Below are 69602 nucleotides of genomic sequence, written 5' to 3'. Positions count from 1 at the left end.
GATAGGTTTCAGTCTTTTCTATCAATAGTTGTTCAGCAGTTAGTTGTGATTTTGGTATGCTCATGAGAGGAGGTGAGCCCAGGGTCCTTCTACTTCAACATCTTGTAGCTTTTCCATTAAATTTCCTGAATGGAAAGATAGATGGATGGATGAATGGATGTATGGAAAGATGGATAGATGGAAGGATGGATGGTTGGTTGGATAGATGATGCCCCCTAGCAATCTCCCACATGGAGACTTTTAACCTTTGGTTCATTCATTCATCTCTTTCCTATTCTTTAGGGAGTCCCTCTGGCCATGCCATGGGTACGGCAGGTGTATACTATGTGATGGTCACGTCTACCCTCTCTATCTTTCGGGGAAAGAAAAAGCCAACCTACAAATTTCGGTAAGAACTCAACTCTGGGTTGTGGGTGGTGGAGGGCAGGAGGTGGCTCTCTGAAGCTGACACACCACTTACTCTTCTTCACGTGCCCCCAGCCCACCCCATGCCTTAGGCTGGTACTGATAAGAGTTGTGGCATTTCTGCTGAGAGTGAATATTAGAGTCACAGAATGTTAGGGCTGGAAGGGACCCACTTAATGAATGTTGTGAATGGGCAACACCTAATTTTAGAGATCAGTAAAAAAGGCCTAACATAGCAGAGGGGTTTCTCGAGATCAGCTAGTGAGCTAGAAGCAGGCTTTAAGCAAAAACCCATTTCTGTACCAACAATTGAGACGCCCCGTCCAGGTTAAAATAAACAAAGAAGCAGAAGACATTCCTTCTATGGGGAATTCTGGGTATGCAGACACTGTGAAAATCCTTAATTAGGAAACATAAAATAGGGAGGTTAAAATTCACATACACAGGGGTTCACCACTTGCCATGGTTATCTTTGAATTTTGAGTACAGGCTTCAATTTACAAAAATTCCACCGATGAAACCTGAGTTTGCCAGGCTCCAACGTTCCTGCTGAGGCTGTTCTCTTTGCTGAAGGATCTATAACTGGGTTCTCTTATGGCTGCCTCTTCCATTGCAGGTGCTTGAACATCATTTTGTGGTTGGGATTCTGGGCAGTGCAGCTGAATGTCTGTCTTTCGCGAATCTACCTTGCTGCTCATTTTCCCCATCAAGTTGTTGCTGGAGTCTTGTCAGGTACCAGCTGCTCTGGCTCCCTCCCTCCAACTCCCCACCTATACCATTCCTCCCTCATCAGGACAAAATCCCAGCATTCCTGCCATGTTCTGTGTATAATCAATGCTATTAGCATTTCAGTGGCTTGAAAGTCAAGGGTGGGTGATTTGAAATGACTCATTTCTATAGGAGTGCCCAGATGTACACAACTAAGTATGTTCCAGAAACATGACAATACAGAAAATTAACCTACCCAGTTGAATTCGCTTGAAATCTCCAAGATATTTACATTCTTTATTTCTTACGGGTCTTCAGTTGGAAGTGGCCCCTAGTTTAGTCTTAAGAAAAGCTACCAAATTTAACAAATTAACACCATATCCTTGGAAAGCTCTTTATTTAAATAAATTCATTTGCAAACCTAACAGATACCCACAGCTGGTCTTCATTATAGGTTCTGAATTTTGAATATTTTGTTTTCTTGGATCCAGTTAATGAGGGGCAGAAGAGACTTTGGTTAAGTGTAAGCAAGAATTTCTTGACTTTGTGGAAAGCACTAGAATATAAGACCTTAAGGAAAATGCAGAATTTTTCCCCTGGAGACCTGAAAAAGCAGAGCAGGACAGCATTCACAGAAGCATGTTGAGAACAAGGGAAATAATGGCTTCATGGCAACCACGGAATTAACACAGCATTTAGCACGGGGTTCCATGTTTGAGAAAGAGCCTGGAAGTTCATGTTACATGAAAGACCCGGGAATGTTTAAGTTAGAGAGGAGAATAACTATCTTTTTTTATTTTATTTTTTGAGTTCCCAGTCTGCCTTAGTCTCTTCTTTTTTTCCCCCAGTTTATTAGTTTTTTAATTGAAGTATAGTTGATTTACAATATCATGTTAGTTTCAGGTGTACAGCACAGTAATTCAGATATATATACAGGTACAGCTACCTATATATATACACATACACATATATATATTCATTTTCAGATTCTTTTCCCTTATAGGTTATTATAAAATATTGAGTATAGTTCCCTGTGCTATAGAGTAGGTCCTTGTTGGTTATCTATTTTATATAGTGTGTATATGTTAATCCCAACCTCCTAATTTATCCCTCACCGCTGAGAATAAGTCTTTAAATGTGCTGACAGAGGCTCTAGATTTACCACTTATTAACACCTGCGGAAAAAAACTGAGACCAATAGACATCATTAGAAGGAGAGAGGTTTTATTTAGCTCAGCACAAGGAAGAACTGTCTAATGATCAAATCCATGCAAAGATGAAATGGGCTCCCTGAGTGGGAGTGAGCTCTTCATCCCTGAGGGTATTCAAGTAGAGACAGGAGGACCACACACACACACACACAGATACACAGAGGAAACTTGCATGTGGAGTGAGGAAGTATGTGACATGACTCTTCCATCTGAAAGAATCTGTGGCTGAGGACAGGCTGGAATCACATATGGGAAGAAAACAAACGACTCTCAATCTGGCATCTGTGATTTAACTCCACAATGGTGAGGTGGATAGCATGTCACCCATTGCTCCAAACTCACCTCTAGGTGAAGGACCAGCGTCATCCCCAGTTCTCACGGTCATTCTTTCTTCCGCTCAGGCATCGCGGTTGCTGAGACTTTCCGCCACATCCGGAGCATCTACAACGCCAATCTCAAGAAATACTTTCTCATTACCTTCTTCCTGTTCAGTTTTGCCATTGGATTTTACCTGCTGCTAAAGGGGCTGGGGGTCGACCTCCTGTGGACCGTAGAGAAAGCCAAGCGAAGGTGTGAGCGGCCAGAATGGGTCCACATTGACACTACGCCCTTTGCCAGCCTCCTCAAGAACCTGGGGACACTCTTTGGCCTGGGTCTGGCTCTCAACTCCAGCATGTACAGGGAGAGCTGCAAAGGCAAACTTAGCAAGTGGTTCCCGTTCCGCCTCAGCTGCATTGTGGCCTCCCTCGTCCTCCTGCATCTCTTTGACTCTTTGAAACCCCCATCCCACATCGAGCTGATCTTCTATGTCCTGTCCTTCTGCAAGAGTGCGGCAGTGCCCCTGGCGTCTGTCAGTCTCATCCCCTACTGCCTGGCCCAGGTCCTGGGCCAGCCGAACAAGAAGACTTTGTAAAGGGATGTGGAGTCTTCAGAATTTAAAAGTCGATGACTGCACCAAGGATTGAAGGTGGCTAGGGCCTTCTGCCAGCCTGTTGTGAGGCCAGAGGTACTATAGAGTCAGCTCAGGCGACACCCCCTTCCCCCTTTGCAATTCTAATTGCATTGGGTGATGTTTTTTTGAAAAGCTAATAAGGCTCTTTGAGAAAAGCCTTATTGGAGGTTGGGTCATTCTGGCTTTTTTTCCACGAAGATATACTTACTCTTTTGTCCAATACACAAAAGTGAGACTTCTTGGTAGGGCCAGCTCATAACGCCAGGCTGGGGATCACACTGAATTTTCTACTCATGCTCATCCTTACCCAGAAAAGGAGAAAGGAGCAGTGGATTTGATAGGGAAAGAAGGATTGATTAAGGAGGATTTTTAAATATCTTGCATGTCATGCAAATTGTATGTCAAACAATATCTTAATGGCTTCGATGATATACGAATCTTTAGGTAAAGGGCTCTCAACGGTGGGGGACCCACTTAAAGTACAATGAATAGGTCCTTAGTGGAGTAATTCTGCTTCTTGTATTTTTTTATTATATATCCATGGTCATTGTATTTACTGGGATTTCTGAATGGCTGCAGTGATCTGGGTATTGCACTAGGTCAGAATACTCAGGCAATGTCAGCTTCTCCTCTATAACATTCGATCTTTCTCCTTATTAGCCCAGCTCTGCTTTCCCCAGCATTTTCCACTGATTCCACAACCACCCTGCTGGATCCTCAGATGCCTAAAAGTGACTCTATAGTGGTGCTTTTGTATGTTTCAGTTAAGCTCTGAAATCTTGGGCAAAATGGCAAGGAGAGGGCCAGGATTTCTCTCTCCAGAAGGTCACTCCAATGTTACTTTTTTTTTTTTGCCGTACGCGGGCCTCTCACTGCTGTGGCCTCTCCCGCTGCGGAGCACAGGCTCCGGACGCGCAGGCTCAGAGGCCATGGTTCACGGGCCCAGCCGCTCTGCAGCATGTGGGATCTTCCTGGACCGGGGCACGAACCCGTGTCCCCTGCATCGGCAGGCAGACTCCCAACCACCGCGCCACCAGGGAAGCCCCCAATGTTACTTTTGATTCCTGGAGGTAAATATGACTCCTTTCTCTATCCCAAGCCCATCAAGAGTGCATTCTTGAAGGAAAAGCCAACTCCTCCTCTTTGCCTATTCTCTAGTCTCAACTAATTTGCAGAATATGTCCTTTAAAAAAAATGTTGAAGCCTATTTATTTGAGAGTCCTTGTTTTTTCTACTAATTATATAGCTTACCATATAGTATCATTCACACCAACCATCCTGGTCATAACATCTTTGCAAAGAAAAATATATACGTGCAGTATTTTATTAAAACAACATTTTACTTAAGAATGAAGTCTTGCTGATTACTGTATTTTAGAGGCAATGTGATCTGAAGGTTCTCATTCTGGCTTAGCTAAATTTCTAGGTCTTTCTCTATTTCCCTAAACAAATAATTTGGTTTCTATATACTTATGTTTTCTTTTTGCAAGAGGAAGGTGCTTTGTCTTGGGTTGCCCAGGAGTCCCAGTAGGGCTGCCGAGACTCACAAAGTGTCCACAGGGGCACAGGTAGAGTCGAGCATATCAACAGAGTCACAATATCATATTCTAGTTGGCCAAGGCTGAACACTATTTACCAGACCACAGTGCAGCGTGAGTTGCTCTATGGGATCAAACTGTGACCGAGTCCAGGCTTGCTCTGCTTGCTACACGACAGGCCAATAAGTCGGGAGACGAGGTGCTGGGGCAAGGAATACAAGTTTATTCGGAAAGCTGGCAGACAGAGAAGATGGCAGACTAATGTCTCCAAAAAAACCCATCTTATCAGGGTTTGGATACCAGCTTCTTTTATAGAACAGAGGGGGAGGAGATGAGGAAGTAAAATAAAAAGGCCATAAGGTTTGCGAATGTCCCTTGGAATGGCCAGCCCTGGGGTGGGGATGTGTTCATTTCTTCTTTCTTGCCGCCATCCACAGGTGGACAGGGTCAGGATGTTTCCCTGAACAAAGGCACTTTGGTTTAACATTCAAGCAGAGGGGACAGGGTTTCCTAAGGCAGGCCACTGTGTATAGACAGTATCCTTTTAATGAACAAAAGCAACCGGAAGCAAAGGTTAAAAATAAAAGAAACAGATCCAACATGGAGTCAGGATTGGCTCTCTCCTGTTACAAAACTGCAACTTGGGGGCAGACAGGGAAGATCATTACCAAACTAACCAATCAGGGAATGTAAGTCATAGCAGCAGAACAAGACTGAGCAGGGAATTCCCTGGCGGTCCAGTGGTTAGGACTCTGCGCTTCCATCTCAAGGGGCGCAGGTTCAATCCCTGGTCCTGGCCAAAAAAAAAACTGAGCAGACTGTGGAATCCAGTAACCCAGTGTCAGCAAGGTTTCGGGTTATAGTTAAAGAAAATATGAACAGGGCAAGTGATAGCACCGAGGGCTGCTCAAGGGAGCTACTGAAAGTATTTCTGCAGGATTTATTTCATCCTGGGCGCAGGGTCCCACCTCCAGAAGCCTCGACTCATCGGCATATCTCTGGATCTACTGAGAGTGAGTCTGATCATTCGCTTCAGAACTTTGGGATGTGAATCTTTAGGGAAAGGTGAGTCCTCCTACCGAATTTTATTTCTTCAGGGGTGGCACCAGGCCCCTCGGAGACACTAACGGTCTCACCAGGGATGAAGGGAAACGGTCTTGTTCCGTCTGAATTGAACCCCACTGCTTGGGCATGGCCTCCAGCCTGGATGGTTTATTTGCCCTCAGGGACCAAGTCCAGGTTCCTTGCAGTAGGATTCTGGCAGAAAGTAAATAATGTCCCTGCCCCCAGCAGTTGGTGAGGTTAATAAAGACACATAATAAAAGATGAAATTTGGACTTAATATATACCAGGCTCTGTTCTTAGTATTTTATTTATTTATACAGTGAATTCCCTTAATTCTCCCAAGGTTTCTGTGAGGTGGGTGTTAGAATTTATGTTCACATTACATATGAATAGGCACAGAAGGATTAGGTATCTTGCCCAGAATAGAGGAGCCAGTTTAAGAGCTAGGCAGTCTGACTCCAAGTTCATCCTCTATCCTCTACCCCACAGATGCCAGTAAGACTAATGGCTGCATCAAACCATCCTTCCAATACCAGATACAACTCTTCCTTCAGACCGCAGAGATTTTGATTTCTTGTGGCCAAAGGACAAATACCGTTGTTGTTGTTGTTGTTTTAATTTTTGGCTGTGTTAGGTCTTCTTGCTGTGTGCGGGCTTTCTCTAGTTACAGCAAGCAGGGGCTACTCTTTGTTGTGGTGCACGTGCTTCTCATTGCGGTGGCTTCTCTTGTTGTGGAGCACAGGATCTAGGCGTGCAGGCTTCAGTAGTTGTGGCACATGGGCTCGGTAGTTGTGGCTCGTGGGCTCTAGAGTGCAGGCTCAGTAGTTGTGGCACACGGGCTTCGTTGCTCCACGGCATGTGGGATCTTCCCGGACCAGGGATCGAACCCGTGTCCCCTGCATTGGCAGGCAGATTCTTAACCACTGCGCCACCAGGGAAGTCCCCAAATAATGTATATTAATGCATATATGTGGAATCTAGAAAAATGGTACAGATGAAACTATTTGCAGGGCAGGAATAGAAACACAGACGTAGAGAATTTACGTGTGGACACGGTGGGGAAGGGGAGGGTGGGATGAATTGGGAGATTAGGTTTGACATAAATACACTACCATGTGTAAAATAGATAGCTAGTGGGAACCTGCTATATAGCACAGGGAGCTCAGCTCGGTGCTCTGTGATGACCTAGAGGTGTGGGAAGGGGGCAGGGGAGGGAGAGAGGTCCAAGAGGGGATTCACTTCATCCTACAGCAGAAACTAACACAACACTGTAAAGCAATTATACTCCAATTAAAAAAAAACACACACAGAGTGATCCTCCCAGCGAGCTAGTATTTATTTCTAAGTATGAAGATACTGTATTTCAAAGTTAATTTCATAAACTAACTATTGGAACAGGCATGACCATGTTAGATTAACAGCAGTGTCTAAAACAACCTTAGCTATTTCTTTTCTTTCTTTCAAGGAAGAGCTTAAAAGCCATGCTCAGCCTATCTGGGTCAGACAGTAAGTAACTTATTTCTACAATCGAGATAGCATGAGAAGGTAGAATTATCACAAAGAACTTTTGGTATAGAGCCATATACAGGAGTAGAAAGTAAAGAGACACCGTGGAAGATTATTTAGATCAGAGACTCCACAAATACAGGACTGCTACCTTTCACTGGGACAGGCAAAGTCTAGAAATGGACAGCCCTAAGGGCTAAGAATTTGTGACAGGTAAAGCCGAGCAGAGTGTCAGGCCATGATCAATTTGTAATATAGCCAATGTACTAGCACGTTTTGAACACAGATCTTTTCCCCAAGTTACAGATGTATGTTTGCTTTAGAAACGACTTGTGAAACCTCAGGATGGAAGTAAGTTTAAGTGACCAATGACCGTTTTAAACCAAGATCCATGTTATATTATAGCATAATTTGATAGATTGGTCTAGCAGTCTATCCGTTTTAGGGAAATAGGTTTGAGGATGATACACACACACACACACACACACTATACAATTGTATTATTGCCCTAGGAAAACAGACCCATTAAGAAAATGCAACTTCTGGGACTTCCCTGGTGGCACAGTGGTTAAGAATCCGGCTGCCAATGCAGGGGACACGGGTTCGAGCCCTGGTCCGGGAAGATCCCACATGCCGTGGAGCAACGAAGCCCGTGTGCCACAACTACTGAGCCTGTGCTCTAGAGCCCGCAAGCCACAACTACTGAGCTCATGTGCCACAACTACTGAAGCCCATGCGCCTGGAGCCCATGCTCTGCAACAAGGGAAGCCACTGTAATGAGAAGTCCATGCACCACAGCGAAGAGTAGCCCCTGCTCCCCGCAACTATAGAAAGCCCCACGCAGCAACGAAGACCCAACGCAGCCAAAAATAAATAAATAAATTTATTTAAAAAAAAAAAAGAAAAGGAAATGCAATGTCTGCTGCCTGGGCCAATGCTGCTTCACTGCAGAGAAACCAAGGGCATAAAATTTTTGTTTTCGCTTTTTTTTAAACAAAACTTATAATAGCTTTAAAAATTTATAACAGGGCTTCCCTGGTGGCGCAGTGGTTGAAAGTCTTGCCTGCCGATGCAAGGGACATGGGTTCGTGCCCCGGTCCGGGAGGATCCCTCGTGCCGTGGGGCGGCTGGGCCCCTGGGCCATGGCCGCTGGGCCTGCGCGTCCGGAGCCTGTGCTCTGCGGAGAGGCCACAATGGGGAGAGGCCCCCGTACCGCAAAAAAAAAAAAAAAAAAAAAAAATTATAACAATTTTATTGAGATATAATATACTCACATACTGTATAATAATCACATACTGTACAATTCAGCTATTTAAAGTGAACAGTCCAGGGACTTCCCTGGCGGTACAGTGGTTAAGACTTTGCCTTCCAGCGCAGGGGGGTTGTGGGTTCGATCCCTGGTCGGGGAGCTAAGATCCCACATGCCTCGAGGCCAAAGAACCAAAACATAAAACAGGAGCAATATTGTAACAAATTCAACGATGACTTTCAAAAAAATGGTCCACATCAAAAAAACTTAAAAAAAATAATAAAGTGAACAGTGGTTTTCAGCATATTCAGAGAATTGTACAACCATTACCACAAATCGATTTTAGAACATTCTTTCCCACTCCGTAAAGAAACCCCACACTCATTAGAAGTCACCTCCGTTTCACCCGAACCCGTACAGCCCTCGGCAACCACTCATCTATTTTCTGACTCATAGAGCTGCCTATTCTGGTCATTTCATATGAATGGAATCACACAACATGCAACCTTTTGGGTCTGGCTTCTTTCACTTATGATGTTTTCAAGGTTCATGTACGTTGTGACACGTATCAGTACTTCATTTCTTCTTATGGCCAAACAATATTTCAGTGTATGGATAAACCTTGTTTATCCATTCATTAGCTGATGGATATCCGGATTGTTCCCACACTGGGGCTCTCATGAACAATACTGCTAGGAACACTTGCGTACAAGTTTTCATGTAGATGCATGATTGCATTTCTCTTAAGTATATCCCTAGCTGTGGAACTGCGGGGTCAAATGGTAACTCTATGTTTAAGAAACTAGCGGAAACTAGAAAAAGTTACTAGAAACTTTTAAGGAACGACCAAACTTTTCCCAAGGGGTTAGGAAGGAAAAGTTTTACAGTGTTTTTGGTTTCCTAGGATCAGACCCTATATCAAAATTTTGTCTAATTCTTTGCTTTGGAAGAGTTTCAAAGCAAGATTGATCAGGTGATTAGATTTACATGAAGAAATGTCCGTGGGAGCCTCCTTCTTCTGTCGGCAGTGGCTCTATTGCTCCAAGAGCATTTCATTTGAAGACACACCTGGATAGTCGAAGTTCCAGTCCTTAACAATTGACTAGTTGTTTGTAACCTGTCAAACTTTGCTGAGCTGTTTTCTGAAAATCATTACGTTAGCTGTTAAATTTTTAATATTTATTGATTTCACTCTGTAGTAATTGCCAAACTAAGACAGACGCCTTTAAGGCCTATATGTGTAAATCAAATAGCAGAATAGAATTTGTATCCAAGAGTTTTTCAAGAGCCTCTTGAGAACAGAAAACACTCTGGCCAAAGAGCCTTCTGATGATGTTGTTAAGGAAAGAATTGACTAGAAACAGTATGAGTAGCAGTCAATAAAAGTTACTTCCATTAGGGAACCAAGGACCTAATCTATCTGGAAGAGAAACTAGCAACAGTCTAGTCTAATGATGGGCAACCCAAAGTCCAAAATCTAATTTCAGAGTGAAAGATAAAAAAGCTGCCTCTGGGTTGCTGGCTTCTTAATAAAAAGGAAAAAGTTTTTAATATTTTTCTTTTTCCTGAATTGGCCCTTATTTTTTTTTAAGTTGTTCATTATTAATTCTATTCAAAAAATTTTTTTTTCATTTCATAGATACAAAAATGCAGACTTACAGAGGTAAAACAGCCCTTGTAAGTCACATGAGTAACCTGTCCTCAGTTCTCCTGATTCTTAGCAGAGAACTGTCTCCCCTTTGTCTGACTCCGGCATTTACCTGGGCAGCGGGGTCAACAGGCAGCTGTTGACACAGAAGTGAAAGACATAAGTGAATAGCAGAGCCAGCTTATTTGAACCAGGACCAGAGTCTGTTAACCAAATTAAGCCACAGCTAGAATAACTGTGTTCTAGGTAGCCTGTTCCTAATTATGTTATGTGCTCCTCTCTTCCTTTGCTTTCATAAATCTTTCCAGGGCAGGAGTGTAACTACAACAACATGAAACGACTTGATGTTTTTATGGGGTTTGGGGTTTTTTTAGCATGAGGGTATTTTTCCAGTCAGCAAATTTTCAATGCTTTCTTTTCTGCTGTCTTCTGGCTTTCTTCTTTTGATCTTCACATTCCATGGTCATTGCCTTCCGATCAGCTCAACTGCACTTCAACATTTGAAGGCTGGCCAGACTTCTCTCATTCTCTCATTCCGCACCATCACAGAATTGGGATTCCAGCCTTCAAGAGCTGCAGTCCTTCTCTCCAGAGCAAAAAGAATGAAAATCTAATTCCTTCTCCTCCACGGTGAACCATTTTGGACTCTTTAGCTGAGGACTGCCACCAAAATTCCATCTTTGTTCCTCTGTCTTTCTCTATAATCTCCTCCTTCAACCCCACCCCATAGGCAACCCTGCCACTGATCCCTACTTGATCCACCCTAGTAATGAACTTAAGTGAGCTTTTGTACAAGTGTGATTTGGCTTCACTAACTTAAAAGTCCAAGTGGCATAAATTATTTTTGTTTATTTTGATCACATTGTTACCCACCAGGTTCTTGGCCTTCCCCAAGCAATAGACAATTGACTAGAGGGGAGACAAGAAATTCAGACAAGGCTTTACTGGGGCCCCTGCTGCAGCACGGGGGGGTGAAAACAAGTAACAGTTTCCCTTGCTCACTCCCGGAGGAGGGGAGAGCTGGTTCCCTATAGGGGGTGCGGAGTAGCGATGTTTCCAGGGGTCGGGCCAGAGGGGCGGCTGAGGTGTTTGCCCACCCCTTTGGTGCTGTTGAGTGCAGGGGGCATGCCCAGTACCCTGCTTTTGCTCCCGACTCTTCAGAAGTGGCAGTTGAGTTTTTTTGGACTTTTTGTATCTTTTATATCTTGTTGTCCAGAATTTGCCCCAACTGCAACATGCACGCAGTTTTTTTAGTCCCTTACAGTTTCCTTGTATTTTGTTGCTCAAAGAGACATTTGTCCAGGTGCAAGCATTGTAGCACTGCAGCAAAGGGTCTCAAGTCCCAGCCTGCCTCAATGTCTTTAGACTACCAATGCCCTCCTTACCAGTCCATTTTGTCCCACACGATGACTGCAGTGAAATGACGATGGCATTGTGTCTCCCTATAGACTGCAGTGAAACCACCATGGCCACTGCACCAGAGCCTCCAAAGGGCTCTCTCGCTCTGGGGAGCCTTAGGTGAGGTTCCTTAGGTGAGGCTCTCGACAGGTATCAGAGCTGATTCAGGAAAGGCTGACGCTGCAGCTCCAGGCTTTGATCTGGCTCCCCAAGCGTTGTCAGCAGCCTCCCTACTTACAGCGGCCGCCAAACAGTTATCTCCAGAACTCTGCCCTTTCTCGCTTCCTACCTACAAAGCTCCACACAGCTGCATGATACGCTTCTAAGAAATTCCAAAGGGCAAGTGACCCCAAACATAATAACTGTCAGACTGGTGAGTTAATTCCTCAAGTTGCGGGGGGTGGCTGAACTCAATCCATTTTAAGAAAAACATAAAAAAAATTTAAAAAAAAAAAAAAAATAAACATAAAATAAAAAAATAAAAAATAATAATAAAAAAACATAAAAAACATAAAAAAATAAAAAAATAAATAAAAATAAAAAAAATAAATTAAAAAAAAAAAAAGAAAAACAAAAGACCTGGGGAGGGGGCTTCCCTGGTGGCGCAGTGGTTGAGAGTCCGCCTGCCGATGCAGGGGACACGGGTTCGTGCCCTGGTCCGGGAGGATCCCACATGCCGCGGAGCGGCTGGGCCCGTGAGCCATGGCCGCCGAGCCTGCGCGTCCGGAGCCTGTGCTCCGCAGCAGGAGAGGCCGCAACAGTGAGAGCCCCGCGTACCGCAAGAACAACAACAACAAAAAAAGACCTACTGAAAACGTAGAAGGTTGATAACATCTCCGTTTGAAAAAAAAAAAAAAAAAGACCTGGGGAGGATACGGCTCACTTTGGGCTCTCTCACCTGAAACAGCTCAAGGTTTCCAAGTAGTTACAAGGTGTTCTTTGGAGGGAATGCCTATAATACTCAATCCTTGAGGAAGATTAACTGGGGGAAATGGATTTGAGGAAGAATAAAAAAGTGTTGGAGGGACTTCCCTGGTGGCGCAGTGTTTAAGAATCCGCCTGCCAATGAAGGGGACACGGGTTTGAGGCCTGGTCCAGGAAGATCCTACATGCTGCGGAGCAGTGAAGCCTCTGTGCCACAACTATTGAGCCTGTGCTCTAGAGCCCGCGAGCCACGACTACAGAGCCTGCAAGCCTAGAGCCTGTGCTCCGCACAAGAGAAGACCGCGCGCTGCCTGGAAGAGTAGCCCCCACTCTCGGCAACTAGAGAAAGACCACGTGGGGCAACGAAGACCCAACACAGCCAATAAATAAACAGATTAATTTAAAAAAAAAATGTTGAGAAGAGCTTGATGAGGGGAAGAGTTAGGAATGAAAACAAGTTTTATTTTGGGCTGAGCTAGCTGGGAAGCCAAGGGCAGAGTAGATGAAGTTGAAATGTTCCATTCATTTCAGAGATGGGGGAGAATCTCACACTATTGCCCAAATACCATCATGTCCACACAAAATATCTAATCAACCAATAGTTCTCCACTGGGTGTGACTTTGCCTCCCAGGTGACATTTGACGATACCTGGAGACATTTTTGGTTGTCATAATTGGATGGGGTGCTACTGGCATCTAGTACGTAGAAGCCACACAGGCTGTAAAGATCCTATAATGCACAGCTCCCCGTCCCCCCCACCCAACAAAGAATCATCCCGCCCCAAATGTTAATAACGCCAGGATTGAGAAACTGTGACAAACCAGAGAAGAAGCAGTTCAATCACAGTTTACTTGAAAGAACTTCCCTCCAGTGAATGTTATCCAACTCAGCGTCAGAGCACCTCTGCGCCAAGGGGTCATTCTGGGGTGCCAGGCGGCCCCTCTTTCGGTTCTGTTCGAGGTGGGAGATTTATCACTCTAAATTCTAAAACCTTTCCCTCCAACGAGGTCAACTTGTGAAAGTAACAGGAGTCGTTGCAGCTGGGTTCCTATAAGTAAAACTACCCTTGACTCCAGGACTTTTGTAGAGACCCTGAAGCTGAATGTCTTTCTAGGTATTCATAGATGTGGCCATCATTAAACACAGGATAAAATGTGTAGAAGGGTTGAGAGTTTCAGCCAGCAAGAGGGGCGGTGTCTCGGCAGGGAGCCACCAATTGCAAGAGTTTGGGAGACAAACCCCACCCTGGTTCCAAAGGCTCTGGATGTACTTAACATTGTTGTGAAATCACCAGGGAGAGGAATGAGTAAAACGAAACACATTGTTAGATGAACAAAGACCTTGGTTAAGACACACGGCACAACACGGGCGCTTAACTCTGCTGAGCTTGGACTTGACTTCTTTGGAGAGGATAGAAGACATGGGATACTTTGATGTCTCATCGCTACAAAATTCAGTGTCCAATAGTGTTGGTACAAACTCCTGTTTTAATTTCTGTTAGTGGCTGATGGGAAAAAAATGCAAATTTGATTGTGTCTTACTGCCCAAGTTAAGGCTAAGAAAGAAAAAAATCCATCCCAGGCCAAATAGCCTTCGGATGATGATAAGGTAAAACTTCACTAGAAAAAATGACTTTAAATGATGTGTAGGGCTTCCCAGGTGGTGCAGTGGTTAAGAATCTGCCTGCCAGTGCAGGGGACATGGGTTCGAGCCCTGGTCCAGGATGATCCCACATGCCACAGAGCAACTAAGCCCATGTGCCACAACTACTGAGCCTGCGATCTAGAGCCTGCGAGCCACAACTACTGAGCCCGTGCGCCTAGAGCCCGTGCTCCACAAGAGAAGCCACTGCAATGAGAAGCCTGCGTACCACAATGAAGAGTAGCCCCCACTTGCCACAACTGGAGAAAGCCCGCATACAGCAACAAAGACCCAACACAGCCAAAAATAAATAAATAAAATAAATAAAATTTTTTAAAACTGACGTGTAAACTTTAATAACAATTCATTCCAGTGAACGTGTTTCCTTGTTTTCTAGTTGTTAAAAATTAACTCATATCCAAGATATATTATTAAAAAAATACTCTATACGCCCCTAAAATTGCCACAAATATCTATCCATCACCTTCCTGTTTTTTACAGCACCTTGATTAATGTCCTCTTAGTTTCTTGCTCTGACTGTCCAGTTTCCTATTCTGAACTCTTGCATTCCTAGTTTTTAAAAAAAGAAGTGAGAGTCTACTGTAGGCCTGAGTCTGTAAATAGTCATTGAAGAGTCTGTGTTACTTTTTGGTAAATGTTTCTTCAGCATGTCTCATACATTCTGGCCTCTGAAATCTAATTTTCTCCTCTCTCCCTGTTAAAAAAAAAGGTCCCCTCCACTTGCCTTGTTACTGGTGAGCCCTCAGCAAGGTCTGAGTATTGATCTGCCAGGGGTCTGATTCCAAACAGGTTTTAATACCCAGCATGTCTTTTCTGCAGCTCTCGATGTCTCCAGATTCTAGAGCAAAGACTTCTGATGCCAGAGTTCATATTTTCCCAAGCCTTGGCACAGAACTATGAAGATGTTGCCTCCGTGCTTCCACCACGGGGGCAAAACATAGCCCACTGGTTGATTTATATTATAATTAGCTATGTTCTATGCTCTTACAGCTGTCGAAAAGGTCAGACCCCAGAAGGTACTGCAATAGATGTTTGCAACATTACGGCAGTTCACAACTTTCCAGTAATTCACACGCAGCTTTACAGCAGAGGTATCACACTCAACTCTGAACTACATTTTCCTTTCCTCAAAATTCACTTCCAAAAAAAATTCACTTCCAAACTTTTCTGCACAACACACATTTTACACAGCTGCAAACTTTTCATTTGTTGTTCTTTGTCACTTAAAATAATTTAATCTACACATTCCCCAGAGCCAGCAGAGGCTATACTCCTGTCCTTGAAAATCGTTCCCTGGTGTCTCTCTCCTTATGTCACTATACCATAATTTGCCAAGCCATTCCCTTATTTGGCATTTGGATTATTTCCAATTCTTCACTCTTAAAAATAGCTGCACACAAACATCTTTGCACGAGTTACATTTTTTCCCTTTTAGTTTATTTCTTCGGGGTATATTCCCAAAACTGGTAATACTGGGTCAAAGGTTTGAAAAGTTTCATAGCTGTTGTTACCCACTGCCGGAATATTCTCTAGGCAGATTGTGGTATATTTGGGCATTTCAAATGTCTAACCAGGTTTCCCACGCTCTACAGTAAGAGTAACTTTTATCTTCTCTTATTCTTCCATAATCTTCAGTAGGGGACGGCAGTTACAAAATTTCAAAACAAAACAAAAATAAGGATGGAAGCACTCTTTGTGTAGCCAGAGACGAGCTTTTTTAGGTTAACTTGATAGAATGCTACCCCACAGGTGCTGGAGTGAAGCAGCTGTATTCCAGGCAGAATAGAAAATGACACCAAGGTTCTGGGAAGTAATGTCCGCTGACGATATCTGAGGCTGAGATAGTTTTGAGGAGAATTTAAAGCTGGCAAGTGACAAGCGATCAGGAAGACTTGGTAAGGAGGATAGGGGGAGAGGTGGAAAATAAAAAGAAAGGAGGTAAAAAATTAAAAAAAAAAAAAAGGAAATTCCCTGGTGGCCCAGTGTTTAGGACTCCGCTCTTCCACTGCAGGGGGCGCGGGTTCGATCCTTGGTTGCAGCCAAAAAAAAAAAAAAGGAAGGACTTGCTCTCTTGTCATTGCTGCTTTTGGGGTGATGGCACAAGCAGAGAGAGAAATAAGCTGATTCTGTGCCTTTGAGATTCAGATTAATCACTATCTGTAGGTGACTTCTAAGGACTGTGAATGCTTGAGGACCTTGGTCTCTTTGGTTTAAGAATCAAAACCAAAACAAAACAAAAAAAACTTACTGAGTCACCCTTACCACCTGGTTCCTCGAGCTAATAGGGATGATGATGATGGTGGTGGTGGTGGTGAAGATGGTGGTGATGGTGATGGTGGTGGTGATGATGGTGATGGTGGTGGTGATGATAATGGTGGTGGTGATGATGGTGGTGGTGATGGTGGTGGTGATGATGGTGGTGGTGATGATGGTGGTGATGGTGATGGTGGTGGTGATGATGGTGATGGTGGTGGTGATGGTGATGGTGGTGGTGGTGAAGATGGTGATGATGGCGATGGTGGTGGTGATGATGATAATGGTGGTGGTGATGATGGTGGTGATGGTGAGGTAGCTGTCACTTTTCTAAAGACTTTGCACATATAACTTGCTTCATCCTCCCAACACCAATTATTATCAGCACTTTACAGATGAGGAAGCAGAATCATAAAGCTAAGAAACTTCCTCAAGGTCACAGAGCTAGTCTGAGCCTGATTCAAACCCAGGCAATTGACCACCATGCCTGGGCTCTGACCACTGCACCATACTGCCTCAGGTACTGCAATAGAAAAATGGCTCATACATGGTTAAATGATACACTAGAATATCGAATTTTTTAGGTTCCTTTTTTTTTTTAGTATTCATTTATTTATTTTATTTACTTGGCTGTGTCGGATCTTAGTTGCCACGTGCAGGATCTTTGCTGTGGCGTGGGGGATCTTTAGTTGGGGCATGTGGGATCTTAGCTGCTGCATGCGGGATCTAGTTCCCTGACCAGGGATCGAACCCGGGCCCCCTGCATTGGGAGTGCGGAGTCTCAACCTGTGGACCACCAGGGAAGTCCCCAATTTTAGGTTCTTTTAAAAACTTCTGAATGTTTAGAATTATTTCTGTTGCCTTCTACTCATCTAAGTTGAAACAATGTGTTATTCAAATATGTCATTTAAATTTAAACTACCAGGGCTTTCCTGGTGGTGCAGTGGTTGAGAGCCTGCCTGCTGATGCAGGGGACGTGGGTTTGTGCCCCGGTCCGGGAAGATCCCACATGCTGCGGAGCGGCTGGGCCCGGGGGGCCATGGCTGCTGAGCCTGCGCATCCGGAGCCTGTGCTTCGCAACGGGAGAGAGGCCACAACAGTGAGAGGCCCGCATACCGCAAAAAAAAAAAAAAAAAAATTAAACTCTCAGTGGGTCTGTGTGTATATATAGTAACATCAAATACAGTTTTTAAGTGCCTAAGAAAAATGAAAGGAAATACACCAAAATGTCAACATTGACTATCTTTAGGTGGTGGAATCATGGGTATTTTCTTCTTTCCGTGTTTCTGTTTTTTCTCAATTGTTCTATACTATGCAGGTGTTAGTTTTTTCCCTACTTTTTATTTTGAAAATTTTTAAAATAAAAAATAAAGTGCAATGAACTTTTATATGCCCTTCGTCTAAATCACCAACTAGTCACATTTTGTCTTATTTGCCTTATCACTCTCTCTCACTAGATATATATACATATTCTTATTTTTTGGTCATTCATTTAAGAGTAATTTTCAGACATCAGGACTCCTTCAATTCTAAGTACTTCACATAGCTCCTAAGAATAAGGACATTCTCTCTTTTTAAAAAAAAATATTTACTTTCTGTTCTGCAAATATAACCCCTCCAGTTATGTACTTTTTTTTAAAACATGCCACATTTAAATTTATTTATTTTTTATTTGTTTATTTTTGGCTGCTTCGGGTCTTCATTGCAGCGAGTGGGAGCTACTCTTCGATGCGGTGCTCGGGCTTCTTATTGCGGTGGCTCTAGGCGCACGGGTTTCAGTAGTTGTGGCGCACAAGCTTAGTTGCTCCGCGGCATGTGAGATCTTCCCGGACCAAGGCTCGAACCCATGTCCGCTGCATTGGCAGAAGGATTCTTAACCACTGCACCACCAGGGAAGTACCTGCTCTCTTTTTTATTTGATTTCCTTCAACCCTACAACAGCCCCTTTCTTAAACTCTCCTCAAAGCAAGCCGTTGGAGCATACATCTCTTTCCTGCAGGGCCTCTGCCTGTCTCCCAGTGACTGTCAAATTATCTCCTTCCAGACCAGTCTCCACTGCTTTCTAGAGCTGTTCATTCAACTACCCATTTAACCTGAATTTCTCACAGTGCCTCAAACTCAAAACATACCAGCCAGGTATATGATGTAATAAAAAATATACATGATGTTTGTCCCTGGTTTTTGGCACAGAGCTCCTAAAACCCTTGGAGTTTCTAAGTGATATGAGCAATAAAGGTGTCGATATTCATAACAAATTTCTTTCAACCACACCCGAGTTTATGTTAATGAAGTGACTTTTGGAAAGCACCTAAGGATGGGGGCTGGTTGCTAGGGGAACCAACCACGTGAGGAGAAGGTTGGAACTTTCAGTCCCACCCTCCTGACCTCCGGAGAGGGGAGAGGGACTGGAGGTTGAATCAACTGCTAATGGCCAATGATGTAATCCGTCATGCCTATGTAATGAAGCCTCCCTAAAACCCAGAAGGGTGGGGTTTGGAGAGCTTCCGGGTTGGTGAACACAGAGATTTGGGCAGAGTAGGGTGTGTGGAGAGAGCATAGAAGCTCCACGACTTTTCGCCATACATTGCCCTAGGCATCTCTTCTGTCTGGCTGTTTCTGAGTTTATATCCTCTTATAATAAATCGGTAATTTAGTTAAGTAAAATGTTTCTCTGAGTTCTCTGAGCCACTTAGCAAGTTAGTCGAACCCAAGGAGGGGGTCAGTGGAACCTAAGAATCTGCCCGCCAGTGCAGGGGACAGGGGTTCGAGCCCTGGTCAGGGAAGATCCCGCATGATGTGCCGCCAAAAAAAAAAAAAAAAAAAAACTGTCCTCTGAATGGAGGGTTGGAGGGGAGGACAGTCTTGGAGAACTGAGCCCTTAACCTCAATGTCCAGGTAGACGGTGTCAGAATTGAGTTGAATTGTAGGACGCCCAGGCTGTGTCCCCATAATTGCTTGTTGGATGTTTGGGGAAACACTCACATACACACATTGAAATTGGGTCCAGAACCCAAATGGGGAGAATGGAGATTACTGCCAAAGACTATAAAGTTTCCTCGGGGGTGGGGGGAGGGTGATGAAAATGTTTTAAAATTGGTTGTAGTGATTATTTAACTTTGTGTATCTACTAAAAACCAATGAACTGTACACGTTAGATCAATAAATTCTATGGTATGTGAATGATCTCAATAAATCTCTTACCACAAAAAAAGAAACAAATCTTTACGTGGCCTCCAGGAGTCAGCTTGAGCTGCGCCTTGGGTGGCGCATTGCCACCTTCGCCTCGGTCTGTGTACTCCAGCCTGGTTCCTCGGGGCTTTTGCACAGCCCTCTTCTCAGAACACTCTTCCCCCACTTCACAAGAAAATTCCTTCCCATTCCATAGCAGTTTCTCCAGGAAACCACCCCCCACCCCCAGGCTAGATCAAGAGGCCCTGATAAGACCATGCATAGCTCCCCATTTACCCTTCCTCTCTAGCAAGTGTCAGGTGTGTGATTTATTGAGCCACGTCTGTCTTCCCCACTAGACCCTTACAAGCCCCATGAGGGCAGCTCCTGCCTGCTCTGATCACCACCATGCCTCAGGGCCTAACACAGAGGTGGCCTCCGAAAGTCTCTGTTGACTGATACGTGAAAAATAGACAGCTATTTCCTGGAAAATAGTTGGAAAAACCAGCTAACAAATTATAAATTCGAGTTCCACAAATGACTCAATAAAAAGACATTCTTAGGCTCCCAACTGAAAATTAGAAAGAGGTTGAAAACCCAAAGGACAGGGTAGGTTATGGAGAAACTCTGGCCTCTGGGTTCCCAGGAGAGGTTTACTCCCCAGTAGGCGGGGAACAAACTCCTGAAGCAGCTGATGATGAGGAAGTCATGAGTAAGTCTTGCCTTTATTTTTCAAGATAGATTGACTCCCGAAGGTTCTAGGCAGAAAGTGTCAACTGAATCCTGCTTCAACCCCAGGGCTTTCAGGGTGGGACTTTATCTTTTCATTGAAGGTCACAGATCTCTTGGTGTCTTAACCAGCAGTCACCACATTGCCTCAGCCCCTGTGACACTCCAGTTCCCTGTCCCCTTTGTGATGCTTTGAACATCATAAAAGCAGAGAAAACATCCACAGAACGCCACAGCGATAGCAGAACTCATTATTAGGCAGTTACACTTAAGTGGTTACCTAAGTCATAATACTGTGGGTGTCAATGTTCACCTTCATCGTCGCTGTATATATTATTCTTACTCTCTTGGGTTCCCTTTCTAGGATTATTTGACACTCTCGTAGGTTCACAGCAATTTTGTTTTTCCTTTGTCTTCGTAGGGTTACAGTGATCTTCAGAACCAAGACAGAAAAAAATACTATCTCTGACCAGCCAAGATTAGGTTTCCACGTTCTAAACCTTCTGGACCAGTATATGGATCTGGTCGTACTTTCCAACCCAAGATCCCGTTTTCTACTTAAACTTGACTTGCTACATCGATAGATTGTACTAATTCATCCCTTGGAACCTGGTGTCTCCCACCAAAATAGTGCATTCTACAATCTTGCTTAGCCAAATCCCACTGCCTCATCATCTGAATGATACGCAGTACTGACCAGGTCTGTTGCAATTATATTTAAAATGTATGTGTGCTTTGTCATATCTCATTATGATTAACAGGGAGCTCTGGAAGTTTCCCCTCTCCCGTCTAGAATATTTGGGTAATTCTTCATCTTGGAAAACTTTGGAGTTGCTCCACTGTGAGACCCCCACACATACACTTTCTGTTTATTATGTGTGACCACTAGTCTTGATCAGTCTTTCCTGTTCTTGGTACAATTTCTACCTTTTTCCAGAACTATCTGTCTCACATTAATTTCTTGTAGTCACACTTTCCTGATTACACAGTAAAAAATGCATGAGGCTACTAATTTAATCTTAAAAGTCCAGATTTATTGACACTCTATTGATTAAAGGTAACATATTTGGCTGTATTTATCTTTTTTGTGTGTGTGTGTGGTACGCGGGCCTTTCACTGCTGTGGCCTCTCCCGCTGCGGAGCACAGGCTCTGGATGCGCAGGCCCAGCAGCCATGGCTCACGGGCCCAGCCGCTCCGCGGCACGTGGGATCCTCCCGGAACCGGGCACGAACCCGTGTCCCCTGCATCGGCAGGCGGACTCTCAACCACTGCGCCACCAGGGAAGCCCTGTATTTATCTTTTTAAGAAATCATACATCAACTTCTTTATCTTGAGGTTTTTCACACACTCAACTCATTTTAGTTAATCATAATTGGTTTTTCTTTTTTGGTGTCAAAATTGTTGCATTTTGGTCCATGGCTTCCTTATCCTTCCACCATTACCTGTCTGAAACCCTTGTTTTCTAAGCCCATCCTAAATTTTCCTTGCTCCAAGATGCAGAATCCTCCTTCAAGAAGTCTCAATTCCTTTCAGTGAGAGTCAGGGGTTGGCAGAAGTGCTGATACTAATGGGCTGCAGTCAGAAAAACATATTTCTGTTAAGGGTCATGCGTTCACAATGATTTTCCCAATTAAAATTACATTTTTTTCTAATATAAAATCTTTTATCTATTTTATTTTACCTACAATATTTCTGCTTAAAGTTTTATTCCTTCACCCACAATATAATCGTACTTCCTTCTTTTTATTACTCTTATTCCTTGGCAACTACCGTCATGCTGTCTCTTTGTTGACAATGATGTCCCCTGGGTTGGTCTCTTTGTTTTAGTTGATCAACCTGTCCTCTTTCCGTTAACGGCAGGAAACACAACCTCTCAACGCACACACACGCACACACTTGCACACGTGAGCGTGTGCATTCACTGGCCAGGGCCAGAATTCTTACTGGAGGCAGCCTCCTGAAGCCAGCCATCCTTTTTTTTTTTTCATTTTTTTAACATTTATTTATTTTTGGCTGTGTTGGGTCTTCATTGCTGCATGCAGGCTTTTTCTAGTTGTGGTGAGCAGGGGCTACTCTTTGTTGTGGAGCACAGGCTCTAGGCTCATGGGCTTCAGTAGTTGTGGCACGAGGGCTCAGTAGTTGTGGCTCGAGGGCTCTAGAGTGCGGGCTCAGTAGTTGTGGCACACGGGCTTAGCTGCTCCGCGGCACGTGGGATCTTCCTGGACCAGGGCTCGAACCCGTGTCCACTGCATTGGCAGGCGGATTCTTAACAACTGCGCCACCAGGGAAGTCCCAAAGTATGTACTTTTATGAGAAAATGTCTCCTGGGTTACAACACCCTTCCAATCAAAATGTCAGGGTAAAAACTGTGGTGTCCAAAGGTTTCAGGCTTTCCCTAATTTTTTTCTTTTCTGTTTAGTATACTTTCGGTACTTTTTTTTTTTTTTCCTGTACGCGGGCCTGTCACTGTTGTGGCCTCTCCCGTTGCGGAGCACAGGCTCCGGACGCGCAGGCTGCGGACGCGCAGGCTCAGCGGCCATGGCTCACGGGCCCAGCCGCTCCGCGGCATGTGGGATCTTCCCGGACCGGGGCACGAACCCGTGTCCCCTGCATCGGCAGGCGGACTCTCAACCACTGCGCCACCAGGGAAGCCCGCGGTATTTTTTTTTTAATTAACTAATGTCTCTTAATGAGTAACATTTGTTTTCAGGTAGTTAAACTTAGTCAACTGTCCCCTAAAAATCAGAAGACCTCTCTGATATCTAACTGGAGAATCAAAAACCTATTTTTTAATTTAAAATAAGTTTAAGATCTAAGCCTACTTTTAGGTTCATTCTCCAAGAGAAACGAATGAGGAAACGCTGAGCCGGAAGCACAACATCCAGGGCTGCCGATGGCGGGTAAGCACGGAAACAGACATGCGCAGAACTCCCCAGGTGCCCCTGCTGTCCTGGCGCCTCCCGCCCCCCAGGGGACTCCCCTAACACCGCCACAGCATTGAAGGGCCAGCAAGAGGCTCCCAGCGTCCCGCTCCAGCCCCTCCCGGATCGGCACCATCCTCCACGCCCAGGAGTGGTCCTTCACCCCTCTCCCTCCCTCACTCCCACATCCAGTTAGTCAGGAAATCCCAACGGCTCTAACTTTCAAGTATATCCAGAACCCACCCCTGCCCATCTGGATCCAAGGTGCCATCTTCTCTCACCTGGATGGCAGCATCAGCCTCCTGACAGACCCCCTGCTTCCTCCCATACCTCCTACAGTCTTTTTTCATCAGAACAACCATTGTGATCATTTTTAAATGAAAGTCAGACGCTGGCCTTTGTGCTTAAGATGCTTCAGTGGGTGGGATGTCATTCAGAGTAAGAGCTGCACTCCTCTCGGGTTGGTGGAGGGATGGAGGGACAAGGACACTTATCTCGCTCCTCTCCTTCCACTGCAGCCCCCACTCCAGCCACCGTGGCTCCTTGAGGTCCCTGCCGCAGACTAGGCACACTCCAGCCTGAGGGCTTGGCACCAGCTCTCCTCTGCCCCCACGCACTGCCCTCAGATACCTGCTTGCCTGATGCCCTCATCTCTGTCAAGTCTTTGCTTGAGTCTCATCTTCTCAATGAAGCCTTCCATGACCACCCGACTTAAAAGTTCCAACCACGCTACTGCTTTCCTCTCCCTGTTCCTACCCTCTGTGTCCCCAATCCTGCTTCTCTTTCCTGCTCCCTTTCTTTTGTCCTCTCTTACTGATTTATTGTTTCTGATGTGTCTGCATCACTATAAGGTAAGCTCTACTTGGGCAGAAATTGTTTTGTTCACTGATGTGTTCCAAGCACCTAGAATAATGTCTAGCACATAGAGGCACTCAATAAATATTTGTTGAAAATGGTCAGGACTCATGCCATAGCAATTGGTAAACGATTTGAATACATCACCTAAAAAGATCCTATAAAACTATTCTATAAAAGGCAGTCAAAGTGAAAAGAAACAACAAAGTGCATCATGGGGAAACAATTGTGGTTAGCAACTATCATAAATCCAAAATGATGGTTCACAAAATTAGAGCACCCGTCAATCCCACTCCCCACTCCCACCCCGAATAACCTAGCTAAAGGAGGCACGGCCTTCGTAGTCTGGAAAATGCTGCTCTTTCTGCTTCTTCAGTTCTCAGAGTCATTTAAAAACTATGGTTTGCTTTATTTTCAGATCGTGACTTTCTTGAACAGTGTGACTTTGTGATTGTTTAGATGTTTCTAATCAGCTCTTCAATGTTCGTTGCCCCGTAAAGCAGCTTTTCTTTCCCTGCAGTTCTCAGTTTCAGTTTCTTAAATCCTATGTTTTCCTCTTTGTTGAATTCTTCTCTTGTCTGGCTGGAGTTTATCCAACACGTCAAATCAAATATTGTTTGTTTGTCCGGAAAGGGAGCACAGGCAATAACATTTCTGAGTCCTTGTCTGTCTAGCAGTATCTTTGCTTTGTTCAGGTCTAGAATCTTGATAAGTTTATATTCCAGGTGATTGCTGATGCCATCAGAGGCCAGTCTGCCACCACAACTTTTCTCACACATTGCCCAAGTTCCCTCTGCATCCCCATAGCCCCTTCTCTCACTGTGGTTGTGAAATCGCGTAGAAACAGTTGAAGCCAGCTCTCCACGATAGATATATTCTACACTTGTCAGAAATAGCAAATTGAGTGTGTCCATCAGGTTATTTTATGAACTTATCAGCCTATCTTGCCATGAAAGCCTGGTGTGAGGGGTTTTATAAAAATATATCTTATAAAGCAAATTTGCTTAGAGCAAAGGTAACTGAAATAGCCAGAAATACAAAACGTTGCTATTGCTTTCTGTCAATAATCAAGACATGACAGAATGTCCATCATCAAAAAATCTAGAAACAATAAATGCTGGAGAGGGTATGGAGAAAAGGGAACACTCTTGCACTGTTGGTGGGAATGTAAATTGATACAGCCACTGTGGAGAACAGTATGGAGGTTCCTTAAAAAACTACAAATAGAACTACCATATGACCCAGCAATCCCACTACTGGGCATATACCCTGAGAAACCATAATTCAAAAAGAGTCATGTACCAAAATGTTCATTGCAGCTCTATTTACAATAGCCCAGAGATGGAAACAACCTAAGTACCCATCATCGGATGAATGGATAAAGAAGATGTGGCACATATATACAATGGAATATTACTCAGCCATAAAAAGAAACAAAATTGAGCTATTTGTAATGAGGTGGATAGACCTAGAGTCTGTCATACAGAGTGAAGTAAGTCAGAAAGAGAAAGACAAATACCGTATGCTAACACATATATGTGGAATTTAAGAAAAAAAATGTCATGAAGAACCTAGGGGTAAGACAGGAATAAAGACTCAGACCTACTAGAGAATGGACTTGAGGATATGGGGAGAGGGAAGGGTAAGCTGTGACAAAGCGAGAGAGAGGCATGGACATATATACACTACCAAACGTAAGGTAGATAGCTAGTGGGAAGCAGCTGCATAGCACAGGGAGATCAGCTCGGTCACAATGACTGCCTGGAGGGGTGGGATAGGGAGGGTGGGAGGGAGGGAGATGCAAGAGGGAAGAGAGATATAGGAACGTATGTATATGTATAACTGATTCACTTTGTTATAAAGCGGAAACTAACACACCATTGTAAAGCAATTATACTCCAATAAAGATGTAAAAAAATAATAATCAAGACATGAAAAACGTTGTAGGAAGTCAAGAAGCTGGAAAAAAAAAAGAGTTAAAGATGCAGAATTTCAGGAAGACTGAGAAAAACAGAGATAACCTGGAGGTAGCAGTCAAGCCTCAGCTTACAAAAAGATGAAACAAAGAAAGAAATGTTCCCTGTTGTCTTACTGCAGCCATTGATAGCATCAGTATAGAGGAATTCAGCAGGGGTTTCCAGGGGGTGCTGGAAAATGGGAATCATGAATGCTGTATTCTGTTTTGTGTGTTTGTTACATAAATCAAGCTATTTATTATGGGCTAGCAATGTTTCAAATGGTGGAGCTCTTACTGGCCTTTGCATGTCTTCAGTCTTCTGAGGGCAGACGTTACTGTGACTGCAGAAGTGGGCTGGGAGGTTCCGGCACCACCAGCTACAATTTTCATGCAGGAACCCCAGTGCCTGATCCCCACAACTCAGCTCTTCATTTTGGTTTCACCTCAGAAGGAACAAGTGTACTTGGCGTGCTGGCGGACTTCAATTTCCTTCACCATTCTCCTGAGGGAGGCATCAAAACAGGTCCCATATTTACCCATGATTCTGACTTTAGTGCATTTAGCCTTGTCGTTGCAAACTAAGGCTGAGCCCAGAAAGCGGATGCTGTTTTCTGAATTAAGTTAGGATTCAGCACTAGTCAGAATCTCTGGTCTTCATGGAGGTAAGGGCATAAAATATCAAGCATCAGTTTGACCAGAGAAGGGTTAAAACTCTCAAAAACACAAATGACAAATCATTTCCAGAAGGCCACAACTTGTCTCTTCATTCCCTGCTGGCTTTTCGAGAAACCTCTCACTACTCCACGTCCCCCAGGCAAGATCTTCAGTAGCCACAAGGGGCCAAGACAATGAGAAGCCTTCTTTCAGGCTGGCTGAATCAGCGGGGGCTCTTTTATCTTCTTTTCTTCTGGCGGAGGCCTGGGCCACCACAGGCTCACAGCACCCTCTGCTGTCAAATTACAGTCTTGATGTTGGGACTGAGACCACGAGAGAATTCTGTTCTGGGGCAAGAAGCAAATGACAAGAGCAAAAGAAACTCAAAATTAGTTTTCATGCAAAACTTCAGGACGAGTTAATCTTGCTGGTAACAGGCAGCAAAGACACAGCCAAGGAAAACGGGAGGACAGTGGAACTTTTCCAGCAAGACAGCTTTTCAGCCTTTTCCAAAGCTGAATGGAAATCCCTGACTCACCCACACCAAGGATCCAAACAGGCCAAGTACACTTTTTCGAGCACCATTTGTAAAACACATGGAATATTGTCTTCATAGAAATAGAGCCCAGAGTAACAGAAAAGGGGAGACAGACAGGCTTCGAATTAAATGTAGGGAATTAGGGGCTTCTCTTCTGGGCCCTCTGGCTTTCAGCATGATAAGGTATGTACCTGCCCTAACAGAGGTAAAATTAGAAGCTACATGGCAACAGTGTAATGGAAGGTTTTCACTTCTCCTTATAGCTTGCTTATTTGATCTTTTTCCTTGCCAAAAGCACCAGACAGCCTTAGATCCTTAAATGCCTCCGTCCTGAAATCACTTATTTAACCATGAGAGAGATGCTAGTTTATAAAAGAAAAGATGTTGGTCATATATATATATATATATAATACAAATATAATATATTTATATATATTATATATAATTATATATAATATAAAATATTATACAAATATATTATACAAATTATATATATATGTGTATATATGCACACATATATATATAATTTGTGTGCTCTTTTAAAGTATATTACGAATACTTACATAACTACTTAAATATACTAGCTATGTTACTCAGAGGCCACACAACATGGTGGTTAGGCAGATGGGCTCGGGAGCCAGATTGCTAGTTCAAAGTTGTGCCCTGTCATTAACTAGCCGTGTGACCCCAGCAATCTCCTTATCTCTCTGTGCCTCAGTATCCTCATCTGTAAAATGGGGATAACAATGGAATCCATCTCATGGGGTTGTTCTGAGAATTAAATAAGTTGATATTTATAAAGTGCTTAGAACAACACCTGGCAGAACTCTATATGTTTAACACCAACCAATAATTAAGCAATACCAAACAATAATAAAATAAAAATTAGGCAGTGGCACTGAAATCTGCTTTTCACTATTTGGAACTGCAATTAGTAGAGGGTTTTATCTAGTGTAACTTCTTTGCCTTTGTGAGGTCTTTTTCAGACTATGTTTTTGTCACCCTCTTTTTGCTGGGGTGTAACACAGGATTTACCTTCTGTTAATGGGGAGGGAGGTGGGCCTCTGGGGACCAGAAGAAATGGCCTAAAATTGGTGGGAGAGGTTCATTTGGGTGAAGAGCAACACAAGCTTCATGTCTGTCTTATTCTTTGCCTCCTTGTAACAGTCAAGTAAAAGGTGCCCAAAATATATGACTCACTCCATCAGCCTTTTTAAGACCCTGTTACCTTCTGGGGCTGAGGACAATTCGCAGTCCAGAATTTCTATAAAGAAGGGGCTTAGCAGTGACCATCTGGTTGGAAGGGAAACCAGCAGTTGTCTTAGAATAAAGTAGTTTTGTTTGCCTATTAAGCGCACTGCTGTATTTGAGATGGCCTGGATACTGGAGCCCAGGGGCGACAAGATTCCACCCAGTCCTCTGTTGTCTCTGCCACAATCCTCATCTGCTCTCCTCCCCCCATTATTCTCTCACATCACCCTGTTCTTTTCCTGTTTGACTTAACAGAATGTACAATTTTACATTTATTTGCTTCTCTCTCCCCTTTCTTCTCCAGGACCTCAAATACCATTGAAAACAGTGACCACAGCTGTTTTATCCACCAGTATGGCCCAGTTCTTAGAACAGTGTCTGACACACACTACACTGTCAATAAATACCTGTTGAAGACATGAACAAATGAATTCCGTGATGGTTTACTACATACCCAAATCAGCAATAACAACAAAAACAAGTTAGGTGACCTGGAAGATAGAGGAACTTTTATTTTCACAGAAGAAAAGGTTGATTCTGAAACACTTGGCTTTGAGGAAGTTTGAGGATGAACAGGGATGGTTTACAGGAGGCCTCGGCTGCAGGGAGTTCACGGAAGGGCTCAGCAAAAGAGAGAGAAGGCTCTCATTATCAGCGCCTCTTCTGCTCTGGACACCGGCCAGTTCACCAAGACCCACTCTTGTTCCTTGACATTGAGAGTCTGGCACTCTGCCAGCAGTAGTCTTCACAGAAGGTGCAGACCTTTCTGGAAAAAAGAAGAAGACTTTCCATCACTCTTTCCCAAATAGCCCTGGTTTCCCTCCATCGAAGACACTTTAGTCATAGCTTGGATCCAATTCAGGAAAGGAATGGGAGACACAGAAGCTTTCTTCAAGAGTATTTCATTAGCGTATGTTGAGCTGTCTGTTTTCCCAGCAGGGCTCTGCAGTTTATTTAAGTTCTTATTAAGGAAAATACCTGGCATTCTAGCATAACTTGGCTGACTCTCTCGTTTCCACTCAGGACTAAAGGGTGGGGTGGAGCTACAGGACATTTAGGCACTATGCCCGCCTGAATTTAGGCTGTCTCCTGCTCTGTGTCCAGCTTTCATCTGATGTTGTTTGTCTTTCATACTAAAATCTGATCCAGCACCTCCATGTGCGCACATAGTTACAAAGGAGACCTTCACCTTGGTGTGAGCCACAGCATTGTCTTCAGCAATTTATGGGTACTTAAGTCATAAAACTTTCTTAGCCAAGAGGGAGCCATTTCTCACTATTTCTATGCTGTAAAAGTGGATTCTAGCAATGTTCCAGAATATGCAATCTATGTGTGTATCTGTGTACCTAAAACTCTACTACATTTTGTGCTAATTAATACCTATTATTCTCTTGGTCCTCATTTAATGTTACTCTAGTAAATGATCAAACTCACTCTGCTTGATTTTCTGGTGAACCTCACAAAAGATAATCCACCCCGACCCTTGAATACAAACTGTACCTCTCCCCAGGGCATTGGATTAGGGCCCCTTTGACAGGTGTGAATGACATCACCAGTTCAAAATGTGCTGCTTTATTTTTTCCCTTCCTTTACACAACTAGTTACTGTTTTCACATAATTAGCTCAAATGTTGATGCATTTTCTTAATTATTTCAGAAAATTCCTTCTTTCTTAGGACACCGTGTTCACATCCCCACTTGCCGGTTAAGAAATTGAAGGTAAGGGAGAGTCTCAGCAGGGAAACCATACACCCCGGATTTGCCCGAGACCAACCTGGTTTGTGGTTCTGGAGAGATGTGTGGAGCACCCCTTTCACTCTTAGAAGTCCCCAAGTTTGGGTAATAAATCATATAGTCATTCTAAGCCTACGTGACCAGAACCCACCTGAGTGGTGGCAAGCAAGGGTGGCCCCAGTCCACTGCTTTTTTTTTTTTTAATAAATTTATTTTATTCATTTTTGTCTGCGTTGGGTCTTCATTGCTGCGGGCAGTCTATCTCTAGTTGCAGCGAGCGGGGGCTACTGTTCGTTGCGGTGCATGGGCTTCTCATTGCAGTGGCTTCTCTTGTTGCGGAGCACGAGCTCTAGGCACGCGGGCTTCAGTAGATGTGGTGCACGGCTTAGTTGCTCCGCAGCATGTGAGATCTTCTTGGACCAGGGATCGAATTCGTGTCCCCTGCATCGGCAGGTGGATTCTTAACCACTGTGCCACCAGGGAAGCCCAGTTCACTGCTATTTTTATTACACCCCGATGAAACAGAAACACAGAGGGAGAGAGGGAGATCACACACACAAGAAAATGAACTCATGGGAATTCCTTGGTGGTCCAGGGGTTAGGACTCCACGCTTCCACTGCAGGGGGCCCGGGTTTGATCCCTGGTAGGGGAGCTAGGATCCCACAAGCCATGCAGCCAAAAAACAAACAAACGAACAACTCCCCTCTCAAAAAAAAAGAATTCCCTTGGGTCTCTGTTCAAGGGAATCCTGCCTGAGTCCTTCTCTAAGTAGGAACCCTTCTGTGAAGCAAATAATACTTCCCCGTCTCTCATCAACGATTCCATTTTGTACTGCCTAACTTTTACACTATGGTTTTGTTTTAAAACACAATACTCATTTAATTGAGGAAAGCAAGATGCAGAGGAGTGTACACTATGTTTCAAAAGAGGGGAGATTTATACACATCTATGAAAAAAATACTGCCAGAGGATATATAAGAAATTAGTGGCTGTCTCTGGCAAGGAAAATTGGGCAGAGGCAGGGCTGGAGAAAAAAAAATTTTAAATACGTTTTTTAGGGACTTCCCTGGCGGTCCAGTTGTTAAGACTCCCTGTGTCCACTGCACGGGGCGCAGGTTTGATCCCTGGTCGGGGAACTAGTATCCCGCATGCTGTGTGGAGCAGCCAAAAATTTTTAAAATACATTTTTTAATTTATTTTTTAAATTTATTTAATTTATTTAAAATAAAATAAAAATACATTTTAAAAATATCTCTTGATGCCTTTCATACCCCCTCCGCAGCCTACTGATGCAACGTCAATGCCTAAGTTTTGCCTCAGAAACTCAAATTTCTCTTCCCTCTGGCCACCTGCCTGCAGCCCAGCTCTCCCACTCATCCTCCTCCTGGCTCCAGCTGAAGTCTCAGACTCTGGACTTCTGTCCCTGCCAAGTAGGCTGCCTTGTGGCTTTCAGTCTTACCAGACAAGCTGTTTTAGCTTCTTTCACTTTGGGAGAAAACTAACTGGACACCGTCATTCTCTCCTTAGGAGCTCTTGACACAGGAGGAAAAAATGATTCCACACCAGAGCTGTATCCACCCTGAACTTCTATATCACATGCACATGTAAGCACATCCGGAGACCCAGGATTCAACCATAAGTTTGATTTATAGGACCAGCACAAACATCAAAGCTGACATGCCCTGTGAGGGAAAACACAGGGGCTATTTGGGAGAATTGGTCTATACTTTGAAATGGAATGGCACATCAAAAAATACTTGTTAAGGGCTTCCCTGGTGGCGCAGTGGTTGAGAGTCCGCCTGCCAATGCAGGGAACACGGGTTCGTGCCCCGGTCCGGGAGGATCCCACATGCCGCGGAGTGGCTGGGCCCGTGAGCCATGGCCGCTGAGCCTGTGCGTCCGGAGCCTGTGCCCCACAACGGGAGAGGCCACAACAGTGAGAGGCCCGCGTATCTAAAAAAAAAAAAAAAAAAAAACTTGTTAAATGTGAAGCTAATCTTTTTAACTACCTTGGATGCTTACTGCCCTATGGTACTATTACTAATCATATACCCATTGGCACCTACCTTCCCTGAACCTTCTCATCTATAAAATAGTTACACTACATCAGTGGTTTCCAAACAGTGCCCTGTGGCTCCATGGGGGTACCTCAGGGCCCTCTAAGCTCCTGCAAAACTCCAAGCCTCCACTCCTTTTTCCAACCAGATCAACACAGCTTTCATCCATTTCTGAATTGGGCTGTTATATGTAAGACTCATGAAGAAAAGCTTCCTTTAAATTGAAGACAAAAGTTTGAAAGCCACTACACTAGGTAACCACCCAATTCCATCCAGCCAAATTCTATGAAGCCACGCTCCCTGCCTGCCTCAGTTTCTCTAGTAGGAACGCAGCAGAAATTCCTCATGTGGGAATTTTACCTGAATAAAGTCCTTGTGTGAACAAGGAGACAGACATCTAATCTGAAGCTATTCACCGGTAGCTGCTGGGTTCAAAAGACGCCTCCCTTGGCCTCAATCATAGCTCCAAAATAACCTGGGGAAGCATAGGGGGTGCCTGCACACACGTCCATCCACAGGGGCACTGCCCAGGGATGCAGCTCACCTGGAGGTGGCAGATGTGCAGCCACTCCTGCTGTTACAACCAATCCTCGATTCGCAGGTAAAGAGGAACTGAACATTAGGTAATCAAAAATACCCATTCTCGGTCATCTCCAGGAATCCAGTGTTTTCTTGAGCACTTACACTTGAATATGTTACTTCCCAACAGCACAGAGATTGAGGCACCCCCATTACTGCCACGTCACCAGTGAGGAAAGTGAAGGTTGAAAAGGCAAGATAACTCTCCCAAGTGAGTAAACAACAGAACCGGATTTTTTTTAAGTTGTATTCTTAAATTGTGAAATATAACCTCATGGAATAAATCATAAATGTAGGCTACAATGCGTAATCGCAGAGCAAAGCCCGATGTTTAACTGTCACCCAAGAAACAAAACACTGCGGGCACCCCGGAAACCACCCTCCCATCTCCATCTCGGGTCCCTTCTTCGTCCTGCTTCACTCCCCCCCCAGAAGTATCAATAAATGTTGTCCTTTTAAAATCAATCCCTCGCTTTTTGTTATATAGTTCTACCACCTATAGATGCACGAAGCCAGGACTACTCAGGTCTGTGAAACTCCAGTCTATGCTCTTAACCTTGAGATAATGCTTCCTCTTGTTCTATCAGCTGCTGAAAGATGACTTTAAATCTTCCATCAACTATGGATTTGTTTCTCCTTTTAGATCTGTCAATGTCTGCTTTATGTATTTTGAGGCTGTTATTGGATACCTATAAATTTAGAACTATTTTATCTTCCTTTTATCACCACATGTCTCTCTTGGTCTCTAATAATGATTCTTTTTTTTTTTGGCCATGCTGTGCAGCTTGCGGGATCTTACTTTCCCCCACCAGGGATTGAACCCAGGCCACAGCAATGAAAGCACCGAGTCCTAACCACTGGACCGCCAGGGAATTCCTTTTTTTTTTTTCTGGGGGGGCGGAGCCAATAATGATTCTTAAAGTGTTACAGCCTTAAAGTCTCATTTACCTCATATTAATAATGCCCCCAGCTTTCTCTGGGTTAGTCTTGCCTGGTATCTTTTTCCATCCTTTTCCTGCCTCAATAGCAGACTTGGAACATCTTTCAACTATATATTTTCGTGCCCTCTTGACCTATTTACAAAGTCATTGATACCTTTTAATTCTGAAACACAAGACTAGGAAAAGAAATAAGGAAAAAATACGAGAAAACAAGGAGATGTGAGTCTAAGCCCTAAGCCAAGCCTCTGGTCTGACTCACATCTCCTTAGGCAGCTGCATTTCTACATGAAGAAAGACTGCAGCTGGGTTTAAATAAATCACTACAGTTCATCAACATAACACTCACGGATAGGGTGTGCCTAACAGGAGCTGAATTAGAAAGCTGTTTAAGACTCACAAACAGAGAGAACAGACTTGTGGATGCCATAGTAGGGGTGGGGGTGGGGGGTAGGTAGGGAAGGACTGGGAGTTTGGGATTAGGAGATGCAAACTATTATATATAGAATGGATAAACAACAAGGTCCTACTGTATAGCACAGGGAACTATATTCAATATCTTGTGATAAACCATAATGGAAAAATTATGAAAAAGAACATATGTAGCTGAATCACTCTACTGTACAGCAGAAATTAACACAACATTGTATATATCAACTATACTTCAATAAAATAAATTTTAAAAAATAAAGCTGTTTATTCACAAAGACACTGATCACATAAGCACACTGGAATATACTGTATAAATTCAAATCCATCATGTAAATATACATGGTGCCACAATCATTTCAAGTCAAACTATTTTATTGTCCAAGAGACTCCTTCTGTGGTCACCGGAGGCCGGCTGTCAACGGACAACCAGGGAGGCACCCGAGCCCTCACTCCTCTGCACTCTGCGTGCTGACGTAGTCCTGGAGAAGCGCCTGCACCTCTGCCCGACGGCTCATCTTGGTGGCCTTGCCTTGAAAGCGGCCTTTCTTCCCCGCTCCCTTGCCTTCTAGCACCTCAGCCACCCTGGGGAACAGAGAGACAGTCAGGGAGGGCGTCTTTGAGGGAAAAGTCACAGGAAAACCAAGGGCAGCCCTGAGGCTTTCCCCTTGGGCTGGGGGGAGAGAAAAAGTAAATGACTTCTAGAAATACTTGCACATGTGCACAAAGATATGGGTACCACATTTAGTTAACAGCGAATAACTGGGGGCTTCCCTGGTGGCACACTGATTAAGAATCCGCCTGCCAATGCAGGGGACACGGGTTCGAGCCCTGGTCCGGGAAGACACCACATGTCACAGAGCAACTAAGCCCATGCGCCACAACTACTGAGCCTGTGCTCTAGAGCCCACGGGCCACAACTACTACAGCCCATGCGCCTAGAGCCCGTGCTCTGCAACAGGAGAAGCCACCGCAATGGGAAGCCTGCGCACTGCAACAAAGAGTAGCCCCGGTTCGCCGCAACTAGAGAAAGCCCGCGCGCAGCAACGTAGACCCAACGCAGCCAAAAATAAATTAATTAATGATTATTTAAAAAAAAAAAAGAGTGAATAACTGGAAACAATAGAAGTGTCTAGAAACGGGCTAAATTACGGCAACCTCCAAGGAACAGGATGAGCGTCATTAGGAGTAAAGAGCTGTAGACACAAAGGCCTGCGGGAGCAGCAGGGAAGCAACTGGGGCTGAGCGAGAAAGGTGGGCCTATGGCACTGGCCGGGCCCGTGCTGTCTGAAGAAGCAGGCCCCACTCACGTCCTCGTAGATACTAACCTGCAGGAACGTCAGTCCAGTGTTGCAAGCGTGTGCCTTTTTTCTTCCTTTTTTGAGAAAAGCTAGAACTCCCTATTTTTAAATAAAAATCTCCTAATTTTAAAATGTAGCAACTAATTTTAAAAATTTAAAGTAGTACACAGGCCAAACCAGTCTATAGGCCACAGCTGGCTGCCTGTCAGGAGCCTCTGCTCTAAATACTTCTGTTTTCCTTCAGTGTTTTACAGTGAACACATATTCATCACAGCCAATCAGGACTTCAAAACCCTAAATGCCAGAAAGAATATGGGGCACTCCACCTCCATATCTAATTTAAAATAAGAAAATATAAACAATATAAGAGTAAAAAAGTCCAACACAATTCTAATTTTTCTATAATAACTACATCAATACGTTTTTTGATTCAGTCTCAAAACCCTAATTTTTTTCCCCAAGTTTGTCTGTGCCTCTGCTTTGCTGATGCCTTAAGCAGGTGCTTCATCTGTCTAGTGAGAATCCAGCACCTGTATTCATGTATCACTTATGAATCTCAATTTCTAAAAGAAAAAACACAAAGCACGTGAGATTTGGAGCCGAAAGTCCTGGGCTCGAGTCTCAGTTCTGCCACTTTAACCGTGAGATCTCAGGCACACAATGTGCTGTCCCTCATCTCTAAAACTGGGAATGACGGTGGTGATCATTATTTCTGCTAAGGCAACATCACATGACTGTGATGTGAATGAAAATGAGATGCAGGGGCTTCCCTGGTGGCGCAGTAGTTAAGAATCTGCCTGTCAATGCAGGGGACACGGGTTCGTGCCCCGGTCCAGGAAGATTCCACATGCCGTGGAGCGGCTAGGCCCATGCGCCACAACTACTGAGCCTGCGCGTCTAGAGCCTGTGCTCTGCAACGGGAGAGGCCGCGACAGTGAGAGGTCCGCGCACCGCGATGAACAGCGGCCCCCGCTCGCCGCAACTGGAGAAAGCTCTCGCACAGAAACGAAGACCCAACACAGCCAAAAATAAATAAATAAATAAGTAAATTTATTAAAAAAAAAAGAATGAGATGCAGATGCGGTGGCCCTTTGCATCCAACAAGGGTGCTATTAGTAGGTTAGGCTTACAGGCTCTTCCACCCGTGCAAAGCAGTCCACGGAAGATTACCTGGGCGCCAGGGTCTCCACAGCCTCAGCTGGCCCTGCCAGTAAGAAGAGTCCAGCACCTTTCTCTTCGCCCACAGTTAAGAACAGGAGGGTCTCCTAGGATGGAAGACAAGATGAGCCCTGACACTTAAAAGACGTGCAGTCAATCCCCCCTAAACTGCACTGTCTTCAGTCTCAAGAACAGACTTTTATCATATTGCAATATATAAAGATACCAAATCAACACAGTGCACACCTTACACAATATTACATACCAATAACATCTCAATTAAAAGGAAAACACGTTTTCCCTCCTAAACCACAAGTGATGTTCCTCATGAATGTAAGGCAGCCCCTGCACTCTGGGGCCCACTAGGGACAAGAAACTTTGAGAGTGGCTATAGGAACTTAGGTTGAATATTAAGGGGGCAGAAGCCTGCTGACCATGACCAAGCATAGAATGTCTTTCATGATCTGACTCCCGCCAAACTCTGCAGCCTGGTCACCCCACTCCCACACCGCCCCTGCACCCTGTGTCTGCTATCGCCAAAACCTCCGTGTTTCCCTCTGCTTAGCCACCTCGGCTCCCCTGTCTGCCGATGACCGCTAAGCAGTCTTCTAGGCCTCTCCCCTGAAGCCTCCCCAGCCTTTCAGGGAATGCGCTCCTCTGCCTCTAGCACTGACCACCCTAAGTTATAAATGTCGGCATACACGGTTGTCTCCCAGACTCAAGAGTGAGCTCCTTGAGTATCAGTACTCTCTACACAGAAATAAGAGGAGAGATACACACACACTGCTTGGCCCAGAGTAGATATTCCCAAAGGTGTTTCCTGAGTGAATGCAAAAGAGAGACCTGGAAACCACTAAGCTCTGGTCAGGACCGGGACGGGTGGCTGAAGCCAGAGGCAAAGGAACACTGAACGGACGGCCTTCTAAGGGCCTAGCCGACCACCGTATTTCTGAAATCAGCCCTCAGCACATATAAATGTGGGTGGTACGGAGGAGTTCCAGTTCTGATAAAAGGAGCTCTGAAGCTGGTAAGTGTTACAGCCCCAGAAAGGACAATACCACTGACTGAGCTTGGCACCTAAAACAGAGCCTAGCTCAGAGTCAGTGCTGAGAAAATAGCGTTGAATGAATTTCTGTTCCCTATTCTTCATGTGTTCATGCAGAGGGACCTCAGCTAACCTGACGCCCCTCATTAGGTCTCCACCCGCGGCGGACAGAGAACCTCATGCTCCTCTTACCTCTGACCCAATCTCGTTGGCGATGATATTCATGAACTCAGAATCACCCTCCTTCCTAAAACAAAGGGCAAAGACATCAGATCCAAGTTGCAACGGGAGCTAGGAAACTGCAGGAAGCCCAGCTCCTCCTCGTGAGGCTGGCCACACTGCTGCCTTTTGTGCAGAGTCCCAGAGAAAGAGCGTGCTCTCTGAGGGCCAGCCTGGCATCTTTCTAAGCCTCGGCACGCTATAACAAGTTTTGCGTTTGTTTCTGTCTCCCTTAAACAGGATTCACCCGGGTAAGTGGAGACCTGTTAGATGGCAAAGGAGATGAGGGAAGGCTCTAATGAAAGTTATAGTGAAGATGTTTATATCAAACCCAGGAAATCTGCAAGGCAACACACTTCTTCGGGTCTTCTCAGCCTTAAGAACACCAGGGGCAGGGCTTCCCTGGTGGCGCAGTGGTTGAGAGTCCGCCTGCCGATGCAGGGGACACGGGTTCGCGCCCCGGTCCAGGAAGATCCCACATACCGCGGAGCGGCTGGGCCCGTGAGCCATGGCCACTGAGCCTGCGCGTCCGGAGCCTGTGCTCCGCAACGGGAGAGACCACAACAGTGAGAGGCCCGCGTACCGCAAAAAAAAAAAAAGAACACCCGGGGCGACCTGCCTCCCACTCCACTCTGCACTGCGTACAGGGGAGAGGCTGAGCCCTAAGCCTAGCACCCCTGGCCTCACCTGTGTAATGTGACCACACCTCCCCAGTCTGGGCTGTTCCTGAGGCTGTGGGCAATGTGCACAGCCAGGTCTCTGAGCAGATTCAGGTTGTTCTGAAAAGGATGCCATAACTCAGTTGACAGGTGGGGAAAGGGTAACCAGAGAGAATACCATCTCTCCACCCCTCCCCTCCCCAGTCACTGCCCACTAACATGCTGCACATCCAGTCAGGTGGAGGGGCTGAGTCTGGGGAGCCTTTTCCAGGCAGAGCCCACACCCTCGCCACCCTCCATGGATAAATCACCTTCTGCAGGAGCTTGTTGGAGTTCTGTAGCTTTTTCACTGCTTCCACGTGATCCTCTGCTCCACACCTGCAAGAGAAAGGTTCATGGAGGCCTGCCCAGTTTTCTAACTGCTTTTGGTGTCAGGCATAAATCAATGGCGCCCTTCTTGATGGGACCCAGGGACATTTCCAAGGAAGCCTCAGGCTGTTGGGGAAGAGGATGTAAAGGAAGAAACCATTTTGTGTGCATCTGATCGACTACCCAAAGCACCTTAGCATTTCTGGTTGCATCCTACCCCTAAAGATAGAGTATTCTGTCTGCTGCACAGGTGGGAAGGCTAAGCTCCGGGCTGCCCAGGCGCTGAGAAAAGGAGGCAGTGGAAGGGGGCGTACTTCAGCAGAGCTGTCAGTGCTTTCTCAGTGCTGTGACTCTTCTCCATCCACTTCAGCACCCGGTTCCCAGCCAGAAAGGTCACGTTGGTTTTGTTCTTTTTCCCCTTCTCAGAGCCCAGGATTTTAATGACCTACATGAGGCAAGGAAGTAAAACACACACACACACACACACACACACACACACACAAACTGCAGCAGGTGCTGGACCCAAGGGTAGGAGAGATCAAGACCTCCCTGCTGGCTCAGAAGCAATAAGGAGTGATTTCACTCAGGACCCCTCACGTGTCCCCCTCTATCACTCTCAGCCCTGCCGTGATCCCCCACCTCCGACACCCTCGCTCCACCCACTCAAGAGCCCCTCCTCACCTACCTGAAGGTCACTGAGATTGCTCACGTGGGTCCCACAGCACATGTTGGAATCAACGCTCTTGATGGTGACAACTCGAATAGGCCCAGCATGATCATCCGGCAAACCCCGGCCCCTCACCTGGAACGCAAGGGAGGGAGGAGGGCTGTTTGAATTTTGATGAGGAGCCCTCGGAGGGCCACTCTACAGAAGCCACCCTGCCGGCTCTCCCCTCACCTGCTCCACACCGGGATCGTCCAGGCTCAGTTCTCGCACATACACAGGCAGCCGCTCTCTGATTTTTTCATTGACGCTCTGCTCAATGGCAGCTACGTGCTCCGCAGTCACAGAAGGGCTGTCCAGCTCGATGACACTCCGGAGTCGCCCTAACTCCCTGCAAGAAGCAGCAGAGTGGTCACAGGACGCTGACGGGGACAATTAATAATGGAAGGAAGTTTACCGTTTACAAAGCATGTTCATGTAAATGCTGGTATTTAATCCTCACAAAAATGTCACAAAGTAGGGACTGTCATTTCCACTTTACAGGTGAGGGGTGATAAGGAACATGATCAAGGTCATGCAAGGGATTCACCCCCTAGGTCACTGAGGTTCAAAGTCCGTATTCTTTTTTAAGCAAAGGGAGATGTTTCTCAGGGAAAACACAAAGTCATCCACCACCCCATCTTCGAGGGGAACAGGTGAGCACAGCAGATTTTTATCCTCCTACCCCTGACTCACTACTAGGGAAGGAGCCAGCAGTCAGGGACCCATGTCTGACAATTAGGCTTATGCCTCTTGCTCACCATGATGTTGTCTTCAGCCCAAACAGATGATCAGCAACCGCAGTGATGAGATGCTGCCCTGAGCAGAGAGAGGAGACGGGAGAAGAAGTGAGAAGTGATCATGAGTGACACGACCCCAATGTCAACGTTATCACAGAAATTCTACTGCTGAAGACCTGCCTGGCACTGGGTAATACTCTTGAGAGATACTTTATTGAAAACCCTCAAGAGAATTCTGCAAGAGGCTTTATGATGCCATTTCTTTTTTTTTTTTTTTTTGCGGTACGCGGGCCTCTCACTGTTGTGTCCTCTCCCGTTGCGGAGCACAGGCTCCGGACGCGCAGGCTCAGCGGCCATGGCTCACGGGCCCAGCCGCTCCGCGGCATGTGGGATCTTCCCGGACCGGGGCACGAACCCGTGTCCCCTGCATTGGCAGGCGGACTCTCAACCACTGCGCCACCAGGGAAGCCCTATGATGCCATTTCTTGAATGAGGAAACCAAGGTCTAGAGAAATCAAACAACTTTCCAAGGCAACAGTAGCTCGTCAGAGGCAGGATTTGAACTTGAGTTCTAATTGTGCCAGATTCATTCACTCAACAAAAATTTATCAAGTGTCTACCATGTGCAAGGCACAGGGCTTGGCACTAGAGATATAGCGCTATCCCTGATCGATGACAGCGAGGAGGAGAAGGAATCAACTGTGAAGGCAAAGGGAACAGGACAGCCAAAGGCCTTGAAGGAGGAAAGAAGCAGGATGTGTTCAAGGAATGGAGAGAAGGCCAGCATGGCCAGGATGCAGGGAGCAGGAGGCAGGAGCACCGGGTGAGGCTGGAGCAGTAGATGAACACCAGCCCAGGCAGGCCTTGTGCCCCATGGCAAGACGTTTGCCTTCATCATGAGCTACAGGTAGCCTTTGAAAAGCTTTAAAGCAGGGGAGTGGCCTGATCAGACTTTCATTTTTAAAAAATATTCTGGCTGCTTTGTGGAGAATGGGTTGCAAAGAGACAAGACTGAACATGGGGAGACTAGCCGGGAGGCTGTTACAGAGGGCTGGGAAGAGACAATGAGAGCTGGGACGAGGATGACTGTGTTGACAGTGGAAGCAGATAGAGAAGTATTTTGAAAATAAACCGACATGACTCAGATTGCCTGGCTATCCCTAAAGCAGTGTCTGAACTGACTTCCAGGATTTGAGCAACTGAGTAGATGCTGGCCATGCACTGAACATAGTGAAGGCGAAGAGAAGACCAGATCTGGGGGAGGGGGTGGCTTTTTAATTCCATTCTGGACATTTTGAGTTTAAGAAGGCTATGAGACATCTGCAGATATAGATATCAAGTGGGAAGTTATAACACTTAAATCCAGCAGTTATTCTAATACTTCTACTTTAACTGCTCATTTTGCTTTTATAACATTTATCACATCTTGCCTGAACTGGAGCTGATTCTGAATATGTCTGTCTCTTCCAAAAGGTTAACTCCTAGAGGACCCAAACCACGTCTCAATCATCGTGACATTCCCACACGCAGCAACTGCCCCATCCCACCCCACCTACCTGAATGCTGCTGCATGTGGTCAAACCTCCGTTCCCAGTCCACCCGGACCTGTACCTCAGTCCCAGGGGTCAGAGGTGTCTGGGTGAAATGATCAGCCTGGGCGCCCCGGCGGGTCACTCTCAGCACAGAGATGTCATTGATTGTACCACGGTCATCAGGCTGGGGAAAGAAGTAAAAATAATCGGTGGTAGCAGGTAGGGCTCACCCTAACTCCTGGATACAAAGACCCTCTAGCAGAAGTTTGTGAGAAACACACCCAGAATTTGAGATTCCCTAAGGGAGAAGCAGCAATGCCAAGTGAGGGGGTCCACTTTGCTCATGAGGGGACTCTCTCTATACTCTTCACTTGGAACACCTTCTGTTCTTCAGAACAAAATAACAGAATGAATACAAAAATTGTAACTACAGCATAAAATAGATAACTAATGAGACCCTACTGTATAGCACATGGAGCTCGAAAACAAATAAATAAATAAAATTTGAAAAACAAATGTAACTACAGCAACGAAAATTTTAGTAAAACCCAAACAAACTTAATCCTCACTCTCATTGCCTTGGTTTAGATTTTTATCTTTCAATAGTTTCCAAACTGACCTGAATTTTTCTCCTTTCTTCCACTCTATCTTCTACACTGCTACTAGAATTAAATTCAAAAATATTCATTAAAAATATCAAATATTACAAAATATCAACTGCTTACAAGACACTGTACCTATCCAAGACTATAATGTAAATAAGACATGGTCCCTCATGGAACTGAGAAGTCTGGAGAAGAATAGAGACATGCTAACAGGCAACTGCAATATGATCTACAACATGCCATAGTTCAAAAAAGTACATTGTTTTAGAGGAGCTCAAGGAAAAGGAACCTAACAGTCTTGGGGAATCAGGGAAGACTTTCTGGAAGAGGTGATATATAAAATGAGACCTGCTATGGATACCTGAGGGCACAGGTTTTCCTTCAGCAGATCAGAAAACCTCCATGCTGGGAAAAATTGGAAGTTTCTCACAATCAAGTTTACTGAATATGTTCTCTCACATCATTTCTTTGCCTAAGTACTTCCATGGCTCACCATAGCTTCCTGAATGAAGTCCACACACCTTAACACATCCTTCAAGGCCCTCTGAACTGGCCCCCACTTACCTTTCCAAAGCCATCTCCAGTCTGTCATCAACACACACCAGAGGCTCCAACTATATGGGACTATTTTGCAGTTAACTAGACTTGTCAGATTCTTACAGGCTTCCCTGTTTCGGCTGGGAAAGCCTCTCCCACAATGCCCACCTTTGGTGTTATTATTCTCCTTTCCCATTTTCTCATTGGACCTTGCCCCTACCCCATCACAGCACTGATACGTCTGCCCTCTGTTGTGCTCCTTCATGGGAAACTTTTTCAGTCCATGCCAAACACCCTAATCGAATTCCTCAGGTCCTTTGCACTTATTCTCCCTCCCCGGAATACTCCCCACCCCCCACCAGCACCACTAGATAATGGCAATGGCTTACCCCCTCACCTCACTTCGTTCTCGATTGAAATAACTTGCCCCCTACCTAGGCGGCCATCCCATCACTCTCTTTCCCTCGATCTTTAATTTTCTTTATAGCATTTATCATACCGACATACTACTTATCTATTCACAGTTTTGTCTGTTTTCTCCAATAAATATTCTACGTATGCAAAGACATTTTCTTGTTCAGCTTTTATCCTTAGGGCTTGAATTAGTACCCAGCATTTGTTACGGACAGATAACCATTCGTTGATAAATACCTGCTGAATGAACGAATGAACTGAATTGAACTAATTTCCATCTGTATTCATTACAGCTAGGACTGAGGACCAGGAGAGCATTTCCGACCTGCTCGGAAAGAATTAGGGGCTTCCTGGGAGGGGGGAGAAGGAAAGGGGAAAGGACGGGCCTGGTACCTGTCCCCCGCCCTCGGGGAAAAGCAGCGTGTCTTCCAGCACCACGTGGAAACCGCTCAGCACTTCCTTCTTGCCGTTGCTTCCTTCGGTCTGCAGCTCCGCGGGACTGCAGGAGACCACGGTGGTGGTGAACTGGGTAAAGAGGGATGCGAGAGTAAGCCCCGACCCCAACCCTCAGCGCACCGGGACTGAATCCAGCTCGGTGCCCCCTCCACGCGGCGCCCTCTTCCCCGCACCGCCGCACCCGCTCGGAGCATCAGGTTTCCCGCCCGCCGGCCGCACCTCCCTGGCGTAGCTGTCCCGCTGACACTGGAACGCCATCGCTGCTGTCTCCCAGTACGCCGGTACCCTTGCACACAGAAACGCCTGGCGCCGGACGGAGAGCGAAGCGGGACAATCTTCATTCCGGGCGCGTCTCTGCGCAGAAGCAAAAGGGCTAAGAACGGCGTGTGGTTTGGACAAATTTATTGAAAACGCGAAGTGCAGGCGCTCAGGGTTGCTGAGGGACTATTTTAAGACTTTGAAGAAAACCAGAAGACAAGACAGAACAAAACTGCGGCCTGAACTTGTCATAGCACTTTGTTTGGCCCCGTTGGACCCCAGGGATGTACGTAATTCGGCCCCGCGGAAGCCTGCCTGATAGAAGTGGGGATGGTACTGGCTTGGATAGACAGCAACGCCGCCCAATGGAAATGTAATGCAAGCCACATGTTAATTTTTCTTTAAAGCTCTTTTTTTTTAATTAAATTAATTATTTATTTGGTTGCACTCGGTCTTAGTTGCGGCAGGCGGGCTCCTTAGCTGTGGCATGCGAACTCTTAGTTGCAGCATGCGTGTGGGATCTAGTTCCCTGACACGGGATAGAACCCGGCCCCCTGCATTGGGAGTACTGGGATCTTATCCACTGCGCCACCAGGGAAGTCCCTTAATAATGTTTTTATTTAAATCACCATATCCAAAATATTATTTCATCATGTAATGTGTATTTTAAAATAAGTATTTTTCCCCCCGTACAAGATTTTCGAAACCTGTTATGTATTTTACACTTACAGCACCTCTCAGTTCGGACTAGCAACATTTCAAGTACTCAGTAATCACGTGTGACCATTGCTACGGGATTGGACAGTGCAAATAAAGAGGTTAACAGAAGTTAACAAGTTTAACTGCAATCGGTGCTTTAAAACGTTAAATGGATTAAAAGTTAAGATTAACTTTCTGCTCTTTTAAATCAAGTAATAAAAAGCTTGAAGTTCCCAGATGTTTCAGAATATAGGGTTTTTCTGATTTTAGGCAGTAAATTTTAGGCAGACCATACCCATGTGTTACGTAATGTGTTCCATTTGGAACTCTAGAGCAACTCCGTATTGATATTTATGCTGAGAAATAGATACGCTAAATGGAATAAACAAAGACTATAAATAGCCTCACATCATTTTAGGTCATGTTTTGCTGCCGGATGAGTTTTGGTGTTAACTTTTTTTTTTAGGTCAGTTTTTAGAAATTTTCGGTTTTCAGAATTGTGGGCAAGGGGACATATGCTATAGAAGTTCAAGTCCCAGCTTTGCCATTTATTGTGACCTGTTTGAGCACCTATTAAGAGAAGACTTAATTATTTTACAAGGTTGATATGAAGTTCAAAATTTTTAATGAGATGATATTAAAATACTTAGTAAATTGTAAAGCACGATACAAATAAGATTTGCATTATGTTATTTTTTAAGTTTAAGAACTAATGTCAATATCAAAATGGGCAAAAGACATGGACAGAGCACATTAAAAGAAATATTAATCACTAATAAACAATGAGCCATCTCATAACTTAAAGCAAATTAAACCAGGGGATTCCCTGGCGGTCCAGTGGTTAGGATTCTGTACTCTCATTGCTGAGGGCCCGGGTTCAATCCCTGGTTGGGGAACTAAGATCCTTCAAGTCCCGCGTCGTGGCCAGAAAGAAAAAAAATGAAGCAAATTAAACCAAGTATAATTTTATCTTGGCAAATATCTAAAAGGTTTTGGAGAATGGAGCACTCTTGGTGGAAGCGAAAATTGGTATGATTTCATCTAAAAGCAACTTGGCAACAGCTTTCAAAATGTTTATCTGCTCTTTGACCTAGCAATTCTACTTCTAGAAATTTACCCTATAGGAATTCCCTGGTGGTCCAGTGGTTAGGACTTGGTGCTTCCACTGCCAGGGCCCAGGTTCAATCCCTGGTTGGGGAACTAAGATCCTGCAAGCCACGTGGTGTGGCCGGGAAAAAAAAAGAAAGAAATTTACCCTACAGATATTCTTGCCAAACATGTAAGGATCTACTTTTTTTTTTTTTTTTTTGTGGTACGCTAGCCTCTTACTGTTGTGGCCTCTCCCGTTGCGGAGCACAGGCTCCTGACGCGCAGGCTCAGCGGCCATGGCTCACCAGCCCAGCCGCTCCGCAGCATGTGGGATCTTCCTGGACCAGGGCACGAACCCGTGTCCCCTGCATCGGCAGGCGGACTCTCAACCACTGCGCCACCAGGGAAGCCCAAGGATCTACTTTTTAAACTGTTCCTTGCAGCCTTGTTTGAAAACTGAAAAAGACTAACAACAACTTAAATATCCCTTGATAAGGAACCAGTTAAATTATGGAAAATATATTCAACTGAATACCATGTAGCCATAAAGAAGAGTCAGATCTATGTATACTGATTTAGAAAGAGCTCCAATATATATTAAGTGAAAAAAAGCAGGGTACAAGATGTATATTAATAGTATGATTCCCATTGTGTACACACAGACGCATTGCATTTGCCTATATGCGTTAAATTTTAATATATTGATATATTGTACTGTATATAAATAATACATGATATTGTATATGTTCCAGATATGTTGTATGTTTTATATATAACTATATAATTATATAATATTAATTATAGGTACTATGAAATTTATAACAGATATAGATATAAAGATCTAGACATAAATATATAAATTTATTGAAGAAATTGTTAACAGTGGTTACAGCTATTGAGGGAGTGCAAATTCTACTTTAAATTTTAGACCCTTCTATACTATTTAGTTTTTTAAACTATGTCCCTATATTACTGAAATAAACTTTAGATTTTAATTTTTTTTAACAAATCTCAGTACTTTACCATGAATTCAAGGGCAAAGCCTGAGTGTTGCATTTTGTTTAAGTCACAGTTTAAGTACACACTGGGCCCTCAGAAAACGTTTATGGATGAATGGGGTAGCTGATGAATAGAGTAATAAACAGACATAGGCATTAACTAATGTAACAATTAGCTTTAAAAGTGTAAAGATAGGGCTTCCCTGGTGGCGCAGTGGTTGAGAGTCCACCTGCCGATGCAGGGGACGCGGGTTCGTGCCCCGGTCCGGGAGGATCCCACATGCCGCGGAGCGGCTGGGCCCGTGAGCCATGGCTGCTGAGCCTGCGCGTCTGGAGCCTGTGCTCCGCAACGGGAGAGGCCACAACAGTGAGAGGCCCGCATACTGAAAAACAAACAAAAGAACAAAACAAAAAAAAAGTGTAAAGATATTTAAAGGAATGCTCTCCTAGTGCCAATAAATGGCCTAACTGCTTTTTAAGTGCCAAAAAAAAAAAAAAAAAAAAACATGTAAAGATATTTCTGGAGTATCCAGGAAGCTAAGGTGGGTTTCTGGCTGGTTCTAGAGGTGGCAGTATTAGCTATACAGAGAAAGGCTGGTTTCTGCTCTGAAGATCTGGGCATGGGAAAGTTCCCCAGCTTGGTTACAAGTCTGCTCCCAATATCTTTCTTCTTCCAATCTCGACAGTAAGGGCCAGGATCTCTGACACCCACCTCTCCACTGGAGAGGAGCTATAGACAGGAAGAGGCTTGCCTCTAGGAGGAAGAAGTACAAAAAGGAAAGAGACACAGAACAGTTCCTACAGATTTATTATAATCTATATGCTGCTTCTATGGCTTTTGCTCTTACACATACACACACGCAGAGGCTCAAATACTCCAGAAAGCCCTGATGAGTGGCCCAAACACAAAGATTGCAGCCAGTTGGTAGGAAGTCAGAAGCCCCACCTGTCTACTCCTCTCCTATCCTGTCATCTGACACAGCAGCCTTAGTCAAGTGCCTAGGAAATAGAAATAAAGCATGAAGGAGGACCCTTAATAAAGAGCTTCTAGGAAAGTTCGGAGATCCCAGAGGACCCTGGCGCACAGCCAAAGAGCTGAGAAAGACCCAGGACCTAGCTTGTTAGAGTGACTGGAAGATAGCCACAGCTTCCTCCCCAGCTCTGCTGTCACAGAAAGTTAATTACTTGTTGCCTCCGCACTGTCAGAATCATCCTGGGGGGAAAAAGAGACAAAAGCCCCTGTAGCGTCTGCAAAGAGTGGACATTTATGTTCACAAATGCTGCTCACTCCCTCCAGCTCTCCAGGTTTTCTTTGGTAATTTTCTGAATCACACAACTTCTTGGGAGCCTAACACGGAAGGATTTAAATTTTGTATGATAAAATAAGACACTTGTATTCAGTAAACAGCACTGTGCCATGCATCAGTTAATGCCAGAATTACAGCGAATGCTACTGGTCCTTACAGCTATAAAGATAGTCAACAGGGCCAGGTCTGCCCTAGATTGGGGAAGCAGAAGGGGAGATGGAAGGGACAAGGGTCTTACTGGGGTTTTCTAGAGCATGGAGAAGAACATTTGACCTCCTGTGTCAAATTCAGATTTGGCTAACATGCACTGAGAACCACTATGTGCTAGAGACTGGGACAGGAGCTTTCTAGTATCTTATTTTTAAGGGCTAAAAGGAAAGGGAAAGGTTAAGCAGCAGGCTTTACTTACATCCAGGTCGTCCATTGCAGGGGGAGGCCTCTTGGTCCTGACCTTCTCCAAAAGCTGGTGGGAAGAGAAAAGTAGTCACGAGAGAGAAGAGGGGCAAAGGAAGAGCAACCTGCATATTGACGGACCACAGGAAAATGGTCCCAGGCAAACAACTGCCCCAGCTTTAAAGCCCCTAATACATCACTGGAATGAACTGACGAAAAGTACATTGATACACCCCTTTTTAAAAAATTTTATTTTATATTGTAGTACAGTCGATTAACAATGTTGTATTAGTTTCAGGTGTACAGCAAAGTGATTCAGTTATACCTATTCTTTTTCAAGTTCTTTTCCCATTTAGGTTATTACAGAATATTGAGCAGAGTTCCCTGTGCTATACGGTAGGTCCTTGTTGGTTATCTATTTTAATTATAGCAGTGTGTATATGAAATTGACCCCCTTTTTAAAAGGAAATTTAGACACACACACCTCCTTACTAATCCGGGTTACTATTAGTGTTTTTACAACTTGAATAAACAGCTGAAATTCGGAAACCAAATATCGTATAGCACGGTGCAATTTATTGGGGATTGGTGATTTATTTTGTGATGTGAATTTTTATACTGCGTAGTTTGAGCTTCCCATGAAGCTATCTGGCTCAGGAAAAACACACACACATACACAAAGAAAACAAAAGAGAGAACAAGAATTACAGAAAAGTAGGAAAAGCTTTTGCCAAACTTGTTCGGAACACAGGCTCTACTCTAAACAGTGAATGAATCTATGTATACAATTTCACTAGCAATATTCACTTCTCTCATCCCTACTAAATAAACATTGCACAAAACATAAAGACTATCAAACCATTGAGCAACCTGCCTGGGGAGATCATATCCCTCTGCCTAGCCCTGACGACAATCCTCCAAAGCAATGTGTGCAGAGAGTCACAGAGAATGATTGAGATAGGCAGAAAAGAGCATTACCTCTGCGTAATGGTCCACCTGAGCCAGCTCCACTTCTTCATCCCCTTCCCAGTCTCTCCAGTTATCAAAATCCACAGACAACCACACTGGCTGCAGGAGGAAAGCACAGAGAGTCACAGGCCAGGAAGGCAGCAGCAGAAGTGCATAGATGAGTGTGGGTATGTGTGTGGGAGTATGCTTGGGGAAAAGAGGGTCAATGGGGGTATCATCTTCCCAACAGCACCCCTTTAGTTAACCCCCCTCCAGGCTGCCACGTCATCAGCAGCAGCAGCAGCAAAGATTTACCAAGAACTTACTAAGTGCCAAGCACAATGCCAGGCATTGTAGGGGATGGAAAAGCATAGAAACTCTGTCCTCCAGGAGCCAGCTGACTAGAAAGATAACACATCTAGAAAGATAACTGTATCATAAAGCATCCTAGGAGTCAACCAAGCAGCATTCCCTGGAATCAGGGACAACCCTTTGAGGCCCATATTCCAAGTTCCCACATTTAGACAGGGAAAGAAGTTATTTACTCGATCATTTAACAGGTATTTATTGAACACATACTGTGGTTGGCACTGGGATTTTTAAAATGTTCACTACACAGTCTCAGCCATCAAGAAGCAAGTAGGGGGGCTTCCCTGGTGGCGCAATGGTTGAGAGTCCCCCTGCCGATGCAGGGGACATGGGTTCGTGCCCCGGTCCGGGAAGATCCCACAGGCCGCGGAGCAGCTGGGCCCGTGAGCCATGGCCGCTGAGCCTGCACGTCCGGAGCCTGTGCTCCGCAATGGGAGAGGCCACAATAGAGAGAGGCACGCGTACCGCAAAAAAAAAAAAAAAAAAAAAAAAAAGAAGCAAGTAGGGGACTTCCCTGGTGGTGCAGTGGTTAAGAATCTGCCTGCCAGTGCAGGGGACGCAGGTTCGAGCCCTGGTCCGGGAAGATCCCACATGCCACGGAGCAGCTAAGCCCGAGTGCCACAACTACTGAAGCCCATGCGCCTACAGCCTGTGCTCTGCAACAAGAGAAGCCACTGCGATGAGAAGTCCGCGCACCGCAACAAAGAACCGCTCGCCACAACTAGAGAAAGCCCGCGTGCAGCAATGAAGACCCAATGCAGCCAAAATAAGTAAATAAATTTATTTTTAAAAAAAGAAGCAAGTAGGGAAGGGAAATGTAAATACATCATTATAATACAGTGTGGAAAGTGTGACGGTGGGTTCTGTAGGGGATATTATAGGAAGCCAGCCTTCTTGGAGTAGCAGGGCCTTGAAGGATGAGCAGGGGTTAGGTGGGCAAAGGTAGTGGTGATGGAGACTTTCCAGGAAGAAGGCATAGCTTGAGCAAAGGTATTGAGGTGCATAATAGCCTGGTGTGTGGAAGACAGCTGCAAGCAGTTGGCTGTGGCTGGAATGTGACGTTTGAGGCAGAGAGTAAAGGGGTACGAGGCTGCAGAAGGAAAGAACAGCCAAGTCATCAGCTTATACGCCATGCTATGGGCCTTAGACTCTAACCCAAATGGCAGAAGCTACAAGTTCAAATGCCTGAGAGTGTCAGGGAGATAACAAAAAGGAGTGAAGTGAAGTGGAATGCATGCCCCATTTCAAGCTCCAACTCTAGGCATTTGGGAATTTAGACCAGCGTGGCCAGAGTCTCCAGTTTCCAAGAGAAGCTGAGAATCTGGATTTTTAGGTGAAATCTCTACGTTTTTTGTTAAATTTTTTATTTATGTATTTATTCATTTTTACCATCTAGATCTTTTATTTTCTTTATAGCTATCATGCCATGAATTCATAGGGAATGGGTTCCAACAGTTCAGGCTCCTTTCCATTGGTTCTCATGAAGTGTGCTTCTCTGGGTGGAGCAGGCTGGTGCTTCAGCTGAACCCAAGTACCATTCTCTTTGGCTTCCTTCTTTTTCTGATCATTTTCCTTCACACATTTCAGGAAACTATCTCTGCTCTCAGAGTGCTTAATATGCTAAATATGCACATTAATTCTCTCGGCAATAATCTTGCCCTTAACTTGTTTGTTTACAGTGATGCCAACAGCATGCTGGGTAATGCTGTAAACTTGCAATTTTGCCATGGTAACATTTGTGGGGCATTCCTTTTTGAACAGAGCCCATTCGCTTGATATCTACAATACCACCTTTCTTGTAGATTCACATGGAAGGAACAACTCCATGTTTTTTAAAAGGCCTAGAGAACATATAGTGGGTGGCCTCCTCTTTCCCTTTGTGTTGGTCATTTTGGGGAGTTACTGGAAAATGGCGGTTCCAGCTGAAAGGTGAAATCTCCACATTTTAAATAATTAATTAATTAATGGCTGCCTTGGGTCTTTGTTGCTGCGCGCAGGCTTTCTCTAGTTGCGGCAAGCAGGGGCTACTCTTTGTTGCGGTGCGCGGGCTCTAGGCTTCAGTAGTTGTGGCATGTGGGCTCTGTAGTTGTGGCTCACGGTCTCTAGAGCGCAGGCTCAGTAGTCGTGGCGCACAGGCTTAGTTGCTCCACGGCAAGTGGGATCTTCTAGGACCAGGGCTCCAACCCATGTCCCCTGCATTGGCAGGTGGATTCTTAACCACTGAGCCATCAGGGATGTCTGAAATCTCCACATTTTTAAATGTCAGTAGCCCATCAAAATAATTTTTAACACTTTGAAGACTGCTAAAACAAATTTGAGAGGCAGATCCAGCCAGCATGCAGCCAATTTTCAACTTTTAGGGGAAAAGAAGCCACTGGAGGGTCTTAAGAGGAAAAGTGACAGGGTCAAATGTGTGTTTTAAACAGACCATGCTGCGAGGAATGCAGAAGATGGATTGAGGGTGGTGCTGAAAATATGCAACAAACCTCACCCAGTAATGGATAAGGCCTGAATTAGGAAGAGATTAAATCATGGATTCTGTTTAAGAGGTCAAATAGGCAGGACCTGGTGAGTAACTGAATGTTGGTGGGAAAGGAGCCAAGGGTGAGTCCCAGACCCAACTTGTCAACCTGGGTACACAGATAGAGAGCACAGGAGAAAAAGCGGCCACTTCCCGCACACCCACCTTGATATCCTCCTTAGTGAGTCGGGGCCAGGCCACCTTCTCCTTCCATTTCCTCACAAAGCAAGTAATGGACCGGCCAGAGCGCTTATCTCGCGAGTCCTGCCAGATAGAGAGCATCATTCTTAGCGTCTGAGGTTTAGAATGAATCTCCATTTCCCAAGCAGCCTTCCCATCCAGCCCTTACTGCCCCACCCCACCCTTACCTTGCAGTTCACCTTGGCATAGAACTCAATCTCATTATAAAACTCCACTCCATCGGCATTCTTGCAGCTGAGGAGACAATGCAGCTAAGGAGACGAGGAGGCTGAGTGTGGAGTGTGGGGGCATTAGGAGAAGGGAAAGGTTCCCAAGAAGCCAGGCCCTGGCAGCAGTGGAGGGGGAGGGGATTACCTGAACACAATGCGGTGGTCTTCGATGAGCACGTGGACATCGGTGCTGTCCTCAACACAAAACTCCATGAACACATACTTGGGCCTGTCGTACCACAGGGTCCGAGCATGCTGCCTGAAGAGGAGTTGAGGTGGGGCTTCATAGGGGTGCGAGAGGGAAGACTGAGGGCATTTGGGAAAGGTTGGGGGAAAATACAGGGACGTTTTATGCTACAGCACGGTCAAAGCGGAGCTAAATAAGACAGAAGGGGGTGGAAGGGGAGTGACGAGACTGGGGTGTGCGGTGAAGATGAACCTGAGGATAACCGAAAGTGCGAGAGTAGAGAGGTAGGGAGTTATGGAGAACATTCAGGTCACACTTCCCCTCAGCACCCCAAGGATACAGAGACCTGGGGTCCGGGGTTCCCATGGGACCTCGCAGAACCTGGAGCGCCCAGAAAACGTGGGGAAAGGAATCTCTAGTGAAAGAGGCGGCCAGAAGCACTTACCGTGCCATGGCGGCTCCCGCTGCCCCGAGGCGTTTGGAATCCGAGGCAGGGGCCGCTATCTTTAGATCCTGGGGACGCCCCCAGCAGCTGCCTCTCCTTACATGGTTGGGGAAAGGGTTTAGAAGAAGTGGGAACGTGGCCTAAGCCAAGGGATCCGCACTCCGAAGAGACTCTGGGAGAGCATAGTCCCTGCAGCCCTGCACATCTTGGGGTCTCCAGAAATACACACGTTAGGAATAGACGACCCGCCCGCCGGGATTAGAGGTCGATACACATGGAAGGGCTTGTCCCGACTTCATTCGCCTGTTTCTCCAATGCTTAGCACACTCAGTGTCCGACACGCAGCAGGCGCTCAATAAAAAAAAAAAAACTACTGGCCAGAATTAAGTCCCGAGGGAAGGCCGGCCCTGGATGACGTCTGAACTAGGTGACGTCTGGGCCCCACCCATCCGCTCCTCCGGGTTTCCCAGCCAGCGCGCCGTTGCCATAGCAGCAGGGGGGCGTGGCTGCCGTCCGCCGGCGTTTCCTGAAACATGGCGGCTCTCGAAGCGGCTGCTGAACCGGTAACGGGGGTAGCGGCCGTTGGACCAAAGGCGAAGGACGAAGAGGAGGAGGAAGAGGAGTCGCTTCCGCCGTGCGAGGCAGTGCGCTGGGCGCCGGTGGGGGCGGTGGCAGAGGCCGGGCCCGGGGCGGCGGCGTTCTCGGAAGAGGCGGCGGCCGAGGAGCCCGGAGCGGCCCCGGGCTCCCCACCGGACTCGCCGGGCCGGACGCTGCGGCGGCTGCGGGCCGAGCGGCGGCGGCTGGACTCGGCGCTGCTCGCGTTGTCCTCGCATTTCGCGCAGGTGCAGTTCCGCCTGCGGCAGGTGGTGCGCGGGGCGCCGGCGGAGCAGCAGCGGCTCCTGAGCGAGCTCGAGGACTTTGCGTTCCGCGGCTGCCCTCACGTCCTGGGTTACGGGAGCCCAGAGGACCCCACCAGCGATGATGGCGACGGGATGCCGGGGGACCGGCCACGGTTGCGGGGCGAGGACCAGGTGAACAGCTGGGGCCACGCCCCGAGGGATATGGGAGTAGAGGGGTAGGTGGGCGGCGATGCTAACGCGGACGGAGGTAGCACTGGTGAGAAGCCGGCTCGTCTAGGTGGCTATGCGTGTCCCAGAAGAGACCAGACAGGTGTTCGGGACCTGCTGAAAGGCAAGAGGACAGAGAGGCCTGGGAAGCTGACGGTGAGAGGTGTTCACCAAAGGTGTGGGAAGAGATGCAGGTGTGATGAGGTGAGAGGCAGAAGAGGGATGAGCGAGGAGAGTGTTCAGAGGGCAACAGAGCAGCCAACTGAAACAGTGCTGCTCCCGCTCACCTTGCTGTCGCCTCAAGAACCTAAGCCCTCAGCACATTTGTTGTGAGAGTTCTCCGACCCTGGAGATTGAGAAAATTGCTTAGAGAAGAGCAAGTGAATTGAAATCCATGGAAATTTAGATGTACTCCCTGTCCGTGCTTTCCTAGAATCTAGAGAATGTCTTTAATCTTCAGACTCTTGTCTGGGTGAGAGCTTTGGTGAACAGCAAGGTCTCTTAGTAATTGTAAGAAACACAAGTCCTAATTATGTGAATTTTCTAATGCTGGCATTTTAAAACTCCTTCCCCATCCTACTTAATAACTAGATATTCTAAAGGAAGCCCCTTTGGTAACTGTGACAAGATTCATTCAGTTAGTCAACACTGAATGCTGAGAATTTGTATGACAGCCCCAGGGGACGTTTCCTTACAGTCTTTGAACCTCTGGAAGTGCACAATTGTAGATAGCTTGTTGGAAGAGACTCGCTGTTTTTTCTCCACCTTCTTATTTAGGTTACAACCCATATGTGGCTTTCTTCCCACTTAAATTGATTTTAACCAAGAAGACTTATCAGCAGATATTGACTTGCTTATTTTAATCTGAAATGTTTCCAGTGCAGTCCTGTGTTTACTGTTCCACCCTTGTCTCCGTATACCCACAGCTCCTTGCACAAGTCCTCAAATTGCCAGACTTTTTTTTTTTTTTTGCGGTACGCGGGCCTCTCACTGTCGTGGCCTCTCCTGTTGCGGAGCAAAGGCTCCGGATGCGCAGGCTCAGCGGCCATGGCTCACGGGCCCAGCCGCTCCGCGGCATGTAGGATCTTCCTAGACCGGGGCACGAACCCATGTCCCCTGCATCGGCAAGCGGACTCTCAACCACTGCGCCACTAGGGAAGCCCAAATTGCCAGACTTTTAAGGAACAGGTAGGATAGAAAGAATTTCTGTGGTCAGGCCCTGTTCAGGAGTGAGGAGCACCAAAGGTTTGGTGTGGATGTGGTGCTCTTTTGATTGTCCGTTTTTACTTTTAGAAACAGTGTACAACTTAAAAAAAAAAAAACTGTAGTGCTCAAAACACCTAATAAGCGGCTGTAATCTTGTGTGCATATATTGACACATGAACAGGTGGTGCCAAAGTGGGGACATGTTAGAACCAAACGATTTACTACTTATCAGTTCCAGTTTTTTGTTTTTTTAACCAGTATTTTCTCTCGCTTCATACTGGAAATTATTTCTGTTATTTCCTGCCTTGCACCAGAGCTCATTGTTCTCACCTAGTAAACATGTTTGCCCACACTCCAGTAAATCGCATACTCAGTAATTACCGTGGCAGGTAACAGCGTTCAGCAGACACAGTCATGAAAATGGAATCAGGATCTATGGCTGGTTTCTTTCTTCTTTGGCTTCATAATGTTGGGATGGGATACAATGAAAACAAAAACAAAGTTTCCCTAGTCCTTTCCCTTTGGGCTGGTTAGACAACTTTTTCCGTAAGAGTTCATTATTTGGCATGTGGCCTTCTGAACCTGATTGCGTTCAGTAACATACAGCAAATGTGTACTGGGAGCTTACCCTGTGCCAGACACAGTGCTAGGCCCTGGGGGTAGTCAGGGCCTTTGTCCTTAAGGAGTTCATAGACTTGGGGAGACAGAATCCTAAACAAATCATTATAATGTGACATGAGCTAGAGTAGAAGTTTGTACAAAATACAGAGGAAGTGATTGATTCTGCCTGGGGAAATCGAGGAAACCTCTTAAAGAATAGCTAGGCCACTAAGTTGGGGAGAAGAACAGGGTTCTAAGAAAAAACCACGACACTGGGAAAGCTTTGGAGAGGCAGTATCCCCTGAGAAAAGGCTTGCTTTCATATTGAGCAAAGCTAAAGCAAGGGGATTGCTTTTTAAATAGCTAAACAAACAGTTAATTTGTTGTTTTTCATTTGTTCTCTCTCATACCTTACTTCTGGAGGCCTTGGTAAGTACCATTTTAAGATTAAATTTAATATCCTATAGACATCTAGTTTAAAATGCAGCCTTACACCTGTAAATGACTTGCTAGTTTTGCTTGTTTTGTTTTTGATACTCAAAAAAGGCAAGGAAGAACCAGTGTTTGAGAATACATTGGCAAGGCTTTACCTCTCCGAAGGGTTTTTCATCATTTAAATGTAGAAACTACCGGGTGGCCAACAGTGAGAAAAGGCGTCACTGGTCAGGGAACCTTATCGAACTTTTTTTTTTTTTTTTTCAAACCTAATTACCTTCTCACCCCTATTACTTGGCTTTGAATTTTTTTCACTGCCCCAGGTACCTGTGTTTGTTTGATTTTGCAATACATTGGAGGCGCTTTGGACCTTAAGAAAACTGATATGAGTTATAAAGCCTCTCTGTACACCCTTACCTCCAGATTCTCTCGCAAAATTTGGCTGTAGCAAGTATTCAGGACTTGTTCTGTGGTAATTGGCTCTGGAGGATGGCATGTTTAATTCCAGGGAGGCTGTCTTGGCTGAGATAAATTGTGGCAATCTTAACTAGACCTGAGGGGGTGGGAAGCAATCTTAATGAAAGGCCCCATTGTACTTATATCCTATTTCCAATGAAGGACAAATACTTTCTTAAAGAAAACACCTATTTAATAAATTGCCCCGATGAAATAATTATTCTCATTTTTTAACGTGTCCCATGAATTCTGTATTTCATTCGGGTTACTTGGAAACATTTTATATTTTACTAGTCATTATTGGCTTAAGAGAATTCATAATGTGCCCTGACTTTTTCTTTTCCTGTGAAATCAACCCAAATCTTTTCCCATCTTAGAGTGAGCAGGAGAAACGGGAACATCTGGAAACCCAAAGGGAGAAGCAGAAAGAACTGATACTGCAGCTCAAAACGCAGCTTGATGACCTGGAGACGTTTGCCTATGAGGAAGGCAGTTACGACTCCCTGCCGCAGTCCGTGGTCTTGGAAAGGCAGCGGGTGAGCAGATCCAGAGGCGCCTCCTCCACTGCCTCGGGTTACCTTGTCCCTTCCAGCGTTCACAGGACAGCCTTGTCCAGCTTGCTCACCCTCAGCCTCACTGCTGGCCCATATCAAAGGGAAATTTTGCTGCTACCTGGGACCAGTCTTTATTCACATGTGGAAACACACATGCCAAAGCTTTCTAATGTGATGATTGAGCTCTTTTTTGTTTTTTTGGTGGCTATTATTATTAATAATAATAGTAATAAATAATAATAACAGCAATAATTTCTTTCATTTGATCATTGAAACCGTTCTACTTGGGCACTTCATATGATGTAAACTAGTTTTCTCCCCCAGCACCACTCAATAAATATTCCAGGAATCCTGACTTTAACGCTGTATTTATTAAAGCAACACCTGGGCAGACAGGTGAATCTGTTAGTCAAAACACAGTCTCCGTTACACATTTGTCTCTCTGGAGCTGTGATGTGGCTGTTTTTCTGGCAGGGCTGGAGTTATACATTATCTGGTTTTCAAATTGTTCCTCATGTTGTCACTAGGATATTTTGGTTGTAACACGCCTGGATGTTTCATAGAGCTTTTCCTTTAGTTGCCTAGAGTAGTAAGGCAAGAAGGGATGAGAAGGACTAGAAACTAAGGGAAATCAGTATTTATTCTCTTGGAGGCCATGGGGGAAGCTAACTGTGGGGCTTTCGGGATCATCAGCCACTTTGGATCATTTACACCGTTGTTCTCTTGAGTGAAATTTACCTGGCCTGGTAGAAAATTTGCAGTGAGAGGAGCCATTTCTGTCAGAGAGGAACCAGGGGTCCTTGTTTCTATAAGAGACGTAAAAGGCCTGTGCCCTCACCTTGATCAGCAGTTGCACCATTTTTCTCACAAATTGGATTTCCATTTAAGGGTAGAAGGGAGGCACACTAGTAAAGATTCTCCTTCTTCCTAACCCTCTCCCTGAAAATTCCAAAGGGTGTGCTCATGGCTTGTAGTCTTGATAGGTGATCATCGATGAGTTAATAAAGAAACTGGACATGAATCTGAACGAGGACCTCAGCTCACTGTCCACTGAGGAGCTTCGGCAGCGTGTGGATGTAGCTGTAGCTCAGATCGTCAACCCAGCCCGAGTGAAAGAACAGCTGGTTGAGCAGCTGAAAACTCAGATCCGAGACCTCGAGATGTTCATCAGCTTCATCCAAGGTCAGAGGAGGGGTGGAAAGAGAAGGGTGGCTGGATGTCATCATAATTATATGTATTCTGAGTACTAACACCTAAAGGTGCCAGTCCTTGATGTATATGCAAGAGGTTTGATCACTCGGTAAGGGAGCCAGCATGGTGGAGTAGAAAGGACATGGATTTTAAAACCAGAGAGTTAAAATCTCAGCCCTGCCCCTTACTGGCTTCGTGTCCTTCGTAGACTAATGAGGTTAGGCAGGTTCCTAACCTCTTCAGTCCCGCTTTCCTCCTCCATAAAATGATGATTCATGCTTCCTTCACTCAGCAGTTATTTATTGAGCCAGCTAGTATGTGCCAGTCACTGTTCCACACGATGAAATACTATTTGTAAAAGTCTTGTCACGTGGTAGGCACTAGTAAATAGTATTTTGCCTTTAAAAATCTGCCAAAAAGAGGCTAAATAAATGTCTCCTCTTTGTAACCTCTGATTGCAGATGAAGTAGGAAGCCCATTACAGACAGGTAGTGGGCACTGTGAGTGCAAGGCCAGTGGGAAGACAGGAAACGGCTCCTGCAGAACTGGCAGCAGCAGACCACCTCCAGGAAACAGCAAAAGTAAGTACAGCTTCCAGAATGTGCAAATCTATAGAGACAGAAAGTAGATTAGGGGTTGCCTAGGCTGGGGGATCGGGGAGAAGTAGGGAGTGGGAAATGCCAATGGTACACGCTTTCTTTGGGGGATGATGGTTGCCCAACTCTGTGAATATACTAAAAACCACTGAATTATACACTTTTAATGGATAAGTTGAGTGTTATGTGAATCATATCTCAAAATAGTTATTACTAACCAAAAAAAGTAAGCCCAGCGACATCCTAGGTGGCTCTTGGCTTCATGTGGGACCCATGCTGTGGCTCAGAAGCAAGACTGGATCTCAGCTTGTGACTTGCTGACTGTCCCTCTGACCACTATGGCCTCTCACTGATGAGTCGTTGTGTTTTCTACGCAGCGAAGGCAGAAGACATGAAGAGAGTTCGGGAGACAGGGCTGCACCTGATGCGGCGAGTGCTGGCAGTGCTCCAGATCTTTGCTGTTAGCCAGTTCGGTTGCGCCACGGGCCAGATCCCGCAGACCCTGTGGCAGAGGGACCAGGCTGACAGGGACTACTCTCCCTTATTGAAGAGGCTGGAGGTGTCAGTAGACAGGGTGAAGCAGCTGGCCTTGAGGCACCAGGCGCACGACCATTTCAGCAGCTCCGCCAGCCTCCAGGACCTCTCTCTGGGAGGCAAGGATGAGCTGACCGTGGCTGTGCGGAAGGAGCTGACTGTGGCCGTGAGGGACCTGCTGGCCCATGGACTGTACGCCTCTTCACCAGGGATGAGCCTCGTCATGGCCCCCATCGCCTGTCTGCTGCCGGCCTTCTCCTCGGCCCCCGAGGCCATGCACCCCTGGGAGCTCTTTGTAAAGTACTACCACGCTAAGAACGGCCGTGCTTACGTGGAATCCCCCGCCCGGAAGCTCTCACAGTCCTTCGCCCTGCCTGTCATGGGAGGCACTGTGGTGACGCCCAAGCAGAGCCTGCTGACAGCCATCCACGTGGTGCTGACAGAGCACGACCCGTTTAAGCGCAGTGCAGACTCGGAGCTGAAGGCCTTGGTGTGCATGGCGCTGAATGAGCAGCGTCTCGTGTCCTGGGTGAACCTCATCTGCAAGTCGGGGTCGCTCATCGAGCCCCACTACCAGCCCTGGAGCTACATGGCACACACGGGCTTTGAGAGTGCCCTCAACCTGCTCAGCCGCCTTAGCAGCCTCAAGTTCAGCCTCCCTGTAGACCTGGCTGTGCGCCAGCTCAAGAACATCAAAGATGCCTTTTGATGAGAATGCCCTGGCCCCAGACCAGCACCTTGCTCAGTAAGGATAGATGGTTAGTCTTCTAGGATAAGAGCAAGAATTAGGAGGAGGGGCTAAAGACATTTTCCCTAGCCGGATGATGCAAAGTCTCTCTCCCCCATCAACTTAGCATCTCAGAAAGATATGCTGGAGACCCTCTTGTTAAAAGGTTCTGCCCTGGCGTGTAACCACGGTGTGCATGTGAGCACATATACTTGAGCCTGTTGAAAAGAAGTCAGTCATGGCACACCCTCTTCACGCCATGTCTGATTTGTAGAAAATCCGGGTTGCTGTAACCATTCTCTTCACGGTGGTGAGGGACAGCATGAGTGAGTTGTTGGTCCTGGAAGACATACAACTTAAGGCTCCTGTCAGTCAAGTTGCGAGCCATCTTCCTTCACTTGAAGCAGGTTTGAGAGAGTCCTAGGTCAGAATTCAAACTCCTTTTGTGAATACTGATGCCTCTTTCTTCCTGACCCCAAGGTCAGGGGAGGCCCTGTGTGTTCCATAGCTGCCTCTAAAACCAGGAGTGGGGCTATCTGAGAACAGCATTTCTAAGGGTGTTTACCACAGTTGTTTTGTTTTTTTTTTTTTAATTTGCCTGTGCTGAGCAGCTTGCGGGATCTTAGCTCCCCGACCAGGGATTGAACCCCGGGCCCACAGCAGTGAAAGCGCCAAGTCTTAGCCACTGGACCGCCAGGGAATTCCCCAAAGTTGATTTTAATATGAGCCCTTTTTCGTGTAGAGGTAAGAACTGAAATCTGTCCCTGACCACGTGGTCCTTTCCTCACAGCCCAGATGATGGTCTTTCAGTTTTGGAGCTGGTTTACCAGGACAGCCACCGTCTGGTACCATGTCCTCTGGCGAGTAACCTTTCCTCTGCGCACCTCCCAGCTTCTCAGAAGGAAACGTGTCCAAGGTGTGTTCCACGTGTCCTGGAGGCTGGATGGTGGAGGAGGTCTGACCACGTGATCATACTACAGCGTGGGTAGGAACTGTGGCAGATCACTGGTGACAAAGAAGGGCCTTGGCATTTCCTTGTAGAACTGACTCTAGACTGGTCCTATTGGGTCTCTTTTAGCCTTTTTAGTTCATATTTGCCATTCAGCTTGCATCCTGCTCTGGGACTGACCAAAAATGAGCAAAGTATATCACCTTCTGGAAAGCCAAATGGGTTCCCAACACTACTGATTTACCATCGTTTCATGTATTTAATTGCCAGCTGTGCTTCGTGTCTGCACTATTATGTAGTGCATTTTAACTTAATGTTTTCAGTAAGGTATTATTTAAGATCTATTCTTGATAATTCATTAGAATTAGTCCTCCTTCACGTGAAACAGGATAAGTGTAAAATGTTGTGAAAAATGGTATCTGTGGTTGCTAATAAAATCATAGTATTTTGTGTAGCTTCTCTGCAAAGACCTTAGAGACTGTTGGCTTTGGTTTATAAGTTTATAAGGGCATTGTCAGCGTATCTGATCCAGATCAGTATTTCCTTGAGCAGTGCCTGGCTCCTGGCATTTCTGCCTCTTCTCTGTCCCCTGCACTGGATCAACTCAGCTTTGGTGGTGTTTCCCCCACTATCCCCCTTGAACAAATTCATGAGAAAGTGTCGTTGGCATTACCATCCCATCTTGCCCAGACCTACAGGCCTATCCCCACAGCATATCTCACCACACATGCCACTTTAGGAACTGACGCTTTTGAATTCACTTGTCTGGATACCATTTAGGGTGGGTGATAAGTGCTCTAGTCGTATGGCATAGCCCTGGATCACCCCAGTATGTTTCCAATCCTCACAAAAACTGGTATTAAGGCTTTTATGCTAACATGAGGAGAAGCATTTTGTGTGTGCGCCATCCTAATTTAATTCTCACTACATGTAAGGCAGGACAGTATTATCTGCATTTTATAGCGGAGGAAACTGAACTGCAGAGGTTAAATATTTTGTCCACGCTTACGTGTTGGAAGAGCTGGGATTTGAACCCAAGTTGCCTGAATCCAAATCCTGTGGTCTTTATACTGTTAATGTTACCTCATTGTATCATGCTGCTTCTAGATAGTTTGTTCCTCTCTCTCCTTTATCCACCCCCTCACTTCACCATCACTTTGTGGATGAACAGGTATTTTCCACATGCCTGCCAGAAATTTCAGCTGCCAAAGGACTAGGCTGCAGGGAGATGGGCAGATAGCCATTGCTCTGCCAAGTTCTTCATGAAACTTAGAGACATGTAGAGACAGAGACAAGCCTGCCAGCGGGCCAGCAGTCACGTAGCTGCTAGTCACTGATAACATCTGTATTATAACTGAGGACAGAGGTCTGTGCTTGGCTTGGAGTGAGGCAGACAGGATGAAGGAGGAGAGGAGGGACTGTCAGCCGAGGTCTAAGGCTATGCAAGAACAGAATGAAAGAGAGCCGTGGATATGTATCCAGTGAAAGTGCAGGGTCCATTGTATGATCTGCAAGGCATCGTTAAAGATTTCCAAGATGCTCTGCCTTCATTCATTCACTATTGAGCACCCACCAACTGCTTGGGCCAGGCTAGGTGCTCAGAACTTCTCTCTGCCTGCCTTCAAGGAACACAAGGTTTAGCAAAGGAGGTAGCAAGCCAATTGGAGATTTGAGTAGCTTGTTAAAACACAAATTGCTGGGACTTCCCTGGTGGTGCAGTGGTTAAGAATCCGCCTGCCAAGGCAGGGGACACAGGTTCAATCCCTGGTCTGGGAAGATCCCACATGCCGCGGAGCAACTAAGCCCGTGCGCCGCAACCACTGAGCGTGCATGCCACGACTACTGAAGCCTGTGCTCCTAGAGCCTGTGTTCTGCAGCAAGAGAAGCCACCACAATGAGAAGCCAGAGCACCACAATGAAGAGTAGTCCCCCTGCGCGCAGCAAGGAATACCCAATGCAGCCAAAAATAAATAAATAATTAAAACAAAAACAACCACAAATTGCTTGGTTCCATCCCCAGAGTTTTTTATTCAGTAGCTCTGAGAATTTGCATTTCTAACAAGTTCCCATGCTTGTTATGCTGATGCCGCTGGTCTGGGGACCACACTTTGACAACCACTGATCCAAACCAACTGAAATATGTTCTATAGTAAAATGAAGTGTGGATTGGATTGCTGAGGGAGCATAGAGAAGGAAGAGATGAATTCTGCCTGGGAGAATTCTAGAGTGGCCTTGAAGGATGGATAGGATTTTGCCCAGCTACAGTGGAGGAGAATAACGAAACACGGAACAGCTTGTGTGAAGACCCTGGCGCTCAGAAGGGGTCGGATCTTTGAGTAGTTGAGCTGGCTGGAACCCAGGTGGTATGTGAAGGGTGTGGAGGAGACAGGAACTTATACTGCAAGGAAGATAGGAAGGGAGTGAGAAACTTTGGTACAGAGAGCCAGCAAAGGATTTCAGGCAGGTAAGTGGTGGACTTAAGAGTTGTGTTTAGAGAACTTTCTAAAAATAAGATCTATAGCTCATGGCTCCACACCAGACCTGAACTGGAATCTCTTCAGTTGGCAATGCATATTTAATAAGCATCCCAAGCAATTTTTGACCCACCCAAAGTTTTGAGGAGGGACTGGAGAAAACAAAGAACTGAAGCTGGATCAGTTAGGGAGCAGGTGTAAAAGGATAGAAAAGATTTAAAAGACATGAGGCAAAATTCACAGGATTTAGTTACTAATTTGATTTGGAGAGTTTTAGTATGTGATAAGAGTTCAAGGCAATGATAAGATTTCAGGGTTTGGTTTCTGTTTTCCAAGAGAGAAACAGCAGAAGACACAAAAGCAGATAAGGAGGCTGAAAGAAGACCATGGAGGTGGAAGTGGACAGGGTCGTGTGGTGCAGTGGCAAGAGTGGCTTGGGAACGGGGGAGCCTTGATCTGCGCCACCAACTCCGTGACTTTGCTGCTCTAGAACTTTCCTCTCATCTTCGAGAGGACAGAGTAGACGATTTCTGAGTTCCTTTCCAACTCTACAATGTCATATTACAAATTAAAACAAAACATTTTCATTAAATATAGAAATATAAGTACATAATCAGGGTGATAAACTATTGGAATGAAGTCCTGAGGGCTGCGGGGGAAATTGGTCCTTGGAGAGCCTGAAGAAGAGAAATGATGAAACCCTGATTGTTCCCACGTCTTGCCCAAGACCAATCCTATAGATTCGTCAGTGTTCAAATGAGCAAAAACTATAAGATGGTTTCTCTTTCTCTTGAACTCGGAAGACACCTAAGGAACCATCTAAAAACACTCTTCCAGTAAGTGATGGGAAATAATTCAGTTTGAGAGCAAACTAGACCTGGGTTCAAACCCAGATTTGATGATCAGAGCCTTAGGCTCTCTAAATCTCAATTTCCTCATGTCTAAATGGGAGGAAAATACCCAAGATGCAGATTCCTGAGAATTAAATAGCAGTTGACTTACCTAAAGTGCCTAGCATCTTGCCTGGCACAGAGTGGGTACTCAATTTGGTGACTGGGTAAACAGTATGGGCTCAGGAGTACTGCTTGAATCTGAGTTCCCAGCTTGATCACGTACTAGCTGTGGATTTGGGGCAAATTACTTAACCTTCCCAAACCACAGTATCTTCAACTGTGGAATGGAGATAACATTACTTATCTCTTATTGTCGTTATGAGGATCAAAAGAGATAATAACGTAACACGTAAATAGATAACACGTAAATAGATTAACTTGGCCTGACACAGCGTACAGAGCTGCTAGTATCACCATAATCGTCCTTCATCTCCCTCCTTTATTCTGGTCGGAAATGTCTCTGACATCATTAGCCTCTAAATGTTGAGGGCAAGTTCCCTTGTTTGATTGATCTTCGTCTCTTCCTTATGCGTAACTGTACACAGTTGGTACTAATAAATGTCCTATTTTGTTTCTTACTCTTACAAAGCAAAAGAAGTATATTTCAAACTGTGCCTCCCCCACCCGCTAGCGCCAGAGAAAGGAACTACAACCAGGGGGCAGAGGAGCAGCTGCGTCCACGTAAAAACCTTCCGGGGGAGGCAGAACTCCTTTGCCCTTTCTACTGCTGGAGCTGCTCATAAAGTTTGATTTGAATAAAAAAACTGCCAGGCCTTCCTTTCCCTTCAAGAGCTTCTTCCGCCCTCAACACAGATTCTGAGCGCCACGCAAGAGGCGGGGAGAAGCCCGAGGGGGCGGGACAGGAAGTGAGATCACCCTCCCCGGGGTGAAAGGTAAGCGGAAGTGCTCTTTCTTTCTCTGCTGTAGGCCCGAGAGGTTGCTGTCGGTGAGTAGCGGCTGGGGCAGGGTATTACAATCCGCAGCCATCCGCGGACTGGGGGTCGAGTTGCGGGGTGGTGCCGGGTGCTTTTCATTCCTCGGTCTCTGACGGCTTCGTAGCGGATCCTGTCTTGAGAGCAGTACCTGCAGGTGGCCTGAGCCGAGACGCAGTGAGCGCCGCTGAAGTTCCGGGCCCACAGCCTGAGCTGGCGGGTTTCTGAGCGGCCCCTTCTCTTTTCTCTGCAGACATGGGCAAGTTCATGAAACCCGGGAAGGTGGTGCTGGTCCTGGCCGGTCGCTACTCCGGACGCAAAGCGGTCATCGTAAAGGTACCAACCTCGCGAACCTGTGCCCCTTTGTATCCCGTGAATGGGGCGGGCGGGCAACTTGGAATTCAAGACCTAGTTTGAGGGCATTACCCACTGAGCATTGCGAATGGTGGTGGTGGGGGTGAATGCATGAGAGCTTTTGATAGAGAAAGACGCGTAATAACAAATGGGAGTTGAATTGGACAGCTGACACCCAACGCGTTTTCTATCAGAGAGGTTTTAAATAATACTAATGGCTGACGTTTATTGAATGCTTGCTTGGTACCTGGCACTGCCTTATAGGTGTCGTCATGTGCAATCCTTGCGGAAACTATAAGGTTACTTTCTACTGCGAAGGTTTAGAGATGTTAAGTTTAACCTGAGGTCAAACAGGTAGTGCTGCAGCTGGGACTCCGTAAAAAGAGGAGAAATTGTTACTAGTTAAAATGGTCACTTAGCGTAATCTAGCCGTTCACTGTTTGCCTTTTACCTACGTCTTTAGCCTTTTATGAGATTTTCCTAAGCTCTGGCCACATACACCACTGCTGTTGACTGTTGGGGACACCGGGGCACCCTTGGTTCCCTTTCCTCCGTCTGCCTGAGGCTGGTTTTGGAGTTAGGCAGCCAGGTTTGGAATCCTGCCTCTAACCATTCCTAGCAGTGCAATCCTGGAGGAGGTTAAGAGATGTAAAGTCCTGAGAACTAGTGCTTGGCATATAGCAATCACTTCATAATTGTTAACTGTTGTTACATTTTAAATCTCTTGCCTCCCAGGAACCCTTCCAAATTTTTCCTGGTGGGAAGGAAACCACCCTTTTCCCTGTTACTCTTTGGGCATCTAGCATAGCACTTAGAATGTCTGCTTTGTGTCGTTTTTATAATAGTGGGTCTCAGAGGCCTAGGGGTTGAGGGCGTTCTTTCTATACACGCCCTACATCTAGCAAAGGGCCTCAATAGCAATAACATGTAATTGCTCATTCAGAACATTGATGACGGCACCTCAGACCGACCCTACAGCCATGCTCTGGTGGCTGGAATTGATCGCTATCCCCGCAAAGTGACAGCTGCCATGGGCAAGAAGAAAATTGCCAAGAGGTCAAAGATCAAGTCTTTCGTGAAAGTTTATAATTATAATCACCTCATGCCTACAAGGTGAGCGTTTCAAGAATGGGAATGAAAGTGACTTTCTTACTTTTCCCACTCTCTGCCCTGCTGAATAAGGAGACAACCTTGTAGCCGCTCCAGTGGAAGAGACATCATTTTCAATTTGTCATTTGGCCGTGGTTTCCAGTGTTGCCTCTTTAATCCATCTTGGAAGTGTTCACTTTCCTGTTGTTTTCTATTGATTTCCCTGACTTGGCAACGCCGGATTGAAAAACCTCTTCCAAACTTGCTCTTGATCTGTCTCTCTCCTCACCTGAAAATTCTTTGAAGTGTTGAGTAAAGGTTGTTCCATTTGTTTCCAGCCACAGTAAACACAGGCATGGAATCTGGCCTGCCTTCTTCCACTCTCAAGGATACTAGTTATTATAGGGTAGGGTAGTTGTGGGAAACTGAGAGTGAATTGTGAAGTTTTTCAGTGGCTTGAATCTATGTAAATGAGTTTGTTAAAACTGGGCATTTCCAAAGAATATCATCAGGACTTTAGCACAGTTTTGATGATAGCTCCTGTGGAGTCAGACCTTAACGTGCCAATGTCCCAGGAGTGGGGCGGAGGGGTGAAGGCCCTGGCAGCATGTGGGCTGCTCCTACCTTCCTGCCATTGTCCCCAGGTACTCTGTGGATATCCCCTTGGACAAAACTGTTGTCAACAAGGATGTCTTCAGAGACCCTGCTCTCAAACGCAAGGCCCGACGAGAGGCCAAGGTCAAGTTTGAGGAGAGGTAAGTAGGCTTTGGTAGTGAATACTGGAGTATGGTTTCACTGTTCTCCATGAAGACAGTTTTGTCTTCTGTGATTCCTCTCCTCATTAGTGTCCTTTTTTCCCCCCTCTAGATACAAGACCGGCAAGAACAAATGGTTCTTTCAGAAGCTGCGGTTTTAGGTCTGTCTTGTTTCAGTCATTACAAATACAAAAATACAAAAAAAAAAATCCATGTGTCTGCTTTCTTCTTGTTATTAGACTGGGAAAGAACATTCATACGGTGAGAGACACTGGGTGGTGGATGAGGGACTGTGGGAAAATACAAAATAAAAGGTACATCTGCCTTTGTGAGACATGGGCTACTTCTGTCCATAGCCTCATAATCCTTTAATGGTCTAACTCAGTGGGTAAAATGTCATATTGAACTGTTTCCCCAAAAGAGCTACTCTGGACATTTTTAGGTGTGGAATTGTTTAAGCATCCCTGGCTTCAACCCATTACATATCTAGAGAACTGTTCCCCCACCCCCACCCCGTGTGACAACCAAAGGCCCCTCTGAGTGGACACCATCTACTTTGGATTAAGAGTCACTAACTTGAGGTGGTTTGTTAAACCGGAGTGCCAGATTTCGTAGGTCAGAATTCAGCATCTTGTCAAGTGATGTTGGTGCTGCTTGGACGAGGACCACGCTGGAGAACTGCTCTAGATGGGGATGGACACCAACAATGAAGGCCTGAGCCACAGAGCAGCCATTCCTAGTGGGAGCAAGGAGAGGTCCCCGAGTGGTCTGTCTAGCGGAGACAGGCAAGGAAGGGGGTGGGGCTCTGGATTGTCACCACTGTGTTACAGGAAAGGCGTTTGGCCCTTCTATAGCATTTTACCTCTCATTGGACACTTAACTGACTGGTGTTACTGATGAAATAGGTTTTCCAGCCAAGCTAATACTAAGTCACTAAATGGAACTAGGATTCAAATGGCCGTATTTGCCAAGCTTCACACTTGGCACACTTTCAGCTGGGGTGAGGAGTGGGGGCATGAGAAAGGGGCTCAGTAAGTTACTCTGAGTGGGAAGCCCTGGACTAGGTGAAAATAGAAAACTCATATCCTGCACTGTTT

General features: G+C 45.6%; 5 protein-coding genes and 1 pseudogene across 7 annotated transcripts in view; 3 read left to right on the top strand and 3 right to left on the bottom strand.

The window, feature by feature from the left end:
* The window catches only part of G6PC1 (glucose-6-phosphatase catalytic subunit 1), a 9435-nt gene extending 4809 nt beyond the window's left edge, over window positions 1–4626 (top strand). The window contains exons 3-6 of the mRNA XM_082861491.1: window positions 283–388; window positions 1022–1137; window positions 2726–4132; window positions 4347–4626. Of these exons, the coding sequence (XP_082717617.1) occupies window positions 283–388; window positions 1022–1137; window positions 2726–3237 (734 nt within the window). The 3' untranslated portion in view covers window positions 3238–4132; window positions 4347–4626. The remainder of the gene's footprint in view (window positions 1–282; window positions 389–1021; window positions 1138–2725; window positions 4133–4346) is intronic.
* Window positions 4627–29267: 24641 nt separating this feature from the next.
* Window positions 29268–44364, bottom strand: LOC309976201 (alanyl-tRNA editing protein Aarsd1). 2 transcript variants are annotated; one of them, XM_082861760.1, is made up of 12 exons: window positions 44289–44364; window positions 44007–44138; window positions 42082–42241; window positions 40547–40604; window positions 39981–40137; window positions 39768–39884; window positions 39397–39527; window positions 39025–39091; window positions 38742–38833; window positions 38028–38082; window positions 36803–36897; window positions 29268–29360 (listed from the first exon to the last, which is right to left on the bottom strand). In XM_082861760.1, exons 1-12 carry the CDS (start codon window positions 44325–44327, stop codon window positions 29279–29281), a joined length of 1185 nt encoding a protein of 394 aa, XP_082717886.1. In that variant the 5' UTR covers window positions 44328–44364; the 3' UTR covers window positions 29268–29278. The 2 variants fall into 2 exon arrangements, with proteins under 2 accessions (XP_082717886.1, XP_082717885.1); XM_082861759.1 differs by lacking the exon at window positions 29268–29360 and adding an exon at window positions 34601–34916.
* A 3570-nt stretch (window positions 44365–47934) lies between these two features.
* Window positions 47935–53768, bottom strand: PTGES3L (prostaglandin E synthase 3 like). Its single transcript, XM_082861762.1, has 7 exons — window positions 53694–53768; window positions 53207–53320; window positions 53020–53086; window positions 52817–52915; window positions 49792–49881; window positions 48830–48883; window positions 47935–48326 (listed from the first exon to the last, which is right to left on the bottom strand). The coding sequence occupies exons 1-7, from the start codon at window positions 53699–53701 to the stop codon at window positions 48291–48293; spliced, it is 468 nt and encodes a 155-aa protein (XP_082717888.1). The 5' UTR covers window positions 53702–53768; the 3' UTR covers window positions 47935–48290.
* LOC309976060 (large ribosomal subunit protein eL21-like) lies at window positions 51550–52020 on the bottom strand (annotated as a pseudogene). Its single transcript has one exon. The product of its transcript is annotated as a large ribosomal subunit protein eL21-like (transcript).
* Window positions 53769–54186: 418 nt separating the features above from the next.
* Window positions 54187–62391, top strand: RUNDC1 (RUN domain containing 1). The gene is made up of 5 exons (XM_082861757.1): window positions 54187–54724; window positions 57835–57993; window positions 58995–59193; window positions 59664–59783; window positions 60176–62391. The coding sequence occupies exons 1-5, from the start codon at window positions 54227–54229 to the stop codon at window positions 61039–61041; spliced, it is 1842 nt and encodes a 613-aa protein (XP_082717883.1). The 5' UTR covers window positions 54187–54226; the 3' UTR covers window positions 61042–62391.
* A 3866-nt stretch (window positions 62392–66257) lies between these two features.
* RPL27 (ribosomal protein L27) lies at window positions 66258–68714 on the top strand. The gene is made up of 5 exons (XM_082860613.1): window positions 66258–66321; window positions 66561–66643; window positions 67605–67774; window positions 68395–68505; window positions 68618–68714. The coding sequence occupies exons 2-5, from the start codon at window positions 66563–66565 to the stop codon at window positions 68664–68666; spliced, it is 411 nt and encodes a 136-aa protein (XP_082716739.1). The 5' UTR covers window positions 66258–66321; window positions 66561–66562; the 3' UTR covers window positions 68667–68714.
* The last annotated feature ends 888 nt before the right edge of the window (window positions 68715–69602 follow it).

This window comes from Leucopleurus acutus (assembly GCF_964270905.1).
Source record: "Leucopleurus acutus genome assembly, chromosome: 19".
NCBI classification, from domain to species: Eukaryota; Metazoa; Chordata; class Mammalia; order Artiodactyla; family Delphinidae; genus Leucopleurus; species Leucopleurus acutus.
This window is presented reverse-complemented; position numbering and strand designations above follow the sequence as displayed.

Bases quoted from the DNA above. Each gene is read 5' to 3' on its own strand.
- LOC309976201 (XM_082861759.1), bottom strand. From the start codon at position 44,327: ATGGCGTTCCAGTGTCAGCGGGACAGCTACGCCAGGGAG. The intron at 40,138-40,546 runs GTGAGCAAGAGG...TGCTTCTTGCAG, and splicing joins GGGCTGAAGACAACATCATG to GGAGTTAGGGCGACTCCGGA. The intron at 36,898-38,027 runs GTAAGAGGAGCA...CTTCCATCCTAG, and splicing joins CCAACGAGATTGGGTCAGAG to GAGACCCTCCTGTTCTTAAC.
- PTGES3L (XM_082861762.1), bottom strand. The intron at 53,087-53,206 runs GTAATCCCCTCC...TTGTCTCCTCAG, and splicing joins GACCACCGCATTGTGTTCAG to CTGCAAGAATGCCGATGGAG. The intron at 48,327-48,829 runs GTAAGTAAAGCC...TTTTCCCCCCAG, and splicing joins CTGCAATGGACGACCTGGAT to GATGATTCTGACAGTGCGGA.
- RUNDC1 (XM_082861757.1), top strand. From the start codon at position 54,227: ATGGCGGCTCTCGAAGCGGCTGCTGAACCGGTAACGGGGGTAGCGGCC. The intron at 54,725-57,834 runs GTGAACAGCTGG...TTCCCATCTTAG, and splicing joins GGTTGCGGGGCGAGGACCAG to AGTGAGCAGGAGAAACGGGA. The intron at 59,784-60,175 runs GTAAGTACAGCT...TTTTCTACGCAG, and splicing joins ACCTCCAGGAAACAGCAAAA to CGAAGGCAGAAGACATGAAG.
- RPL27 (XM_082860613.1), top strand. From the start codon at position 66,563: ATGGGCAAGTTCATGAAACCCGGGAAGGTGGTGCTGGTCCTGGCCGGT. The intron at 67,775-68,394 runs GTGAGCGTTTCA...CATTGTCCCCAG, and splicing joins AATCACCTCATGCCTACAAG to GTACTCTGTGGATATCCCCT. The intron at 68,506-68,617 runs GTAAGTAGGCTT...TCCCCCCTCTAG, and splicing joins AAGGTCAAGTTTGAGGAGAG to ATACAAGACCGGCAAGAACA.